Here is a 72,089-nt window from a genome sequence, read left to right on the forward strand (position 1 = left end):
CAAACTGGACTAGGTCTTGAGATTTTAATACATATTGTAGTTTTCCTTGTTAACAAAATTTCCGGTGTATTTTGTTATTTGTTTCCAAACTATATATGAAACTAATATTAAAATCAAACATATATTGTTTTATATTGTTTATATTAAAATCAAAATAATATTAAAATCAAACTATATATTGTTTATATTTATAATATAAACATCACAAGTAGTATTTAAACAACCTAGTTAACGTTTAAGCTCAATTGTATAGAACCTGCAAGACTTGCTCTTGTGAACTCGTATCTTCAATGTAGATTATAAATCTTGATCTTGTTGGAATTTAGTTTGGGTACATACTAGGTTGATTCTTAGATATTGATTTTTGGGATCGCCCAAGGAACTTGTTTCACAATCAGGTATAAGGATCTTTATGTCAATTTATACTTATTAATTGTAACAAATTTATTCTTACAGGTTCACGAACGAAAAGTTGGCGGTGTACTTGGTATCCTCTTCCTTTCAGCTAATATCTGAATTATTTTCGATAAAACAACCTAATGTTTATCGTAAAGACATTCTGAAATGAGAAGGGTACCGAACACATCACAATATTTTCGATATCAATCTATACAGACACACATTATGTAATTCTACCAAAACAATAATGGCTGAAGAATTATTTCAACAAGATATAACTTGATACATAGTCAAAGTTCGAGACCAAATTAACTATGGATCACACCAAGTGGATTAATGTACAAGTGCAATTACTTAATTATAACTATAAGAATAATTATAACACGGAAAGTAAAGTAACGGTAGGATACACAAGATTTCGTTAACCAGGAAACTATTTGACATAAAAACCTCGAGACCTAATCCAGTTTCGAATACTCTTGGAATTAAATTGTTGTACAAATTGATTATCTCAACTTCGTATAGTTGAGACCAAGTAAACACTCCTTCCTTACTTAATTCCTTCAGTATCGTTGCGCCTATAACTAATCTAGTCTACATATATGAATCCCAAGACAGAGTCCACTATCTTGAGTTGTTTCACCTATGTGAAGACTTCCGCTATCAACTCCTTTGGATTGTAACCCGGAAAGGCAAATAAATAAATTTGTTTCAGTAACCAACTCACTTATCAATCTCTCAAATCGACATTTCGATCAGAGATAAAGTAGAATAAAGGATCTTTCATTCAATCAAAATAAACTCCTTCCATGAAAGATCTAACCAATACAGTGATTATCGAAATAATCAACTCAGTGAACAAGTTTTATCCAAGAAACTTAAGAATAAGAAGCAACTAGAAAGTTTTGGTTGAAGCCTTATGTATATAAATATAAATTTCTTATTTGTATCCTAGAGAATTAAGTGTGCAAGAAGAATCAAAAATATCATAAACCAGAAGGAAAAAAAAAATTCAAGTTTTTAATCTTAAATCTTCAAAGTAACCGCTACACAAATAACATGATTCCACTATTGATCAACACACATAGAACAAAGATTGTTAACTTTGAATAATCGAACTTGGATCACTAGATCTGTAATAGTCAAACCCGCAAACAAACTTGAGTGACCTTATATCAGAAGAGAATGACCATAAAATAAGTATGTTTGATCTATCAAGGATAACTGTATCGTTAGTTTTTAATCAAATCAATTAATTGAAAAACTATAATAACAATGTAATTTAGTTTTCCACCGACGGTATTACTAAAAGCTTCTTAATGCCAGAGGTAACTTTAAACGAACAAAACGAAAGATGTTTCACCTAATTATCATTATAATTCTTGAAAAGTTATTCCATAATGTTAATCAGTTTTGTTTCATTCTTAAATCTTTCTTCATCATTGGTACCAAACTGTTCTTCAGAATCTTCATCGGCGTCATATTTTATATTATTAGAATTTCGTTTGAATTTCAAATGGATGTTCCTACTAATTTCTTGGAAAATATCTTCCGATACTCTGTCATATTTGGAATAGTTTTTTCGAGAATTTTCTTATGTTTACCATTACATAATCATAGTAAATTTTTAAACCATAATTCGTCTAGTTAAATGGGTGAATGATCATAAATACGATCATGGGGTGACTCAATTATAGTTGATCAATTATATTATTGTAAAATTGGTTGGTGCAATGTTCTCCTTATTATATGTTAGATCAAACTAGTCTACTCTTCCATGTCCTTTAGTTGATCTAAAATATGCGCACAACTAGAATGAAGCCAATTGGAAGTATAACTATATATCCCACCTTGTTTGTTGTTGTTGACCCACATACCCACCATAAGGTTGTTGGGATGTATGAGAATAAATAAAAGGTTCTTTAGAATACTTATCATAATCAAAGGATTAATTCAGATTGTACCCATGGTAAGTGGGAAATTACCGAAAGATTGAGAGTTATAAATTAATTATCACCATAATGTGCCTGATTTTTTGCACCTTATGTGTTATTTCTGTAAGGAAACCAAATTCAACTAAATCTCTTTAAGAAAATAAAAAAAAATAACAAAATAAAAGTGATCTATACTACCTGTTTTCAGAATTGACGGATGACGAATCCCATTAACAAGTTGTTTCCACCAATAAAACCTAAACACCTAAAAAACACTAAGAGCAAAAAAAAAAAATTGCCTACTGCTTCCCGACAACGACAGCGAAATTCGATGGGTTGTCAGCCAACCTAAATGGCACATACATTTTCTACAATAACGAGTTGAGTAGCAAATAGGGATTGGTTTGCACAAAAAACAAAGAATTGTTATTTGTTGTCAACTTCTTTCGTAACAATGGGGTATGTAGTGAATTAAACTAAAGTATACTAATAGAAAAAAAAATAACGTAAGTAAAAGGTTGCGACCAAGCTGAGAAATTATTGGTTAAGGATTCCATCTTTTATTCCCAGTCGATGTAATACTTTGTTGCGCCTCTACATGTCAATATATATTGTAATCACCAACATTTGAATTATTTTCCACCAAATAACCTAATTCTGATCGCTAAGAGAATACTAGTATCTTTGAGGCGATCTATTTATATGCAACACATTGTATGATCATGGCATATTCAGCCTAGGCTAAGCTTTACTTTTGACTTCCTTCGTGATTTGCACCACAAGTGAACACAAGTTGATATTTGTTGCTAAGATGCTTGATAAAGTTACGTAAGAACCTTAACTATCCGTAAATGTGTTGTCAATCTTATTAACTGCAACTTAAACAAACGATAAAACTATTATCTTGCGCGAACACAATCATATGTTTAGGACCTCATAATAATTAGCCAGATTGATTCATATGTTAAGGACTTCAGATTATATCCCTAACCAATAGAATAATTAAATACTCATAGGTTCACTAAAAACTATGCAAAATATTTAATAGAAGAAGAAGAATGGTTTCCCCTTAAAAGGAAAAATCTTAGGTTTAAAAAATTGTGGAATGTAGTATGAGATGTATAAATGAGACGATCTAAGATGCCTTGTTTGATTCTTAAATGTCTTCTTATATAAATTTTAATGCTTGGATCTCAAGTATTCTCTCTTTCTAAGTTTAGAATCCCATCGGGGATCAAGTTTCTTTGATTTACAAGTCAAAAACGCGTCTAATAAGTGTCTCTAGTCGTGCTAGAATCAGCCACTTGAATCCTTACTTTCCCTTCGAGTTTAAAAACTCAAACAAGAATCGTGCTATTTTCCCTCGAACCATCTATTCTTAGAAGTTGAAAAACATGACTTTCACTGAGTGAAAACATGACCAAAATCGGCAGGAAATTCCTTCTAAGCTGTCGACTCTAGAGTTGGGCAGCTTGTTCTCGTTCCGCTTATAAATTCTTCGTCTAACGTTGGAATGTCTTCACATATTTTCTCGTTATAATTGTCTTTTTGTACTTAACAAGGTGGTACAATAAACTCCTAGATTTTAAAGAGTTCCAACTTGTTTTTGATCCTTCTTCGTTAATAGAGTTTGATTCCCTAACAATTTTTATAGTCAATTATGCTTCTTTTGGTTGATTCGTCCTAACAAAACTAGTAAACATAAAATGAACATGATAATAAGTAATATACAAAAATGATAGCAAATATGAAAAAGCGGGGGGGTCTAACACCACCACCTAATATTTCAATTAGAAATCTGTATGGACTAACTCTGAAACACTTACTAGAGAATCAACTAGACAGTCAGACTCAATCTAGACAAAAGTATCTCAAGGAGTTAATATCTCTCGCTTGTTTTGATTTACTCAAGATAATAGAAAACTGCGAGTCTATAATCAAACACAAGGAATAACTTGGACGGTACCAAAGACCAATGTCCAAGATCAATCAATATCAATCAACAACCAAAGGTCGGATTTCCAATTGATTGATTCAAACGCACAACCTGTATTATTTAATTTATATAAACAAATATAATGCGGAAATAAAAATGACACAGACACCAGAAATTTTGTTAACGAGGAAACCACAAATGTAGAAAAACCCCGGGACCTAGTCCAGATTGAATACACACTGTATTAAGCCGCTACAGACACTAGCCTACTCCAAGCTAACTTCAGACTGGATTATATTTGAACCCCAATCAGTCTCCCACTGATCCAAGGTACTCTTTACGCCTCTGATCCCAGCAGGATACTGCGTACTTGATTCCCTTAGATGATCTCACCCACAACTAAGAGTTGCTACGACCCAAAATCGCAGGCTTTAACAATAAACAAATCTGTCTCACACAAATAAGTCTATCAAAGGATCAATCTGTCTCCCACAGAAAAACCCTAAAGTTTTTGTTCCGTCTTTTGATAATAATCAAGGTGAATAGGAACCAATTGATAATCCAGTCTTATATTCCCGAAGAACAACCTAGATTAATCAATCACCTCACAACAATCTTAATCGTATGGTAGCGAAACAAGATGTTGCGGAATCACAAACAATGACACGAAGGTGTTTGTGATTACTTTTTATATCTTGCCTATCAGAGAACTCTCACAATCTCTAGCCAATAAATATGATTGTACTATTACGATAGAATATGCAAGATCATATCACACAACTACGATAAAAGTAGTATAGGTCTGGCTTCACAATCCCAGTGAAGTCTTTAAGTCGTTAACCTGGTTTTAGAAGAAGAAAACCTAAGGTTAAAGGAGAAACGACTCTAGCACGCAAACTAGTATCACACGTAAGGTGTGGGGATTAATTTTTCACAATACTAGATGTCTCCTTTATATAGCCTTTCAAATCAGGGTTTTGCCTTAGTTACAAAGCAATCAATATTCACCGTTAGATGATGCCTGATTTAGATTCAAGCTAATATTCCTCAACCGTTAGATCGAAAACTTAGCTTGGCATACACAAATGACTGTACGCTTCTAGGTTTGTTAACCGCACCCAAATGTGTACATTGTTGGTTCAACAATAGTCTACCCAAAGAGGTTAACCATATGAGCGTTTCATACCATCCATGTTCTTCTTCACCGTAACTAGTTCAATTGACTCAAATGAACTAGTTAAGAGAATTGTTCAATTGCAAGGAAATCTTATGTAACTACACAAGACACAATTGAAGCAAAGATGATTTGATTCACTCGAATCGGTTCATGAACTTTAATAGCCACGGTTTGCAAATGCATTCCTTAGTTTTTTAAGATTAAGTTCAGGAATCATCTTTAGATATATAACCTTCTCAAGTTCGCAAACTAGGTTCGCGGACTTAAGACACCGGATAGAGTTTACAAACTCCAGCAGAAATTCTCGGGTTCGAGAACTATGCCGGTTCGCGGACTGGGTTCGCGGACTTGGGTCACGCAAGTAGTTTGTCAACTCCAGCAGAAATTCTCGGGTTTTAGAACTTCAGCAGTTCGCGGACTTGGCACTTGCCATTTTTCCGGTTCTCTTGATCAAAAAAGTTCGAAAATTTCGGTTAAAGGAATCCATTGGTTATGTAATCTAAACTCTCATTTCAATCATTGAAACATTCTTAGAGGACGTTATATAGTTGTGACATTATTTCTCGTCAAAGCAATTTTCAAAGTGATTGAAACATTCATGAGTTTCGTCACTAGGTAAAGATAAACTTGGTCAAAGCGAAAAACTTACCAACACATATTTCGAGATATAGATAGGCGAGGTATACTCGGCTCGAAATACAAAATGTGTATGATCTAGTTTATATATATAACATACGACTTTTGTCTCAAAGAGCAGGAGATAGAATAAATAGACTTTTGAGTGATAGATAAGTTCAAGTCTCCACATACCTTTTTGTCGAGAAGTCCCACCGGTTCCTTGAGTAGATCTTCTACTTGTATGATGAATCGCCATGAAGTCCTTGAGCTCAATTGCACTTACTATCCTAGTCCGAGACTTAGCTATAAGAGACTAGAAATCAAGACTTATAGTTTTGATCACTAACATTGACAAACATGCTTGAGATAGCAACGCATGCGAGTTTGACTGAGCAGTGCTCTAACAATCTCCCCCTTTGTCAATTTTAGTGACAAAACTATCAATACATATGGAATACAAAAAAGATAATGAAACTTTAGTAGCTCCTATTCCACATGTCTAATCTTCGTTATGTGTAGTCACAATCATCGCTGTTCAAAGCACTAGCTATTCTTCCAACTAAGCCAAAAAGAAGACATACTAGGCAACAATATCTTTGACAAATTCTTTATCATTCCCGAACTCCTTGTCGTCAACAGCCATTGGTACATAAGGTTCGTGAAGTTAGGAGTTAATATCAACAAACCGTCTTGGCTGATGATGTCGAACCAGGGCTTTCTGTATTTCCAAAAATCTTAAAACGCAAGCCTTAATATCACGAATCTCCTTTCGTACTTACTTCAACTCCTCAAGAACATCGAAAAACTTTTGAGAGTTAGAAGGCACAACCCTTGGCTTTCTTGTATTCCTCCTTTTTCTTTTCAGGGACGGAATTACTGGAGAGTTTTCCTTTTCCTTGATTGATGGATTAATAATCATGTTGACATCCTTTCTATCCAAAGACATGATGCTTATGAGAACAGCTATAACCAACTGATTTTTGTGATTGGAATTCACAATCTCAACAAGCAGTCTTGAAATAAAAAGAATATCAAAGAGGAAAAAGGAATGTATGGTTTGAAACCTTTAAACAGGTTCGTGGACGTCCAACTCTAAACCCTATAAAGAGTAGAATTGTCGAAAATAACCCTTCCTTTTATTTGATAGACAGAAAAGAATAAACCTAAGAAAACTTTTCCTAAAGCCTGTGCGTTCACAACCTTGTCTCTTTTGATCAGGCACATGAGACAATATTTCCCAGACAACACAATTAATTTGTGCTACGGTGAACAACAATTTGTCCACCAATTTCCTTTTAAGAGGAATCCTCTGACTTCTGTCTATCAAAACGATTTGACCATACTTTCTTCTCAAATGGTGTTGTTTTGTCTTTGGAAACTAACTTCTTAGACGAAGATAAAATCCTACATACCTCAGCGGTTTTCTGAGCAAGTTTAAGCTTCCTTGCTAATTGATTTGCTCTTCGTTGAAGTTTGTTGGCGTGCCTCACTTGATGTTTGTACTTGTAACATCTTGATAGTTCATGACCCTTCTGAGAACAAAACGAGCACGCCAATCTTGGATAATAATCAGGCATCTGTGGTGCAACAACAGATAAACACAAGGTAGATCCTGAAACATTACAGACAAATGCTTCTCATCTTCACCGAAACCATCAAGATTGATATATGTATTGCTACTATTATCAAAATCAATGTTTTCATAGAAGACCGACACTTGATTTCCTATCTTCATCAGAATCATAGATCTCAGACATCTCATCAAGTGTTACAGCAAGACCTTTGTTCCCAGTGTATTTTCTAGGATTTGGGCACTCGTTTGCAAAATGACCAAAACCTTTACACTTAAAGCATTGTGGCATATCCTCGTCAGCATCCCTGTTTTTAGGAGGGACGCGATTGTGAGGTTTATCTGATGACCGAGGTTTGTTTCTTGAAAACCGTTTACTTCTCTTCAATAGAAGATCCCTAAATTGTCTTGTGATCAAGGAGACTGATTTGTCAAGATCTTCATCTGAAAAAATTTCCTCAGACTGATCATCCTCATAGACATAAACACTTTCACTCTTATCAAGTAATTTAGTGTTCTTTTGTGCTTTAAAGGTAACATCCTTTCCGATTTTGGATGTATGCTCATGATCAAAGATCTTTAGATTTCCAACCAATGTATTTCTGGAGAGATTATCAAGGTTATTTCCCTCAACGATGGCATGCTTCTTAGACTCGTATCTAGATGGCAGCGACCTGAGAATTTTCATCACAATGTCCTTTTCAGGAATAGTCTTACCCAATGCAAAAGATGCATTAACAATTTCAGACACTTTGTGATTAAACTCATCAAATGTACCTTCATCTACCATACGAAGGTTCTCCCAATCAGAATTAAGGTTTTGAAGCCTAGCTTCCTTTTCACTAGAGTTACCTTCAAATACGGTTTCTAAGATATCCAAAGCATCTTTAGACCTAGTGCAATTAGACACATGGTGCTGAAGATTTGGGGTAATGGCATGTATGATGACATTCAAAACGTTGGAGTTTTACTTTGCAACAAGTATCTCGACAGGACTGTATTCACTAATATTCTTGGGAACGTTTACATCTCCAACTGCCACAACGAGAGCATCATAGCCATTAACAACATATACCCATGATTGAAAATCACGTGCTTGAAAAAAAGCTCGTATAAAAAAATTTCACCATAAGTAATTAGATCCATCGAAGACTGGTGGTACGTTAATAGAGATAGCACCTCTGTCCATAGAGTCAGATCGCTACAAACACAAACTAATAAGGTCTTGAACGTGTTTGCCTGCTCTGATACCAATTGAAAAAGCGGGGGTCTAACAACACCACCCAATATTTCGATTAGCAATCTTTATGGACTAAATCCGAAACACTTACTAGAGAATCAACTAGACAGTCTGACTCAATCTAGACAAAAGTATCTCAAGGAGTTAATATCTCTCTCTTGTTTTGATTTACTCAAGCTAATAGAAATCAGCGAGTCTATAATCTAACACAAGGAATAACTTGGACGGTACCAAAGACCAATGTCAAGGATAATTCAATATCAATCAACAACCAAAGGTCGGATTTCCAATTGATTGATTCAAACGCACAACCTGTATTATTCAATTATATAAACAAATATAATGCGGAAATAGAAATAACACAGACACCAGAAATTTTGTTAACGAGGAAACCGCAAATGCATAAAAACCCCGAGACTTAGTCCAGATTGAATACACACTGTATTAAGCCGCTACAGACACTAGCCTACTCCAAGCTAACTTCGGACTGGACTATAGTTGAACCCCAATCAGTCTCCCACTGATCCAAGGTACAGTTGTACTCCCTACGCCTATGATCCCAGAAGGATACTGCGCACTAGATTCCCTTAGATGATCTCACCCACAACTAAGAGTTGCTACGACCCAAAATCGCAGGCTTTAACAATAAACCAATCTGTCTCACACAGACAAATCTATCAAAGGATCAATCTGTCTCCCACAGAAAAACCTTAAAGTTTTTGTTCCATATTTTGATAATAATCAAGGTGAACAGGAACCAATTGATAATCCGGTCTTATATTCCCGAAGAACAACCTAGATTAATCAATCACCTCACAATTATCTTAATCGTATGGTAGCGAAACAAGATGTTGCGGAATCACAAACAATGAGACGAAGGTGTTTGTGATTACTTTTTATATCTTGCCTATAGGAGAACTCTCACGATCTCTAGCCAATCAATATGATTGTACTATTACGATAGAAGATGCAAGATCAGATCACACAACTACGATAAAAGTAGTATCGGTCTGGCTTCACAATCCCAATGAAGTCTTTAAGTCGTTAACCTGGTTTTAGAAGAAGAAAACCTAAGGTTAAAGGAGAAACGACTCTAGCACGCAAACTAGTATCACACGTAAGGTGTGGGGATTAGTTTTGCACAATACTAGATGTCTCCTTTATATAGCCTTTCAAATCAGGGTTTTACCTTAGTTACAAAGCAATCAATATTCATCGTTAGATGAAAACCTGATTTAGATTCAAGCTAATATTTCTCAACCGTTAGATCGAAAACTTAACTTTTCATACACAAATGATTGTATGCTTCTAGGTTTGTTAACCGCACCCAAACGTGTACATTATTGGTTCAACAATAGTCTACCCAAAGAGGTTAACCATATGGACGTTTCATACCAAACATGTTCTTCTTCACCATAACTAGTTCAATTGACTCAAATGAACTAGTTAAGAGAGTTGTTCAATTGCAAGGAAAACTTAGGTAACTACACAAGACACAATTGAATCAAAGATGATTTGATTCACTCGAATCGGTTCATGAACTTTAATAGCCACGGTTTGCAAATGCATTCCTTAGTCTTTTAAGATTAAGTTCAGAAATCATCTTTAGATATATATAACCTTCTCAAGTTCGCAGACTAGGTTCGCGGACTTAAGATAGCGGATAGAGTTTACAAACTCCAGCAAAAATTCTCGGGTTCGAGAACTACGCCGGTTCGCGGACTGGGTTCGCGGACTTGGCTCACGCAAGTAGTTTGTCAACTCCAGCAGAAATTCTCGGGTTTGAGAACTTCCGCAGTTCGCGGACTGAGTTCGCGGACTTGGCACTTGCCATTCTTCCGATTCTCTTGATCAACAAAGTTTGAAAAATTCGGTTCAAGGAATCCATTGGTTATGTAATCTAAACTGTCATTCCAATCATTGAAACATTCTTAGAGGACGTTATATAGTTGTTACACTATTTCTAGTCAAAGCAATTTTCAAAGTGATTGAAACATTCATGACCTTCGTCACTAGGTAAAGATAAACTTGGTCGAAGCGAAAAGCTTACCAACACATATTTCTAGATATAGATAGGTGCGATATACTCCGCTCGAGATACCAAGTGTGTATGATCTAGTCTATATATATAGCATACGACTTTTGCCTTAAAGAGTATGAGATAGAATAGATAGACTTTTGAGTGATAGATAAGTTCAAGTCTCCACATACCTTTTTGTCGAGAAGTTCCACCGGTTTCTTGAGTAGATCTTCTACTTGTATGATGAATCGCCATGAAGTCCTTGAGCTCAACTACACTTACTATCCTAGTCCGAGACTTAGCTATAAGAAACTAGAAATCAAGACTTATAGTTTTGATCACTAACATTGACAAACATGCTTGAGATAGCAACGCATCCGAGTTTGACCGAGCAGTGCTCTAACAAAATATAAACATAGACCCTAAGAAATATTCTCCCTCTGCCCCTAAATAGATGACCTATTTATTTTTAAAATTTTATCCACTAACGGATGAATTATATCATTAAACAAAGGGATATTAATTTTTAAATATGTCATTTTAATTGATTATTGTTAGTATATGACATATGTATAATTTGATAGCAATGTTTATATTCGTTACATAAGTGTATTTTAAAACGCTTTTCAGTGGTATAAAGTTTACAAATATTTGTGGTATTGTTTGAGAGATAAATCATTTCTAAGTTTTGTACATTTATGTTTTTCTTTCTCTTTCCTCTCTTTTCCCCTTCTCTCTAAGAAAAAAAAACCTAGCCTCCATCAACATCTTGCTCAGATTTGGTCCTTTTTGGACCAGATCTGAGCAAGAGTTCTTCTCTTTTTAAGTCTTATTCGATAGATTTTGAATAAAACTAAATTTTCTATTAGTTTTTATGTCTTTCGACATATTTCTTCGCTACTTGGAGCAAATTTTCTTCGCCATTTGGGGCGATTTTCTCTCTGTTTTGAGGATGATTTATTCAAACCTTGATCGCTGGTTCGTGGCTTGCTATTCTCGATTCAAAAACATCGATGTTTCAACACGGTATTTCTTTGAATCCATATTCAATCAAAGGGATTTAGGGCATCCAAATATTTTGGATCTACAAGATTATGTGCAAATTACTCCTTTCTTTTAGGAGCATCTCTTATTGAAGAATAAGAAAATCTGATTAAATGGTCGGAATCGATTCCGGATTATACCATCATTCTTCCCTAGATATAAAAAAATTGGGTATCTTTGCAGTTTATGACTCTTTCTCTTCGCGATTTACTTGTAATTGATATCTTTATTTGTATTAGGGTTATGATTATCTTGTATTTTGATGTTTTTGTTATTCTTGTAAGCGATCATGTAATCACGATTTTGATTATCATGTTTTTGTATTTTATTCTTGTAATTAAAATTGTTGATTGACCAAAAAAAAATCATTTCTAAGTTTTACTAATTATTGTCTATAAGGGTATAGTTGTAAACAACACGTAAAAATACTCCTAACTCCTCATTGCCTTAAAATTTGTGTAAATTTGAACTATGTCAACTATTTAGAGATGGAGAGAATATAATTTATGCACTTATTAGGAACATCTCTTATCAAAGAAGAAGACAAACAGCTTAGTTGGTCGGATTTGATTTTGGATTATACCATCGTTTGCACTATTTTATATATACAAAAATTGGATACCTTTATGGTTATATGGGTCGTTCTCTACGCAATTTACTTTTAATTGATGCCTTCATTTGTATTAGAACTTTGATAATATTGTATCTTAGTGTTTTTGGTATTCTTGTAAGAAATCATGTAATCGCTATTTTGAATTGGATAAATTGTAATGTAATCAACCACAAAATAAGATAAAACAATATACATACCTACAATAGAACTTCAATGGATTAATCCTTTATAAATTAACTACTTCGCTAAAATAATAAAATTCTCTGATCCCAACTAGAGTTGTATAAGCTAAATTTTAACACAATAAATTAATAACTTCGTTAAAATAATAATTTTCTTTAGTCCTAAAACTATTAATTTATCGAAGTTTTACTGTATTATAAATTACATGGAGACTTCTTTGGTTATATTTGGTCATATGCGTAGAGCGCATGAATTTTACAAACATTTCATATATGTGTGTTTTTATTATGTAAACTTCATATTCTCCAAAGCTCAAAGTACTCTTAAACCAAACTACTCAGAATATTGTTTTAATTGACTTCGAACTTCCAAAATCTCATTTATACAAAAATCTATCTTATCTTCATAAATCATATAATCATCTATGAATCCTTAATAATAAAATATTTTTTTCTTTAAATAAAACGAAAATGCTATATTCATTTCTTCGTTTTTTTTTTATCTTTTTTTTTTATCTAATGTTTGTTGTATGTTGGATTTCAATTTAATTTTAATTGTGTGGTTTTCAATTTTCTCTAAAGTCATTTTTCATATATAGAATTCTTTTTTGGGATGATTAAAATTATTTGATCTAAAAAATCACGGGTTGTCAGAGAAGTAAACCAGAAAATTAAAGAAAAAATCTATGGTAGTGTTTTTTCAATTGTTTGGAGTATTTGGAAAGAATGCCAACACATCTTTCAAGGAAAATCTTTAAACTATCATTCCACAACACGACTAACTCTTAAACTAGTCAGTGGTACAGAGTTATACTTGAACTATGTAGACGTTACGGAAACAATTGGTTTGAATTATGTAGCAGAAAAAACCTATCCATTGTTATCAATCTTTACCAGAAGACTGCATTATTATTTTCAGTGATGTAGCTTTTGACAAGAATACTAATATGTCGAGAATTGGATTGACTATGTATGTCACTACTGTATTTTCATTGGATGCAAAATCAAACCAAGCTTCGCGAAGAATGCGGAAGAAGCTGAAAGCCTTGCTTTATTGGATGTTGTAAAGTGGATCAAAGGAAAAAGAAAAGGAGAGAATGATTTATTAGTGATGCCAAAACAGTCATTGATTCTTTTATTTTCAATACTAACAAATTATTTTGGTATACCAGTTCAGTCTTAAATAACACAGTCATTGATTCTTTTATTTTCAATACTAACAAATTATTTTGGTATAACAGTTCAGTCTTAGATGACTCTACTTTTGAATTCGTTATGTTTGAATTTTTACATAAGAACCATATAATTATTCAGCAGCCAAGTTTAGCAAAAGGCTTAGAACCTCCGGAGAATAGATAAAAAAATGTCCCTAACTTCTCAACTCTAGATAAAAAAATGTCCCTAACTTCTCAACTCATTTGTGTAATCTTTTTTCTTTCAATAAAATTTCTTTTCTCGTAAAAAAAAAAATCTAGAAAGTTTGAGGGGTGAGAAAGTCAAAATTCCTAAACCAAAAGGGAACATTCACTCACTCGTTAAAATTGAATTAGAAGAGAAAAACATAGATCAGTAGAGCCAAAACAAAATTAGGGATCCTACTTCAGACAAATATGTTTCTTTTTAACTAATTTGATATATGTATAATATACCACTCCCGACTAAGATATTGCCATATTGGACACGAACATTTACATGCGTCAGAACTCCATCTTGACTTCTTGAGCCTCAACCGCGCACGCCATGAGACAAAGATTGCGGTGGGTGGCGACCCAGTTTGGACCCAAAGACCAAAAGTCGTGCATTTTCTTCTCTTTTCAAAGTAAAAAAGACTTGATATGAAATGCCATCAGTGGTCCCTTTTTTTACTTTTGTTACCAATGAGAACCTTCAACTCCTTCACGAACTGGCTTAGGTTTTTCTCCGATGATCCATCATTTTTTGATGCATTTTCTAAAGCTTTTTTCACCTCCACGATCTCTTTTCTAAACTCATGACCTGATTTCTCATCCATCAGGCGGATGATCTTCTCAGATACATCTTTCCTCGTAATCTGCTTTCGGCCAATATTTAGTCCAATCTTCCAATCATCCACCACTAGTTTCCGATTGGTAAACTGATCAGTCAATAAAGGAAAACACAACATAGGTACGCTACACCAGATGCTTTCCAATATAGAATTCCAGCCACAGTGAGTCAGAAATCCGCTTACCGCTGGGTGTGACAATACCTGAATCTGACAACACCATTGGATTAATATCCCACGATCTTTACTCTCTTCCGAGAACCCTTCTGGCAAGGGGTTTGGATCATCAACTGATACAACATCAGGTCGGAGAACAAACACGAAATTAACCTTGCTCTGTAGTAACCCATGAGCAATTTCAATCAGATCATTCTTATTAATATGAGCATAGCTACCAAATGATATGTATAAGACTGAGCCCTTAGGTTTAGTGTCTAGCCATTGGGTGCAATCTGACTCGGGCCATAAACTTGTAGCAACACTAGTCTTAGTGAATCCACTTGGAAATATTGGTCCAATTGCAAAAAATGGCTTTTTAACTTGTAAAGCTGAAATTGTTTCTGGTTCGAGTTCTTGAACTGTGTTACATATAACAAAATCAGCTCCTCTGACATCATCGAATGCTTTAAAGATAATTTCATGAACTATCGTCGACGTATCCGTGTCTTGTAGGTATGACATCATATCAACAGGCTCAATCGCCGGCACACCGGGTATATAGGTAATTGTGTCTTCTCGATTATCTGCAACATATTAAATCCAGTATAAATACATAATCAGGCACACAGGTTTGCATTTTCAGCAATGCAGTTTAAAAAACAATTCTGAACATACAATTAGGATATAATACCAAAAGGCATATATAGACAGAGAATATGTAAAAGTTCATATTCTACAACTATTAACTTTTTAGAAACCGTTTCTAGATTGCAAAACCAATTAAAGGCGACAAGTAAATATTAGCATACCACTGGAGGCAAAATGACCGTGTTTGCGAAGAAGGTCCATGTGATAATAGAGAGAATAAACTAAAGCTGGTTCAGTCCAGAAAGATACATATGAGAGCCCGAGTTTCTTGGAAATCATAGATGGCCAGACAAAGAATGTATCAGCAATCATACAATTAACTGGAGAAGCTGTTGATGAAGATTTAATGATGATTTTACGAACAATATCTTCGACGTGAGCAGAAAATACATGCAACAGAGAAGCCATGAGTTGATCATGGTTAATAGAACGATCAAAATCAATTGGAAGACCATCACTAACAGTATAATAATTAATATCTAGACCTAGTTTACGAGATTCAACAAAGATGTCGTCCGCAATGGTATTAGTTTTTGACTGAGATTTTAATATTTGATGATGGATGAATTGAGTATTGATAAAGGATATTGTGAAACCTTTTGATGCAAGTTTAATGGCTAGATGAACCGATGGAATTACATGACCTTGTAAAGGATACGGAATGAAGATTGCATGAGGTTTTTGATTGCTGTTAGCCATTGTTGTTCTGGATCTGAATAATAGTATTTCAAAAAAGAAAAACAGAAATTTATCTCATAGAGAGATATGAAACGTAGAATGTAGATGGGAATTAGTTACCACTTAGCAGTATAAATAAAAAGAAGGGTAGATAAGGATCAGAAATGTGAAATGAAACTGATTTGACCAAGTAATTATCTTATGTTGACAAATACACCCTTCAAGATTTTAACAAACTGCAGAGAAATGAATGATATTGGATTCTTGTTTATGAAAGATTTTTATGACCAGTCAAAAATATCAGGTTTGGATTATTCTTGCTTTGGTCCATAAAATCTTGACAGTTAATGTAAATGTTTTCCCAAAAATATACTAGGAAAAAAAAGTAAATTACTAATTTATTACTAAGAATTAAATATTCCGACATGATCAAAAGTTGAGTACTACCTTGGTCCTTTTTTATTCTCTTTTTATCACTTAGTCATTTCAGGTCCTACTATGAGAGACATGATAATAAAAGAGCATCCGTAGTTCTGGATTGTATAAGGGAGTTTAAGGAGTGGTAGATTACAATCCAGAATCTCTTAGCAAAAAGTCACCCAAATTTTGTACTGGCGTTTAGATTTTAATGTTGTCCTATAATTAAATGTTGGAGTTAATGCGCAAACAGTTGATGTAGATTCTAGTACAGCATGCTCACAATTTAAATATGGCACCTAACAACTTTTTTTTCTATAGGAAAGAATTTGGACTTGGTAGTCTTTGTCTCTATGAGGGTATCATACAACCACCAAAGTGTCCTTCACAAAGACCACGTACTGATGAACATTTGAGTGCAGTTGGGTTGAAAAGTTAATGGAGAGTTTAAACGTTTAAGTTCAACTCCGTATACACTTCAGATTTACCAACCTAGAAAAATATAAGAGGTGCAGTTGGGTTGAAAAGTTAATGGAGAGTTTAAACGTTTAAGTTCAACTCCGTATACACTTCAGATTTACTAACCTAGAAAAATATAAGAGGTGGGATCTGCATGGACAACTATCATCATGTGCATATAAATGACAACGCAGGAGGAAGGCCCGTATTGACGTGCCTAAGTCTCCAATTCTACAACTAACTATGTGGGTATATGATTTCATAAAAGCATCAAAAGCAGATGTTGTTATACGTAAAGTTGCAAGTTCTGGGAGTTTGGATTCATTGTCTGGGACTAAGAATGATACAGCTCCAGTGCCAAACCAAAACTCTGAACACAATTCCGTGTCTAAGCAAAATTTGGAAGGCACGTCAGTTGTGGATTTGGAAGGAATATCCGTAAATCCTAATATGGCAGGAAACGTGTTTAGTTCTAAATCTGGAAATTCCGTATCAGTGAACAAGTCTGAAAATATGTCCGTGCAAACTCATGTGGATAGACAGTCCGTGTACAACAAGGATTTGGAGTTTGCTGATCGTACAGATTTGCCCGTATCCAAGCAAACAACAGCAACTCATATTCAGGCCGTGGGCCGTGGCCTATTTGGATACTTCTTCAAAGCCTGAATCTATAACCAAGAGTAAGTCCAAGCAAACTGATCTTCAGGCCGTGACTGCTTCTATTTCTAAACAAGGATCATCTAAAGAGGATTGGAAAACAGTAAAGAGTAAGAGCTCTCCAAACAAAGGTACTCCTTTTAAATTTAAATCTTTTGAAACTACTTCTGTGGATGAGATTTTTCAAACAGAATTAGTGGTAAATAACAAGTATGGTGCCCTAGAATTTGAGTTAGGCCTTGCTAACGTTTCTAGTGAGGTTTTGGTGGAGGAGGAACAAGATGATTCTAGTGACTCGGCCAATAGTATGGGTTCAAAAGATTGGGGTGAAGTTGATGCAGATATCCTAGCCAGGAAGCAAGCTAGAAAAGTGGCCAAGCAAGCTGCCAAGATCATGGCTATGAATTCAAAGTATAATGAGGACAGTCCAAGCCGTGAGCATAACAAGGATATTCAAGCAGGGTTGGAGGAAAATGTTTTTGATATGGGTAATATTTTGTCTAGGGAGGAATTAGAGGAAGCAAGTACTATTCAGATTGATGAAGTGCGTGCTAAATTCATTAGAGATCCAGCCTTTAGACAAGATTATTTCAAGGAAAAAAATGAGCAAATGGATAGAATGTCAACTAAGAAGAAAGCTCAATCTCCTATTAAGCTTGTTCCAGGTGGTAATTATGCTTTAGAAGAAAATGAAGAGGATTATGGCTATGATGATTATGAAGATGAATACAAGGAGCCCTATGATTTAACTCAAATAATTGATGATCTCATTCCCAAGAAGAAGAATTTTAGAGTTGGACGACGAAAACGTTTTTAATTTCCTAGTTCTCTTCTTTATGCTAATTTTTAATGTTTAGGAGCTTATTTTATGAGTTTTTAGAGTTTTTTTTTTCTCCCCTTTGGTTTATGGGGGTGGGGAGGTCTAGAACCTCCCATTTTGTAATTCTTGTAATTACGTTTTTTTGCTTTAATAAACCATTTTGACCTAGCAAAAAAAAAAAAAGATTTCATAAAAGCGAGTTAAGAATTTAATTTGGAGCAACACGTACCTCCGGCATATGGTAACTCTTGGCAATTGTTCTCTCACAGCCAAGGAACTACTTCAGTTGATGTTGTGAAACTATCTACTGTATTAGAAATCAATTAATGGTTTTAGCACTAATCAATTTTCGAAATCATTAATCTGTACATTGGGTCACCGCGTTCAATGACATGGCGTTCCCAATCTGACTGAACGCCAAATGGATTCTCCTCAATCCATCCTCTGCTATCAATTTTGGTATCTGTTTCGTCTTTTAGGATGGCGAGTTTGCTTTCGCTGTACTTCATAAATTGGTCCCTCATTCTCACTGCAACTGCTTCAACATCTGATTGGATAAATACCTATAAAATCAGATTGTTTATTAATACTGACGAAACCGAATTTTCCACCCTAATGCACATACAGAACTCCTTTACTTGCGCCATCACTCATTTTTCAATCTTCAATTGATATGATTTACAAAGATGGGTAGGAGATATACCTTTCCTTCGGTTGCAAGCAGGCCTGCTATTGCTTCAATAAGCAACGTCTGAAGCATTCGCCATCTATATTCAGGTCTATTGAAGTCGGGGTTCGGACACTGCATTTAGAAGAGGGTTGCTTCAGTTTCACAACGATGCTCAAGGCTAATACTGCAACTCAGGGATGTAGTATCTAAATGTTTATTGTGTATGACAAGGGAGCTCTAGCCACCAAGATATTAGGATGTTAGTCGGTTATCAAGAACATCCCTAGGTTTAAAAGGAAGGGGCAAGAATACGAAACCATATAGATTCTATGGTTGCAAAAGAAATACTCAGATGAAACTGCAGGGGACTACTAAATATCGAGATTCTCATTTGCATCTTAATATTAATCTAGGGTAAAAACAGTGTCATCCAAAGGCTGAAATAATAACCTTTCATATAGATAGATAAAGAAAAGCAACAATAGGCAGGATGCAGCATACCTGTATGGAAACAAGAACCAATTTCCCAGGGTAGCTGGAAACTATTGACCGAAATGTGGATGTTGCATTGGTTGCAATGAAGTAGCTGGAGAATATAGCGACTATTTTTAGAAGAAAAATGAGTTCATTACTTGGTTAATACAGACTGGTCCTTGCAAAGCATGAAGAATAAGAGAACACTAAATCTATGACTAAAATAAGCACGCGAAATATCAGTTAAAGAGGCCTCAAATTTTTAAAGGATAATTTTGCTCAGACCCATCCAGATAAAAAAAAATGATCATAGGCCCACATCTTATAAATATTAAAACCTAGGAAACATGATTGCATGTTGTATATGCGTCCACTGAACAAAAAGAGGCAAATTTTATATGCATCCAACTGAAGAATAGTTGCATGCATACCAAAACACAAAAGTTGGGATTATTTAGCATGTGTCTATATATCCTTTGAGCATCATACATCCATTTTTCAAGTAGATGCATGGGTTCTATCTGTGACCGTGCAAATCAGTGGCATAGCAATGAAGCGATATTGACCGATGAAATGAAGTTTCACAGCAGAAGGCAAAATGATGACAAACACATCAAAGGGTGATGTATTGATGCATGTTCGTGATGCCCAGCTCAAGGATGATGTTAGGATATGGAATTGGCCTATGTGCTAGTCCAAGGCCAGGGCAGAGCAGCAAGAGAACGCGCATGCCAAATACCTCATTGTAGTCGGTTATTCGGCCAAGTAAAGGAAATGGCACATGGAGCATTGAGATGCGACAGTTGTGAACAAGTATGGACATGAATTTAATCAATGTTAAGCGTCAAATTGAGTTAAGGGCATGGCCGAGACGAGTACAGCAGAAGTTGGTGCAAGAATAGCTCCAAAGAGACGGTTATGCACATTTGAAGGATTTACACGTACGGATGAATGAGCGGACAAGTTGATACAACTCTAAAGCACCTTGTAACTGCAAAATAAGTTTCTTAACCACTTGGAACAGAGGTGGCATGTCCGGGACGAATTGGAGAAAGCTGTATTGGAATGAGGTTCTAGCGATAGTTAATAATGAACAGTGAACAGTGTAATCTAGATTTTGGCTATTGTACTACTGTATAAATCGGCAGGAGAGAAGAGGCTATGCTTTGGGAAAGTGAGTCTCAACCTAAAGAGAATTAGGCATCACTCAGTGATTAGCCTATGTAGTCCTGTTATGGACGAGTTTTGCAATCTTCTTTTGATGCGACAAAAGAGAATGTTGCATTATATCTTTGTGTTCATTGTGTTGCTGATTTTGTGAGTTTAATACATTGCAAGCCTATTATGCAGTAAGGGATACATGAAGAGATAAAGAGAAAAGAAAGAAAGACTTCTGTTGATAAATGCTTAAAGAGTTGAGTTGTGCACTTGCTACAGCCCAAGAAAATGCTTAAAGAAAGACATCCGTAGCTAAATGCTTAAAGAGTTTTGTAATTTTCTGAGTACTTCAAGGTGAAGTTTATACACTGAACCACAGTATTGCTGGCTATAGCCCAAGAAAATTGCAAGCCGCAAATTGGGGGTGTGACACTATGCATCAAAAAATGGCATCTGCTGGTGTACAAAGACCATGCTTAAAAAATCAACCATTTTTAACATTCACTTAAAAATTAAAATTTACATTTCGTAGTTTGTACTAGTTGTACAGATCTTTTCAAAAGATTTCCAACTTTGCTGGATATGTTATTTTTAAATTTTTGACACAAAATTATAATGTGGGTTTTGCTCACCCACCAAGGATATCTCTATATGTGGGCATGTGAAAATGAATTTCAGGTCGTGGGCATGTGAAAGTTCAGTTTGGTGGTGATTCTCACTAAATATTACGAGTTAAAAACACACACCTATTTTTCAGGCCAGATTCTTGAAGAAAATCAAGACAACGCTTTACAACCTGAAAATAATTGAACTTATTAGCAAATGAAGTTTATCCGAAAAAGTTAGAAAATTAAAATATTTATTATTCAGGAAATGAAGATGATCAAAACCAAGCAATAGGAGCAAAAACACCTTTTTATTTATCTCCAAACCCAGAAGGTTTACATCTGGTTGAATTCTTGCCATTCCAAAGATAAATAATCCATTTCCTGTGCTATTAACAAACAAATCATTAGAAACAAACCAGCTTATAGTTGTCATGGTATAACTATAGTTATTTCTGATACTAGAAAATAAAATATATAGGGACCAGTGGGATAATCAACCATGGACCTACTTCACTCCTAGATTCTACTGTAACAATGACATTCACTACAAAACATGAGCTTGAGGAAAGGAAAATACCGCTCCCAATATCAACTATTAATGGTAGTGTTGGATCACGAAAAATGGATTTCCAGTCAATGTCAAAAGGGTATGCCTGCAAAAGATACTTCATGAAGTCATTCCACTAGATTCTAATATGGTGAATGAAACTATTTTCAGCTGCATGAAAAAACTAGTTCCCTTACACTTCCGTGAAGTCACTCCACTAGATCTATTGGTAAACAAATCAAACAATTGAGTAACCATATTACCCACTCGTTCACCATACCTTCGAAGTTACGCTTCAGATTTATTTTCTAAGAATGCAGAAATGCACTTATACGTAATTACCTCACAAACCCTACATCCATCTCTATGCAGAATAAAATCATGCAAACAATGGCCTCTGTTTTGTGTAAGTACATCTGAATGCAGAATAAAAGCATGCAAAAAAGGACCTCTGTTTTGTAGAAATGGTACTTCGAGCATGGGCTAGCAAGGATGATCTATTCTAAATATCTCTGGTGATGCCACGAACAATAGGCTAGACCGGATTGTGGTTTACAATTGTTATGGAAGCCTTTGAATGTGGACATTATGGGCGACTCTAATTAATGACTAATGACAGTAACTGCAAAAGAGCCTAGTAACCCCAGACATCAACTTCATGCTACAGCTCCACATTCTCTCTTCGGGATTTAGATGTAGTTGAAACTCATAAGTCCAGTCTGTAGTACTGGTTACAGTCTAGTCTGTAGTACTGGTTACAGATATCTTCATGGAAACCCCAAGCTAACCGAACAACCTACTATAACCTGATTTATAATTCCTGCACATGTTAATCATTTAAGAGAAACCCAAGGCAATCAATTTAGAAGGTATCAACACCCCCACATTTCTTACATGTTCTCCGCAGTAGATGACGGATTTGCTTTTTCTATTCTACCATTTGTGACTTCTATATCAGTTGTTTGGAAAACTACCTGACTTGCACCACAAAAACATAAGATGTAAATTATACATACTCTGTCTAAAGCTGCAATCCCCGGAAGTGTTCTTCCTTTCAGAAATTCCCATACAACTGAAGCGTTCTCATGCAAACTATAAAGGGATAGCGCACTTGACGTCTCTGCTATTGCTTTGCATGCAGCATTTCCAACAACAGTTACATCACAACCACGTCTACTTGATGTTTCAACCATTGTCGCCAACTTAGATGCTCCATGAGTGTCTGGTCTTGACAGCATAAACCTTACTGGGCCAATCCACAGAATCTTCTGCATAATAATCAATGATGCAAGCTAATTAAAAAAAAAGTGCCGCAAATAAAGATTAGAATCATAAGGTGATGATTAAACACGGTAAGAACAATGCCTTATTGAGCTTGAATAATGAAAAAAGACACCAGGCATGTATGCCATTAATCACATCAACTCCTGAAAGTAGGATACTGTTGTTACTCAAGTCTAATTTTGGAAGGCTTTGAAGTATATCATTTTTAGAAGACGAAATCGTCTGAATAAACATGAGTTAGTCAGACTGCATTCTTTCTACCATGTACTATCCTCTCTAGATAGTTGTTCTACACTTGGCTCCAGTTATTTTGCAGTTTACTCTATTACAGATGTATAAAAGAGTTAAGTTAAGGAAACAAAGGTATATGTTATACTATGACCATCCTTTTACCTTGCAGTTTGTAAGGAGTGAGGATATCTCATCCAATGAAACCGGCCCAAGATCAACAGGTTCCCAACCTGAAGGAGGTAAATATAGGAAAATGGAGACCAACCTGATAGTGTTAAGATGACTTTAAATGCAACAATCTAGACCAAGAGATATACCGAAAAATGGAGAGCTCACCATCCAAGATGTCGTTGGCAGTAAATGTACGCAATTCGTCTCGATTGCACATATTAGTGCACCAAAAGTCTTTTGGTAGCAGAATAGGTATATTCCTTCCACGTGCAATTTGAATTATCTTTAAGGAAGATCCAACAGCAGACAGCTCCACAAGATTCAAACGCACTGGCAATCCTAGGCCATGCATTATTTGAAATGCCATCATTCCGACAAAAACCAAGCCATCACATTTAGAAGCTAAAAATTCCAAGGCTTTTACTTTATCATGGAGATTCCCCCCTCCGATCTGCGTCAAAATTTTCATATCTTCATCAAGAGAGGACATACGCGAATGGAGTATATAAACAATATCACAGAATAACTTGAAATATCGATAACTCTAAATACTTATTGAGTGTATACAATTGCAAAATACGGTTGCTTGGGCCTCGTCACCTCCACCAGTTCCTCTAGTTGCTTCTCGAAACAAAAACCAGCAATAGAAGCATAGCAATAGCGAGAAACACCAACGGTTGATGCTAGCACCTTATGTGATTGGGAAAAAGTGTCGTTAACAAAGATATCCACTCCTGATGATAATTTTTCAGCAAACATTGAAGAATTCGCACGTTCCTCCTTAAACTTCGAGAGATTCTCAAAAAGAAGAACATCTGATATCTCAACCTCTTCCATCTTAAACTGTGAGTTGACAGAAACCCAATTTGCCGGCACCACTTTTAGTTGGAGAGCTGATGATAGTTTATCTGAAATATAACATGCGTTAAACAGAAGCAGAAAAACCACAAATATATGTCATAACCTACCCGCCTTTCCCACTTATTCCCTTCCAAATCTTTTCCCTTCTTAATTGAACATTGTTAAATGCTAAAAAACAAATTAGTGAATTTTTGCTAATAATTTCGGTTCGCTCTTCTACCCTACACTACTTTTGGGTTTGGTATCGATGCATTTACAAATTGTCAGTCTTTTGCATGTGTGAGGAGCTATTTTAATAGTTGGAAGCAGGAAGACAGAATAAAGCTGGATGACTGTCCAATATAATAGGAAACATTCCATGTCCAAAAACACTTAAGATATTCAAACTATATTCTAAATAAAACCAGATACTATTTAACTGCAGTATACTTGGAACTGAAATAACATGAAGATAAAAGTATACTATTTAACTGCAGTATGCTTGGAACTGAAAGTCAAATATCTGCTGCAGAAACATCCATGAGAAGAACACGGGAAAAGGAATAACAAGGAAATTCTTAACGCACATACCTGCAACAATCTCAGCTGAGAGAAGCTGTGTTGAGTCCTTGGGTCGACCCCAATCACTAACTATAAGGACTTTAGCACCATGGTGTAACAAATACTTGATACTAAATAGGGCACTTTTGATTAATGGGGTGTTATAGTCCAGTGCTTCTCGAAGGAAAGGAGTGGAGTCGAATCGAACCATCACAATTTTTCCAGAAAGCAATTCCCTTGGAAATTGTCTAAGCGTTTGTACATGTGGACAGGTATTAAGTTGTTCTCCATCCCAAACTTCCGCCTGAAGATAAAAGGAAACCAGTAATGTCAAACTCATTTCAAAGTTATCAAAGAAACTAAAATATAGAAAAAACATAGAAGATATCTGAACTTCATGGTGGTGAAAACCAAATGTAAGAATTATCAAAAGATTCAAAACCAACCAATAAAAATTTTCACAAAGGAGACCTGACATAATGCAGCACACTAACTCAATGAAGTAGGTCAATGTGAATGAAATGAAATAAGGCTAACCTTCACAGATCAACCTGTGATGGATAACAAACTGAGATGAATTATAACACAATGTGAACGCCGTCCTGAGGTGCACATACAACCCCCTAGAAAAAGCACCCAAATGCAAAACACAGGCTCCATGTGGCTTGCAAAGGACAGGAATGTTGAAAAGAGACAAACAAGCACAAATTGCAGTTGAGAAACTCTTACACCTTGACACGAAATCCAAGTTGAAGTAACTGCACAACATCTTAAAAGTAAATGCTTAATAAACAAATAATAGTACCTCGTAATAAGTTGTTTTCGTAGAATCTCTTGTCGTATAACATCCTGTTTATCAAAAGCCAGGACACTTAACTAAATGTAAAAGTAGGAAACAAGAAAGAGTAAAGCAAACGAATGGCATGGTGGGAAAAGACAAGAACCTTATAAATCCTTATCAGTATTACCTTCTACTGAAGATCTAATAACTTGACATCGCTGATTAACAGTGTTACGCCAATAATAAAAGCACGGTCTGACCAGAAGTGGACATTTATGTAGATTGGCATCGTGTAAGAAAATTGAGCTTTTAGCTAACTTCAAATGCTGACTCATCTCTTGCTCTCCTGAAACAAAATTTAACAAAATAAAACCCTAATCAATTCTAAGTCTAAGATGAGTAACTCAAATAAATTTCTACTTGATAATTACTAAAAATTTAAATGCAAACAACCTAGAGTGGCATTTCCAAAGAGTTATATCTTCTCTAATCGAATTTAAGTGTTAATGACAACTAAAAGAAGTTCCTCATTTTCTAATTTCCCATAAACCAAAAAATTTTGTACTAAAAATTTCGCGTAAATCAAATATACGTGAAGAATGCAGTGAATAAGAATATAAATATTACCTTTCGAAACGTTTAGGGTTCCCAAAGAAGACGGTTAACAATGGATGAAAGTTCAAATTCTTACAGTGTCTTCTTCTTCCCTCGCGAGGGAAACAAGCAGCTTATAATTGACGCCTTTGCGATATTATCCATATAGGATATGAAGAGTAAAATGTCTTCAGTACCCCTCCATATTTAACTGCCATCGTTTTGTACACACAAGAGCTGACAGGAGACACCTGTGAAATAATAAACTTCAACTTCAGATTCCGGTAGAGAATTATAAGAATTTTTGGTATTCAATCAAATTAGGGCACTGGATCGAAGCAGGAATACATCTCATTATCCTCCCCATGCCATGGGTGGTTGCTCCTCCTCCCTTCCAGCAGGTGTAACCAAAATTCCACTTGTTTTTTCTTGAATTTTATGTTTCAGTTTTTCTTGCTTTGAATACTTTTTTTCTTTCTTTCAGGAGTTAGGGTTTTATCATGTTGAATTAAATGTAGGTTTTGGTTTATTTTCCGTTGATATTACATGACTGGTGTGTTCGACCTGGATCAAATCAAATGGGATATCTTAGTTGAATCTCCATATCATGACAAATGCTGGGAGTCATTGTTTGTATTCAGTGTGTTTCATGTTTTTTTCAATCGTATATTCTGTTCATTTTGATTGTTTTGCAAAGATGTGGAAATGTAATATTTTGATTGCAGGTAGCACACCGGAGCATTTAGGAGGGGATAATGCTGGACTGAGCGACTTGACCAGAGGCTTTCGGGTGAAGGTATGTACTACTCTACATCTTTCTTTTGTCCTGAACGATATTTTCATACTTATGGAATCTCGGATTTCGTGTTCACTCTCTACTGCATAATCACCATTTATACACTAACTCTATTGGGAAATACTGAATTACGGCATGTAGCTAGTGTTATTAGGGGATTCTGGTGTTGGAAAAAGTTGTATTGTTCTTCGTTTTGTTCGTGGACAGTTTGACACAACATCTAAGGTAAGAAATCCAGTTCATTCTGTTCAAATTACTGAGTACTTGATATCGAAAGGGTTGTTTATTTGTGTGTACGATGAGGAGATCTTTACATGCCAATATTTGCAGTTACTTACGCATAATCTATACCGGGTTTCAGGTGACTGTTGGAGCTTCGTTTCTGTCTCAGACTATGGTTTTGCAAGATGCTACTACTGTCAAGTTTGAAATATGGGACACTGCTGGCCAGGAGAGGTACGTGTCTGACTTAAAGCTTTAGCAATGACAGTGGTTTTAAATTAACTACTCAAAATGAAAAACATTATCATTTTTTAACTACTTAACTACCTCTATATAATTTTAACCGTGACTTGAAAAAATTGGAAAATAGTGCATCGCAAAAATCAAAATCCAGAAGTTGAAAGACTCCTTGAACTTTGAAAATAACTAACATTTTCAGTAGATTTTTGGTAGGTTAACAGTAGTCCTGTGCAATGGTCTTTTGATTGTGTTCATGCTGACCATCATCTTATTAGGTATGCAGCATTGGCTCCACTTTACTATCGAGGAGCAGCTGTTGCGGTTATTGTGTATGATATAACCAACCCAGAGTCATTTAGTAAAGCACGTTTTTGGGTTAAGGTAAGTATATTTTTCAACTTAAAATGTGATTGCAAATGATGGGGGCCTCAGACATATGTGAAAGTTCGTCTATTGCCTTAACCCACAATAACTCATAAGTTTTGATCTTACTGGCACAATGGTGGAATTACTGAGTAATATAACATATATTAGAGGCTCCTCACAGGCTTGCAAGCCATTCAGAGATGCTTCCAGTTGGAAACAGATAGCTAACAACAAATTTCACTTCCCACAGGAGCTACAGAAGCACGGAAGCCCCAATATTATCATGGTTTTGGTGGGTAACAAAGCCGATCTTCATGAGAATCGGGAAGTATCCATTCAACTAAGTATGCTTTTGTTTGATCTCGATATCAAATTCATCAATTCAAGCTACCTTCAGATAATATGTAGCGAGTGTTCTGTAGCAAAACAACTGATAACATTACGCGTTCTGCTTATGAAGGATGCCATAGACTACGCAGAGAAAAATGGCATGTTCTTCATTGAAACATCTGCAAAAACATCAGATAATATTCATGAACTATTCGAGGTAAACCTACAGTTACTTTATTTTCTTGATATTCTGCATGTAGTCGGAAATATTTTCATAGTGTGGTATATGGGCTGCTTGTGAAGTATATATTTATGTGTGTGTGTGTGTGTGCACCTTATACGTTTTCACTTTTCAAAAGTGGATATCTGAAGGCTGAAGTTAACGAAATTCTGTGGAATTAATGAAAAGTGGGTCTTAGAGTTTAGTTTCTTGCACTTGCTGCCTCCAATGCCATTCCTCCTATAAGCTTTATTTGCACCTACTCGAATTTGGTCCTCTCTATGGCTTCCATTTCTCGTGGTTGTAGACTCCATTTTAATTGTTGATTTTTTTTGTGTTGCAGGAGATTGCTAAACGGCTGCCCCGGAGGCCGATTATGTGACTAATGGCATCTCTCCTTGTCTTTCTCTGTGCTTACAGTGATGCAATCTTAAACTTTATGGATTGTTTTCAGCAATATATGTAGCATCCTAACAAGTAACAACCAGATAAGCCGACTTGATTTATAATATGAACAGCACAACAGATGTGGTAGAAACTGCCACTTGAAGTTTTATGTTATCTTCCCTATAAATGTCAAATATAAATCCCAAGGAAAATGAAAATAATTGTTTCCAATTTGAATGAAACTAACAGTTAGATTAATGTGATGCACACAGCCTAATGGCAGTGCATCGCCGTGCACAGATACTCCACACGATAAGCATAACTCGGGGAGGCTTTGTAGCCTAACTTAGGGAGGCGTTGTTGTTGTTGGCACTCTTGTATTGACATTGTTTTCACAACTCTGGCTTTGAATCTATCTATTCAAAGATCTTTGGGATAATGATTTTCTTTTCACCAAAAATTACAAGCTACCAAGTTGAATTCTGACCTAAAAGTTTATCTCAAGTAAAAGCATTCAGATTTCCATAAAACTTAACAAAATCGTACAGGATTATGGATACAGTACGCCACTGCCACTGGTCAGGTGCAGTTCATGGACTCTACAAAAGAGAAAACTTAATAAGTGTACACAGAGTGTAAGATTAATTGCCTTAAATGGGGAAAAGGCACTTGGTCTCGGTGGCCACTAGGTTGTGTCACAGTAAGTAGTACACTATACCGAAGCCTTGAAGGTAAACGTGAAGCGCAAAACACCAGATCTTAAACATCGTAAAATATTCAGGCGGTAAAAGCCCGGAGAAAAGGAGAGATCTGTTCATCACAATTCTTTCATTCTCTCAGGTTTTTTCTTTTGAAGAAGTAGATTATCACTGAGAGAGAGATGGGTTTAGGGTTCACCGTTGGTGCTATTGGGATCTTAATTCTTTCTCACGCTGCTTATTCAACTATTCAGTGTAATTACTTTTCTTCATCCCATCATGAAATTAGGGTTTCAATTTGTTTGCGAGAACTTGGGATTTGCTTGAATTGAATTGTGATTTGTACTGAGATTTCCAGCTTTATTTGAATTGCAGATAGAGGCTTGTTGAAGATCCTTGAAGAAGAATTTTCAGGACCTCCGTTGAATGTAATTTATGGATTTTCTTTAGTTTTTTTTTTTTAATACTTTCGATTCAATTGTATGAACTTGTGTAGTTAATTTTTCTTTGAATTTTCAGGTTGTAGCTGAGCTGCTTATTGGATTGGTATTGTGTATGTATGCTGGATTATGTGTTCCAGGGAAGTTCCTGTCAATACATCCAGATTCAGATGAAAACAGGTCTAGTTTTTCTCTTTAATTTGAAATTTTAATTTTTGTGTTTACTTAGTAAATAACCAAATTTGTTATGATGTTGAGCTTTGCTATAGTATATTCTATGTGATCGGTTGATGTTGAGCTTTGCTATAGTATATTCTATGTGATCGGTTGATTTAGATTTCGAGTTAGTAAAACCATGTAATCTGAGCGCTTGTTCCTTGACCATTAGTCTACAGAGACCATTGTGATGATTGGTATCACTAATTTGAATTTATCAACTGTACAGACTAATGCAACTCAATCGTAATATTGACAATTTTAGAACTTTAAAGTTACGTTTAGAAAGCATGACGCTTATACGAGACTGACAACTTGAGAAAATTGAAATTTGTGATTTGAGGAAGTAATAACGTCCATATGGCATCTAATCTATTTTTTGTATATTCTGGGAGTCTGAAACTGGCCAGTATAGAGCCTTTTGTCGGTATTGAATTGCCATACTCTATTATTGTACTTTATGTCGTGGCTAAAACATAATGCTTGTAAGAGACTAACAACCTGAGAAAGCTGAAATTTGTGATCTGAGGAAGTAATAACATCCATATGGCATCTAGTTGTCTATTTTTTGTACATTCCGGGAGTTTGAAACTGGCTAATCAAGAGCCTTCTGTCGGTATGGAATTGCTATACTCTATTACTGTACTATACTATATTTCGTGGTTAAACCATGGTAGACAAGTGCATTTCGTGGTAACTTTCTTGGTGAACCTTGTCGTATGGCATCTGAGGAAGTTTAATAGTTTGGGTGAAGAAAAAGATTTTTTCAAGGGCTTTGTCGGCCATCTGAGGAAGTAATATCATCCATATGGTATCTAATTATCTATTTTTTGTACATTCTGGGAGTCTGAAACCGGCCAATCAAGTGCCTTTTGTCACTATGGAATTGCGATACTCTTTTATTGTACTATTGTCGTGATTAAACCATAATAGGCAAGTGCATCTCGTGGTAACTTTCTTGGTGAGCCTTGTCGTTCAAATATGAATTGTCCCAAAAAGATTTTTTGTTCTATGTTTAATAGTTTCAAGGGCTTTGTCGGCCATCAATGAAAGTAGAAGTATTTTCTTTAGTTTAGGAGAAGAACCCTGATGTCTTTCCTTGACTCTTTTGTTTCACCTTAGCCTTCTTTAACCAAGCTCCAGATATGATAGTTATCTTTGTCATGGTAGCTACCTAAAACCCATATGTTTGTAGTAATTCAGCTCAGCCCCTACTAATATCTGTCCTGGGTGCTATAAAGCCTGAATACAGTTTCCTATTGAGTTGATCCTGTTTGAGTGTACGCTCTCTTGAAGTTAATTGGCAGTGTGGAAAAGGAGTTTTTGGTGTCTGGAAGGGCGTCTGTGTTTAAGCTGTAAAAGTAGACAAGTTACAGGGGCCATGAATATATTTGACCACTAGAGCTTCAGGCCTATACTTTAGGATTTCAGTTTACTTAAGTGACATTTTATTTTATATGGTTACTGGGATATTACCACAAGTATATTATATACATCAAGACTTTTATTGGATGTCCCCGAAGGGACTGTATTCATCAAGCATAGGAAACAGGATTTCCTTACTCACACACTTTAATATAATTATTAAGTGCTAGAAGAAAACACTCGAGAAACATCTTCGAAATCAAAATTCCAATTAATTAAATTTGCATGTTCATCTTATGGGTTTAGGAGAACAAAAATTACATGGTTCGAAGTCAAATTTTGTCTATTTATTTATTTATTTATTTTTAGAATAGGCTTGGAAGTCAGCTGAGATACCTTTTATGTTATTGCATTTCTAGGTATTAGTTTCTCTGTCTATATATTGTATGTTATAGATTCTTTATGAATTGAAATTGAAATTTGACAGCAGGAAAAAGAGAAAAAAAAACTGCTTGTTGCTGTTGGCCTTTTTTACCTGGCTGGTAGTTGAAGGCATTTTGGGTACCTACCTCATTGAATGATTTGTGGTTTTTGATAAAGCAGGATAGTATCTTTACCGGCTAACGTGGACTTCATGGTCTTTAACCATCGAGGAAAAGTTTTTCCATCAGAAGCGAATTTGAAGCTGAAGTGTTGAGCTGCTGCCAGGATCATGATAACTGACCGATCATGCAAGGTTGTTCATCTGATGAAAAATGTAAAATCTTTGAAACCCTAATCTCCGACATGTAGGAGGTTAGGTGCATGCAGACTGTGGATGTGTTCTTAATGTGCTTTGGTTAAGTTTTAGTTGATTTCTTGCTTTAGTTTATTTATGTCAAGTTAATATTCATGTGAACCATAGAAAAAAAATTCAATGCGGAAAGAATTCTTAAGCTGAAAAAAATTGTGACCAGTGAATGTTATTGAATAATTCAGACATTTGGTTTGGCCTGCATAAAGTCTGATTATGTACCTTACAGAGGAGAGGACAATTATTTCTTTACTAAACTCTCTAGTCAGTGGTTGAAAACCTATTGCAGTGATGTTATCTTATGAGTGATCTGGAGCAATTCTACAAGTGATGTTATTTTATGAGTGATCTGGAGCAATTCTATAATGGGTGAACAAAAATAGTTGGACCCTGTGAGCCTAGTATGTACGTAGATATTTTAAAGAACGATACCGGTGAGCCTAGTACGTAAACATTTTAAAGAACGATACCAGAAACTGTCGTATCAAAATCTTGTCAGTCTTGATATCTTCTGTCAATCAATTATGGGTAATACAGATTGCAGAAGTTTACTCTGTGTACGGTTCTGATTTGTCTATTAAATTAGACTAGGAGCACTTGGATACATAAGCAGCTGTATTTGTGGAGTTGCTCCCCAAAACTTGGTTCCCTAAAAGTTGATATCCAACTTAATGTTAAACATGATTCCCCTGAAGCTAATGACGAGCATACGGCAAACAATGCAAAATATCTTACTTATCAAAAGCTAAACCTAATCTTATGATTAGTCGATTTCCTCTGCATAACAAAGATAACATGTTCATGATAAACTTAACGATGACTAAGATTGTAGATATTTTGATCCAAGATATTTTCTGTTCTTTTTAGTCCTACAACCGAAACTTTTCCCGCTTTTGTGAATTATATCTGTTGATATATTTCTTCTGTTCATTCAACATCAATTAAATTTTCTTTTCCTTCTCTTGAATTTTAAAGAAGATAGATAGTGATGTTACATTTCATTTTAATTTTTGATGAGATATGACTACTCCAGCTCGTAATTTCTTTGTCAAGAGAACTGGAAATAAGTCCCACCACTTGTATATACACCTAACCGTAGTACTGATCTTTTTCGAACTCCATGATTGTCAAAGTTCATCAGGGCTAGGGTTCTAATTTGCCCCAGCCCCACCTGCTCTCTTTTTGCTCCTTCTCTGTTGGCTGCATTAAAATGGGATAAGATTTGGCTTTTCAGTCAAGGAAACTGCACTGAAACACCTTCACTTACAGTTAATTCTGCCTTCTTCTTTATAGTCTTCTGTAACTTCTGTTGCGTTGTTAAGAAATTCTAGTTTCTTAGACTTCACTTAACAGATTAGTGGGTTTCCTAGACATAGATTTGATTTTTACTATTTTCTTGAAATATAGATAGATCACCGATCGACTATCAAGTTCCAGTCCATAACACTACATAACTTGTGTGAATAGACAAGACAGGAAAAAATTTATAACATAAAACCCAACAATGAAGGCCTGCCTACACAAGGACTGGCCATGAGTAAGATGTGTTTCTTTTTGCCCAAGTTGATGGTTTCGACTTTTCGTGGATATTTTCCCTTGCACTGTTCAGGACAGCATTTACACATCAGTAGAGTACAATTGCCGGTACTGTACTAGGTACTCGGATTGGCTTTTACTTTCACAAAATTGGTTTAAAAGACCAAAATCAACAATTCCTGGGTGAAAAGGATATTTAGATTTTGATACTGTTTAAATGGACAAAAATGTAAAAATAGAAGGATGTAAACAGTTTCATCCTACCCATTTTCAAATATTTTTTTTTTTTTTTAATTTACATCAGGATGCATCCAGTTTCATCCTTGCTATTTTTTAAGTTTAAGTCTTGTTATTTTTTTAGTGTCCATTTCACCCACACTAATTTTTACTCGTCCATTTGAACCATGTTTTAAAAATATTTGGACAAATGACCCATTTTTTGTTTTACTTTTATGGTTTTTTTTGGTATTTCTTGTTCAACATAAGATGATTTTGTTTTGTCTTTTTGGCATTGGTAAAATCCATAGGGTTTTCATCCTAGTTTACCACTTCCTAGTTGAAAGTTATGAAACACCTTGTTTTTGAAACCTTATTTACCATTGTCACAATGCTAAGGCTCCATTTGACACCCTGGCATAAGCAATGTAAGACATTGCCAATGACGTATAGTAGTAATATATAATGGATTAGAACTCCATGTAGTTCAGTGTTTGGCATGAAAATAAAAAAATTACAATATATATAAAATTAAATTAAAATATGTAAACACAAATAATAAAAAGGGAAAGTTTTCTAAATAATAATTAAAAATAAAATAAGATAATAAAAATAAATAGAAAATTTTAGAAATGAAAGAAATCAGAAAAATATTAAAAAGAAAAATTGAACTTTTAATATGAAAAACAAAAATAAAAAAACGGTTGAAGCACAACTTGTTGCAAGGCTGCCAACCTGTTTTTTATAAAAAAAAATTCTTTTAAGTAATGTTTTTTTAATTAAAAAACTAAATAATAACAATTAAATTAAAAAATGTAAACTGGACATTTAATGATTTAAAGTTATTAGGATTCGCACGGAGTTTTGGTTGGTAACCTAGCAACAAGCTAGCCCACACCTTTTTGAATAGCAACACTCAATCTATGAAAAATAAAACTGCCTAGACCACTACTAGCATCATTACTAACTAGACAATTCTTCAAACGCTTAAAAACACACACAATATCCTCACTAAGCTCCCCCAAACTATAGAAGCCTAAAACGCCCTAACCATAGCCATGTGAAACATATTCATCCAACTATTTAGTATGTTTACGTGTTCTCTCTTCTAATGGTGTCGTCCTCTCTACACCTGACACACTCACCCTTCATAATCCATCAGCGTGGCTTGGGTACGATTATGTGGACGCTAAAGATGATTTGGGTACGATAAATAGCCTTTCCAGAGGGACTTCTTGTGGCAGGGACGGTCTGAGAGCTCAGCACTTGACAGATGCTCTTAGTAGTGCAGCTGCCACAGTTGCAGATGATTTATGGCGTCTATAGCCAGTGTGGATAATTTATGGTTGGAAGGCAAGTGCCCAGCTGTTCTGGGGAGTTTGTGTCTAATGCCCCTTTAACTTCTTTGCTCAAGCCTGGTGGGGTATTGAGGTCAATTGCAGTTGGCACGTTTTGGAGGAGGTGGGAAGGAAATGGCCTCCAACTTAGGTAATCATCAATTTGGAGCGGGCATCCTCTGTGGAGGAGAAGTCATTCCACACTCGGCAAATAGGTTTACTTGAGATGAAAGGGGGACAAGACAATATGACCATGATATTAGTTGATTTCACCAATGCCTTTAATTTAGTGGACATGACCATTTTGATTAGGGAAGCTCAGATAAAATGCCTAAGCATTTCCAAGTGGGTGGAGTTTTATTATGCATCTCTTCTATCTCCTACTTCTTATGAGATAAAATCCGTATGTTATATAGACTGGATCATACACATTTGATATTTCGAGACGAGTATATCTCGCCTATCTATATCTCGAAATCATGTGTTGGTAAAGCGTTTCGCTTTGATCGGATTCATCTTCACCTAATGACGAAAGTCATAATGTTTCAATCACTTTGAAAATCGCGTTGATGAGAAATAGTGTAGCAACTATACAACGTCCTCTAAGAATGTTTCAATGGTTAGAATGAGATTTTAGGTCAATATAACCAATGATGGATATAAGCATTGTGTGGTAACACATATGTGCATAAGTCTTATTTCTCAGATCGTTGCCATCTAGATACGAGTCTAAGAAGCATGCCATCGTTGAGGGGAATAACCTCGATAATCTTTCCAGAAACACCTTGGTTAGAAAGCTAAAGATCTTTGACCATAAGCATACATCCAAAGTCGGTAAGGATGTTGCCTTTAAAGCACAGAAGAACACTAAATTACTTGTTAAAGGTAAAATTGTTCATGTCTCTGAGGATGATCAGTCTGGGGATGATTTTTCGGATGAAGATCTTGACAAATCAGTCTCCTTGATCACAAGACAGTTTAGGGATCTTCTGATGAAGAGAAGTAAACGGTTTTCAAGAGACAAACCTAAGTCATCAGACAAACCTCACGGTCGCGTACCTCCTAAAAACAGGGATGCTGACGAGGCTGATGACGAGGACATGCCTCAGTGCTTTAAGTGTAAAGGTTTTGGCCATTTTGCCAACGAATTCCCAAATCGTAGAAAATACACTGGGAACAAAGGTCTAGCTGTAACACTTGATGAAATGTCTGAAACCTATGATTCTGATGAAGATAGAAAATCAAGTGTAGGGCTTCTTTGTGAAAACATCAATTTTGATACTTGTAGCAATACATATATCAACCTCAATGGGCTCGGAGAAGAAGTAAACCCAATCAAGCTGTAAGATTCGCTGAATCCGGTAACTGGAAACCCTATCAGTGATGGTTCAGGATCAACTGTATGTCTAGCTGCTTGCACATCTCAGATGCCTAATTACTATCCAAGATTGACGTGCTCGTTTTGTTCGATGAAGGTACATGAACTATCAAGGTGTTACAAATAAAAGCACCAAATAAGGCGCGCAAGCAAACTTCAACGAAGAGCAGATCGATTAGCAAGGAATTTGAAACTTGCTCAGAATACCGCCGAGGTATGTAGGATCTTATCTTCGTCTAAGAAGTTGGTTTCCAGGGATAGAATAAGACCATTTGAAAAGAAAATATGGTCAAATCAGTTTGATAGACAGAGATCAGAGGATTCCTCCCATGAGGAAAAAGATGGACAAATCGTTGTTCATCGCAACACAAATTGATCGTGTTGTTAGGAAAATCTTGTCTCATGTGCCTGATCGAAAAGAGACAAGATTGAGTGCTGATCCAGGCTTCAGAAAAGTTTTTCCTTCTTTTCTTATATTTGTTGTTTTTTGTCTATCAAATAAAAGAAAGGGTTATTATCGACAATTGTACTCTTTATAGGGTTTTAGAGTTGGGCATATGCGAACCTGTCAATAGGTTTCGAACCATACATTCCTTTTTCCTTTCAACATCCTTTACAAGACTGCTTGTTGAGTTAAGTGATTCCATCACACAAATCCAGTTGTTCATAACTGTTCTCAAAGCACCATGTCATCATATGGAAAGGATGTCAACATGATTGTTAAGCCATCAATCAAGGAAAAAAAAATCTCATGTTTCTAAGTCCCTGAAAAGAAAAAGAAGGAATGCAAGAAAACCCATGGTTGTTCCTTCTAACTCTCAGAAGTTTTCCAATGTTCTTGATGAGTTAAAGGAAATAAGAAGGGAGATTTGTGAAATAAAGACTTTCGTGTCTAAATCTTTGGAAATTCATAGGACCCTAATTCGACGTCTTCATCCAAGACAGTTCGTGGGTATTGACACTTATCTCCGTGAACCTTATGTCCCAATGGATGTCGATAACAAGGAGTTCGGGAATGATAAAGAATTTCTCAAAGGGATTGTTGCCTAGTATGTCTTCTTTTTGGTTTAGTTGGAAGAATAACTAGTGCTTTGAATAGCGAAGATTGTGACTACACATAGCTATTTTTGTTTTCATCTTCTTGTGTTACTTTTTGGTTTATTGGTTTTAAATTCTAAAAATATTTGGAGGATGATGTTATTGCAGTATTAATCTGTTTGATTTTGAAGTATTGCAATATTTTTATGGGATATGGATTGTTTGCGTCCGTGAACTTGAAGGTCCCATATGTTGTCAAAAGTAAAGTCGTTCATAAATTGATAATCGTATTGATAAAAGGACGAATGGACTTTTGACAATTACAAAAGTTATGCCTGTGCAGTCATTTATTTGATGGAAAATAAGGTAAAATCTTTTGTGTGACAAGGATAAAGTCTATTATGTCATTATGCATATAGTGATGGAAAGATAGAATAGATCCTTGTATGTATTCCACGGTATTGATCTTTATTGATCCATTCTTTTTGTATTACCGTGAGGCTCCATAATGTGTCTTATGTCGAGCACGATACAACTAAGTTGATTATTTTGTGATTAACTTTGTTGGTTGTTCGGTAAGGTATTTTATGTCGAGCATCTTTGAACTAAATTAATCATCTTGGTTGGTTATTTAGTTATTTGCTTCGAAAATCTTCTTTTGTCGAGCAAAACAATTGGCAATTAAATTGATTACTTCTGTGATTAGTTTGGTTGTGCTTTCCAATTAGATTAATTATAGGTTCTCTTGTAATTAGTCTAGTTGAGTATTCATATACTCCACAAGTCCTTGTGTTGAGTATATGAACGGATATACTAATCATGTTCTATTGGTTAACGTAGTCGTATATTCCGTAAGGTTTTCCTTATGTTGAGTATGTGAACGATTAATTTAGTCATCTCCGTATGATTACCTTAGTCGTAGCTCCGTAAGTTTACTTATGTTAAGCACAATCAATTAAATTGATCACTTTTGTGGTTTGATTTAGTTGCGCATTCCAATTAAATTAATCATGGGTTTACTTGTGATTAATTTGATTGATTTTTGGATATAGAACATCATTCCTATGGTTTTTGGTGTCCAGTTAAAAATCCTTCTTTTCTTTCGAAATTAAGGTCGCTCTTGTTGTTCTTTCGGGAATGACATCGAATGGGGGAGAGTTCTTTTGAACTTGTGCTTAATGGTAATATCTTGCGGGGTGTGCGGCTGTGGAATTTTATAGAGGTTATCTTGTATCTTAAAACTCCTTGATGAATGCATTTATCTTCGGCTTTATGATTGCATCTAAATTAAGTTGGTATGTATTTTTTCTTTTAGTCTATAAAACGTCTCTTCTCGGAAATTTCATTAGGATCCCGTTCTTGTACCTTTGCCAATTTTATTGACAAAAAGGGGGAGAATTAATGTGTAGTTCTACTACATATACATATGGTTTTCGGATCATTGTGTAAGGGGGAGTGGTTTCCATGTGAGATGGAGTATTGACTAAGGGGGAGTGATACATATCACCGTAGTATTATTGTTAAAGTCGTGATGCAATTGGACTTTGATGTTACATAATAATACTATGTCATTGTATAATGATGATCGAGAATATCGATTTCTCTCATTGTTATAGCTACGGATCTTCAACAACGGTGATGCTAAACTTACAACCTTTGGTATCATTGGAGTACTTGGAAGGAAGAAGATTTCAGGGAACGTAGAAGATTAGACTATGGAATATGAGCCACTAAAGTTTATCTTCTTTGTGTTCCATATGTATTAATAGTTTTGTCACTAAAATTGACAAAGGGGGAGATTGTTAGAGCATAGCTCGGTCGACCTCGCATGTGTTGCTATATCAAGCATGTTTGTCAATGTTAGTGATCAAAACTATGAGTCTTGATTTCTAGTCTACATAGCTAAGTCTCGGACTAGGATAGAAAAGTGTAGTTGAGCTCAAGGACTTCATGGAAATTCATCATACAACGACGAAGATCTACTCAAGGAACCATGGAACTTCATCAATAAAAAGGTATGTGGAGACTTTAACTTATCTATCACTCAAAAGTCTATCTCATCTATCTCCTACTTCTTATGAGACAAAAGTCGTATACTATATAGACTGGATCATACACATTTGATATCGAGCCGAGTATATCTCGCCTATCTATATCTCGAAATCATGTGTTGGTAAAGCGTTTCACTTTGATCGGGTTTATCTTCACCTAATGACGAAAGTCATAATGTTTCAATAACTTTGAAAATCGCTTTGACGAGAAATAGTGTAACAACTGTATAACGTCCTCTAAGAATGTTTCAATGGTTGGAACGAGAGTTTAGGTAAATATAACCAATGATGGATATAAGCATTGTGTGGTAACACATATGTGCATAAGTCTTATTCCTTAATCCGAAGTTTGCGAACTTTGTTGATTGAGAGAAACCGGAGGAATTGGCTTTGCCAAGTCCGCGAACTCAGTTTGCGAACTCAGTCCGCGAACTGGCAGAAGTTCTCTTACCGAGAATTTCTGCTGGGATTTTCCAAAAACTCGTTTGCGTGTTTAGTCCACGAACTCAGTCCGCGAACCTAGTCTGTGAACTGGCGGAAGTCTCCTTGCCGATATTTTCTGCTGAGTTTGGAAAACTCTGCCAGTTGTCTTAAGTCCGCGAACTTGTTTGCGTACTTGAGTGGGTTATGATCTAAAGATGTGCTCTGAACATGAAACTTAAATTACTAAGGAATGCAGTATGCAAACCGTGGCTATAAAGTTCATGAGCCGATTCAAATCGAATCGAATCATCTTTGTTTCAATTGTGTCTTATGTAGTCACATAAGATCTCATGGCAATTGAACAACTCTCTAACTAGTTCATTTGAGTCAATTGAACTAGTTATGGTAAAGAAGAACAAGGTTAATATGAAATGCTCATATGGTTAACCTTTTGGGTTACCATGTTGAACCAACATACACGTACACGTTTGGGCACGGTTTTCACAAACCTAGTAAATGTATATCTCAAGTGTGTGACAAGCTAAGTTTTCGATCTAACGGTTGAGAAATATTAGCTTGAATCTAAATCAGGTTTTCATCTAAAAGTGAATATTGATTTCTTTAGAACTAAGGCAAAACCCTGATTTGAAGGCTATATAAAGGAGACATCTAGCATTGGGAAAAACTAATTCCCACACGTCTGTGTGATACTAGTGCGCTCGCTAGAGTCGATTCTCCTCTAACCTCTGGTTTTCTTCTCTAAAACCAGGTTAACGACTTAAAGACTTTATTGGGATTGTGAAGCCAGGCCGATACTACTTTTATCATAGTTGTGTGATCTGATACTGCATCTTCTATCGTACGAGTACAATCTTATTGATTGGCTTGAGATCGTGAGAGTTCTTCGATAAGCAAGATAAAGAAGTCACAAACATCTTCGTCTCACTGTTTGTGATTCCTCGACGTCCTCTTGTTTATACAAGTAAGACTGTTGTGAGGTGATTGGTTAATCTAGGTTTTTCCTCGGGAATATAAGACCAGATTATCAATTGGTTCATGTTCACCTTGATTTCATATCATAAGACGAAACAAAAACCTAGGGTTCTTCTGTGGAAGACAGATTTATCCTTTGATAGACTTTTCTGTGTGAGACAGATTTTGTTTATTATCAAGTCTGTGATTTTGGGTTGCAACAACTCTTGGTTGTGGGTGAGATCAACTAAGGGAATCAACTGCGCAGTATCCTGCCGGGATCAGAGGCGTAGGAGTACAACTGTACCTTGAATTAGTGGGAGACTGATTGGGGTTCAACTATAGTCCAGTCTGAAGTTAGCTTGGAGTGGGCTAGTGTCTGTAGCGGCTTAATACAGTGTGTATTCAATCTGGACTAGGTCCCGGGATTTTTCTGCATTTGCGGTTTCCTCGTTAACAAAACTTCTGGTGTCTGTGTTATTTCTTTTCCGCATTATATTTTTATATAATTTAAATAATACAGGTTGTGCGTTTGTGATCATCAATTGGAAATACGACCCTTGGTTGTTGATTGATATTGATTGATCCTTGGACATTGGTCTTTGGTACCGTCCAAGTATTCCTTTTGTTTGATTAGGACTCGCTGATTTCTATTAGCTTGAGTAATATCAAAACAAGAGAGAGATATTAACTCCTTGAGATACTTTTATCTAAATTGAGTCTGACTGTCTAGTTGATTCTCTAGCAAATTATTTCGGAGTTAGTCCATATAGATTGCTAAGCGAAATATTGGGTGATGTTGTTAGACCCCCGTTTTTTCACGGTGTCTACACTATGGAAGATACAATCCACTATTGTTATATCGCATCTTGTATTCAGACTATGGATTTACAAGAAGTCATGCTTAATGTGTCCTCCATTGATGTTCCTAGTAAGCGTTTCTAGTAAGCTTTGAGTAGCTTTTGGAGGTATGTGGATTGTCTTCTTCTACTTTCAAATTCAATAATATTTCCCACCATCCGATGCATTATCTGGCAGTGTTATAGTTTGATGTTGTTAAAAAGAATATTTCCGCAAACATCTTTATGTCCAATCGCGATTCTGTTTTATGGCAGAGTAATATGGTGGCTTATGCTCGGGATCTTCTTAAGGTAATTCCCATTAGTGATTTAAATCAAAGTATGGGGCCTCGGCAATTCAAGTCCATTTTTATTTACAGATTGGGCATACCTCTTTTAGGCGAAGATAGTACATGCTCAAATTGTAACAAAAAGATGGATATTTTCGGTGACCATGCTTTGCATTTTGTTCGCTGATATATGTTACAAGTGTAAGAGCACTGCTCGGTCAAACTCGCAAGCGTTCCTATCTCAAGCTTGTTTGTCAATGTTAGTAATCAAAATTATAAGTCTTGATTTCTAGTCTACTTATAGTGATGTCTCGGAGTAGGATAGATTGTGTAGTTGAGCATTAGACTTCACGACGTTCATTAATTGAATACGAAGAACTACTAAGAAGAGCTTGTGGAACTTTATCAACAAAAGTTATGTGCAGACTAAAACTCATCTATCACTTGGAAAGTCTATTTCTATTCCATCTCTTATATTGAGTCAAAAGTCTATAACTATATAGTTGTCGATTATACACATTTGAGATTTCGAGCTGAGTTTAACTAGCTTACATATTTCTCGGAATATGTGTTGGTAAGCTTTCGCTTCAACCAAGTTCATCTTATATTCTTGACGAAAGTCAAAAGATGATCATGTGAAAATCACCGAGTAACATCTTACATGGTTTGTGTAGTACAATCATTTGGTGTAGACTTGGAATGTTTCATTATGATTATTTCAATAACTTGAAAATTGCTTTGATGCTAAAGTGTGTGAAAACGGCTATTGTCATCCTATAAGAAAGTTTCAATGATTGAAATAGAGTTTAGAACACTTAACCATCATTGGATTATAAACATAGTGTGCATTCTTGCATGTATGTGATCCATGACCGGAACTAGGTATGCATACCCGTATGCGTACTTAAAGTTGTGAAATTTCGTGTACCAAGTACACATACCGCTACGCATACTTGTGTAAGGTATAGGTCCGGGAATTTCTGCTGGGTTTTGGAAGTGTATTTAAGTATGCGTACCCATTCGCATACTGGTGAACCCAAACCCAGACCAGCTACTTAGGTATGCGTACCCGTATGCATACTTGAGTGGTTAAAGTTCTAAAATCGGTTGGCTCATGAACTAATACATTTATATATTAAGGAATGCATTCTTTGCAAACCGTGGCTATAATGTTCATGAATTGATTCGAGTGAATCAAACCGATTTTGCTTCATTTGTGTTCTTGTATACTTCTATGAGAATATAGCAATTGAACAACTCTTTAACTAGTTTCATTTGAGTCATTTGAACTAGTTATGGTTAAGATGAATATGGTGGATATGAGAGTGTTCATATAGCTAACCTTGGTTAACTACTGTTGAGCCAACATGGTGTACACGTTTAGGTACGGTTACTCAAACCTAAATGAAGGTACATTTCATTTGTGCATAACAAGCTAAGTTCGATCCAACGGTTGAAAGATATTAACTTGAATCTAATCAAGTTTTTTCATCTAACGGTGAATATTGTATGCTTTTTACCAAGGTAACTTAGATTGCAAACCCTGATTTGAAAACTATATAAAGGAGAACTATAGCAACTGGGAAACCTAATCCCCACACCTCCTGTGTGATACTAGTTGTATAAGCTAGAGTCGATTCTCCTTTAACCTTAGGTTTTTCATGAAACCCTGTAGGTTAACGACTTAAAGACTTCATTGGGATTGTGAAGCCAAACCCAACTATTTTCTCTGTAGTTGCGTGTTCTGATCTTTACCTATTCTATCATATTGAGTACTATCTTCTCTAAGATTTGCTCGAGATTGATTCTCCGATAAGCAAGATAAAATGTAGTCACAAACATCTTCGTCTCATCGTTTGTGATTCCACAATATCTTGTTTCGCTACCATACGATTAAGATTATTGTGAGGTGATTGATAATACTAGGTTGTTCTTCGAGAATATAAGTCTGGTTTATCAATTGGTTCCTGTGCACCTTGATTTATCAAAAGACGGAACAAAACTCGTAGGTATTTCTGTGGGAGACAGATTTATCTATTCCAATAGACTTTTCTGTGTGAAACAGATTTGTTTATCAAGTCTTCGACTTTGGGACGTAGAAACTCTTGGTTGTGGGTGAGATCAGTTAAGGGAATCAAGTGCGTAGTATTCTGCTGGGATCAGAGACGTAAGGAGCACGACTGTACCTTGAATTAGTGTGAGATTGATTAGGGTTGAACTACATTCCAGTACGAAGTTCATTGGTAGTAGGATAGTGTCTGTAGCAGCTTAATACAGTGTGGTGTTCAAATCTGGACTAGGTCCCGTGGTTTTTCTGCATTTGCGGTTTTTCCTCGTTAACAAAATTTTGGTGTCTGTGTTATTTTCTTTTAGCATTATATTTTGTTATATAATTGAAATATCACAGGTTGTGCGTTGAATCGATCAATTGGTAAATCTAACCTTTGGTTGTTGATTGAAATTGATTGATCCTTGAACTCTTTGGTACCGTTCAAGTTATTTATCTTATATTCAATCGGGCTCGCAAATTCCTATTTGCTGATTGCATATTGAATTGGAAGAAAGAGATATAAAACTCTTTGATTTACTTTTCTCTAGATTGAGTCTAACTGTCTAGTTGATTCTCTTGAAAGTATATTGGAGTATGTCTATTCAGATTGCCAAACGAAATATTGGGTGTGGTTGTTAGACCCCCGATTTTTCAACAATGATAGTGTGCAGTGAAGATGGAGGTAGTTCTTGGGCTTTTATCGGATAACGTCACTTCCTTGAGACCTACGGATAACGACACTTCCTTGAGACCTACGAATATTCTTGTTTATTGTTAGGAGGACGGTCAAGATGTCTGTTTCGATGTTATTGGTGTTTCACAATTCACTGGTGGTGGAGCTCACTTTCATACTCGGTCATGCCATATATAGCGCTACTACGCGTAAACGAGATAAATATTTAGACAAGTGCTTCCTTTATGGTTTTAGTGTTTTAGCTTTCTCGACTTTGGACGAGCTGGGTAAAGAAACTATCATTTTCTTGAAGAGGTTGAAGAATTGTATCACGAACCATGATGCTAATTATTAGATAAGTGGTACTCCTTTTTATATAATAGGTTTAGCTATCCAAAAGGGTGTTGGTTCCCAGTTTATTGCCAGGCTGCCCGCCAATTTGTTGTAATTTATTATTTTTAAATTAAAAAGAAAAACACTTTTAGAGGTAAGTATTCAATATAACCTTTTGGAGATAGTAGGAACTACATATAGTTGTTGTGTCGTTTAATTGAATATATGTCAAACGCCCATATTTAAATACATCCCTGGACCACTTCCTTTGATCACATTATACCCTCCAATTATCTCCGATTTAAATTTGCCAAAGGGACTCTAATTAATTTTATATTCAGAAATTTTGCATCGATTGTGCCAAACGGACCCTAATTACTTTTACATACCTAAGGGATTTCCTGTTTAGTCCACTAAACCCGACCCGGGTTAGTGGCTAGTCCAGCGGGATTAAACATTTATCCTTTAGTCCAAAAAGGTTTAAACATATGTAAAGTTACCAGGCTATCCTCACTCACGCTTTAACCGTTTCCTCCCACTACTTCCTTCTTTATTCTTCTCTACAACTTCTTCGTTCTTTCTTCTCGATCAACAGTAATGAAAACTGCAAAATCAAAACATCAAAAATAAACTAAAATATGATTAGGTTTAGAGAAAAAATAATCAAAATGAAAAATCAAATTTTCAAACCAACCAAACAAACTGAAATGTTAAAAAGGAAATCATCAAACAGACAAACAAAAAAATCAAACAAACTCATCAAACTGTACATATTGATCAATAATACATATTGAAAAAAGATTGAAGAAAACCCTATTTTACTAAAACCATGGAGAAATTTACATTTGGTGAATCCTGGTAAAAACAAGATCGAAGAATACAAAGAATACACAAATACCACAGTAGAAGAAGAGAGTACAAAGAAAAATAAAGAGTAGAAGATCCAATTGTACATATTGATCAACAATACATATTGATATGTACCGAAGGAAAATATGTATTGAAGGAAAAAGTATGATTCAACAGTACATATTGATCTAATAGTACATGTTGATATGTACTCATGGAAACCATGTACTGAGGGGAAAAGAGCACAAAAGAAAAATAGAGTAGATGATCCAACACTACATATTGATATGTACTAAAGAAAAATACGTACCCAAAGAAAAAGAGTGGATGATCCATCAATACATATCCAATAATACATATTGATATGTACTGAACAAAAACGTGTATCAATGGAAAAGTATATGATTCAATAGTACATATTGACACAACAATACATATTAATATTTACTCAAGGAAAATATGTACAGAAGAAAAAAAAAGTACAAAAGAAAAAAGAGTAGATGATCCAACAATACATGTTGATATGTACTGAAAGAAAATATGTATAAAAGGAAAATGTTGATGATTCAATATGTTCTGAATGAAAATATGTACAAAAAAAGAAAAAGAATTGGGTTATTGTAGGATCGTACAAAATCTCCCAATCTTTTTTATACGAACCTAAAACCCAAAACAATTTGATCAAAGATAAAATTAACAAAAAATTGAAATCAAAACTAACCGGAGACGAAAGGAGTATTAATCTTCACTTTAATAAACTAAATCATATCATTTTGAATGGACTACCTTCGTTTTCAATGTTGAATAACAGATCCAGACGAGGAAATAGATTAAAAAGTTAAGAATTCCAATATTGATTAAATCCATATCTCTTTATTTTTTTCTTCGCTGATCTATTAATGGAATGATATCTTGTTCTTCTTTGTTGTTCTTCTTCTTCAATTGAATTATATCTTCTTCTTCTTTGTTCTTCTTCTTCATGAATCTGCTCTCGGTCTTCTTCTTCTTAATCGATTCAGATCTGAAAAATAAAAATAATATGCTTGACGTGTTTTTATGTTAGGTATTGATTGTACGGAGGGACAATTACGACATTTATGAAATACACATAAAACACCTTGCACGTATGCTGGACGAGAGAATAAAAAATCTGGTCCAAAAGCATGTTTTTGGACCAGCGAGTAATTGTTTTCTGATGATGGACTACACAGTAACCGGTTCTTCCTATAGTGGATTAACTAGTAATTCCTAGTACGAAAATTCTACGTTGAGAAGGGGAGATTGACCCCCCCCCCCCCACACACACACACGCACACACAATGGGTGAAATCCATTTCACTAAACCGACTTCCCTTGTTAACCACAGGGTGGGAAAGGACCACCCTAACTGTTAAAAACAGGATGCACCACAGTCGGCTTCGTTTATATAATTCCAGAAAATTAATATATGTATAGGGGCAGGATCCAATGACATGATTATATTGACAAAATTATGATATGGTTTGACCATTTTTTCTACAAAATCCAAACGACAATGAGTTTGAAGCTAATATTTTAATGACATGTTCCACTTATATAGCTCTACGTTCCTACCAAAAATGAGAGCATTCCTAGACGTCTAAGACTATCATCTACCATTTCGAATATTAACTGTTGAAGATTAACGGTTGAAATTAAAATTGATGGATGGTGAAGTTTCGTGTATCGGAATACTATCCTTTTTGGCAGGAATATAGAGCTATATAAGTGGAACATATCACCAAAAAATTAACTTGAAACTCATTTTCATTTTGCTCTATTACACTCGTTTTCTTTAATGCAACTCAAGAAAAGTTAAAATTAAAAATATAATAGATCGGCGCTTGATGTTGACACAAGATAAGAAATAGGAAAGAAATAACTAACATAACCTATTTTTGATGTCGTGACTGTTGTATTGTCCATCCAAAGCATGGCATGCTTTATGAAGCTAACACACCTCCTTTTTAATTAACCAGCCAATCAGCCCATATATTAATCACTTTATAAATAGCGGTGCGACTATTGTGGTCGGGCCACATACTCAAAGTATGTGACCGCTTTTCTTTTTTTGACACGTATTATAAAGTATAAATAAAGTCCAAAACAGTTTTATTATATAATTATTTAACTAATTTTTTTTAACTTCCTATTTTTTCTCAAAAAGTGATTTGTTTGCGGGAATTTGGAGAGTGCAGGTTTTTAGGTTATGTTAGAGCATAGCTCGGTCAACCTCGCATGCGTTGCTATCTCAAGCATGTTTTTCAATGTTAGTGATCAAAACTATGAGTCTTGATTTCTATCCTACATAGCTAAGTCTCAGACTAGGATAGAAAAGTGTAGTTGAGCTCAAGGACTTCGTGGCGATTCATCATACAACGACGAAGATCTATACAAAGAACCGTGGAACCTCATCAACAAAAATTTATGTGGAGACTTGAACTTATCTATCACTCAAAAGTTTATCTCTTCTATCTCCTACTTCTTATGAGATAAAATTCGTATGCTATATAGACTAGATCATACACATTTGACATTCCGAGTTGAGCATTCATTGCTTATCGTTTTCTCGAAATCGTGTGTTGGTAAATCATTTCGCTTTGATCAAGTTTATCTTCACCTAGTGACGAAAGTCATGAAAAGTTTCAATCACTTTGAGAATTGCTCTGACGTGAATCGGTCTGTGAATAACGGCTACATAGCGTCCTCTGAGAATGTCTCAATGATTGAAATGAGAGTTTAGATTACATAACCATGTATTCCTTGAACCGAAGTTTCGAACTTTATTTATTAAGAGAAATCAGAAGGATTGTGGAATTGTCTTGCCAAGTCCGCGAACCCAGTCCGTAGCCTCAGTCCGCGAACTGTCGGAAGTTCTCGACCGAAAATTTCTGCTGGATTTTCCAAAACTCGTTTGTGTGCTAAGTCCGCGAACTGGCGGAAATTCTCTTTCCAAGAATTTCTGCTGAGTTTGGAAAACTCAACCGGTTTACTTAAGTCCGCGAACTTGTTTGTGAACTTAAGAGGTTATGATCTAAAGATGTGCTCTGAACATGAAACTTAAATTACTAAGGAATGCTTTATGCAAACTGTGGCTATAAAGTTCATGAGCCGATTCAATCGAATCGAATCATCTTTGTTTCAATTGTGTCTTGTGTAGTTACATAAGATCTCATAGCAATTGAAAAACTCTTTAACTAGTTCATTTGAGTCACTTGAACTAGTTATGGTGAAGAAGAACTAAGTTAATATGAAGTGCTCATATGGTTAACCTTTTGGTTTACTATGTTGAACCAACATACACGTACACGTTTGGGCATGGTTTTCACAAACCCAGTAAACGTCTACCCAAGTGTGTGTGACAAGCTAAGTTTTCGATCTAACGGTTGAGAAATATTAGCTTGAATCCAAATCAGGTTTTCATCTAACGGTAAATATGGATTGCTTTGTAACTAAGGCAAAACCCTGATTTGAAGGCTATATAAAGGAGACATCTAGCTTTGAGAAAAACTAATCCCCAAACGTCCGTGTGATACTAATGTGCTCGCTAGAGTCCATTCTCCTTTAACCTTTGGTTTTCTTCTCTAAAACCAGGTTAACGACTTAAAGACTTCATTGGGATTGTGAAGCCAGACCGATACTGCTTTTATCGTAGTTGTATGATCTGATCTTGCATCTTCTATCGTACGAGGACAATCTATTGATTGTCTTGAGATCGTGAGGGTTCTCCGATATGAAAGATAAAAAAGTCACAAACATCTTCGTCTCACTGTTTGTGATTCCTCGACAAACCGCCTGTGTAGTCAGGAAGGATTGTAGAGAGGTGATAATCTAGGATGTTCTTGGGGAATATAAGACCGGATTATCAATTGGTTCCTGTTCACCTTTATTTTATATCTTAAGACGGAACAAAACCTAGGGTTTATCTGTGGGAGACAGATTTATCCTTTGATAGACTTTTCTGTGTGAGACAGATTTGTTTGTTATCAAGTCTGTGATTTTGGGTTGCAGCAACTCTTGGTTGTGGGTGAGATCAGCTAAGGGAATCAAGTGCGCAGTATCCTGCTGGGATCAGAGGCGTAGGAGTACAACTGTACCTTGGATCGGTGGGAGACTGATTGGGGTTCAACTATAGTCCAAGCTTGGAGAAGGCTAGTGTCTGTAGCGGCTTAATATAGTGTGTATTCAATCTGGACTAGGTCCCGGGGTTTTTATGCATTTGCGGTTTCCTCGTTAACAAAATTTCTGGTGTCCGTGTTATTTATTTTCCGCATTATATTTTGTATGATTGAAATAATACAGGTTGTGCGTTCGTGATCATCAATTGGAAATCCAACCTTTGGTTGTTGATTGATCCTTGGTCATTGGTCTTTGGTACCGTCCAAGTTATTCCTTGTATTTAATAAATACTCTCTATTGTTTTTAGCTTGAGTAAAAATCAAATCAAGAGAGAGATATTAACTCCTTGAGATACTTTTATCTAGATTGAGTCTGACTGTCTAGTTGATTCTCTAGCAAAGTATTTCAGAGTTAATCCACACAGATTGCTAAGAGAAATATTGGGTGGTGTTGTTAGACCCCCGCTTTTACAATTGGTATCAGAGCAGGCAAACACGATTAAGACCTAACAAGTCTGTGTTTGTAGCGATCTGACTCTATGGACAATAGTACCATCTCTGACAACACAACATCAGTACAGGACTACTCAGATAAGTTTCAAAGATCTGAAACCACTGAGGAAAACTCTTTCTCGTCTCCTTCAGCCGAATCTAAATTCAATTGGAGGAAATCTCTTGATGAACAGTTGGATGATCTCTCGGATGATAGTGATTCTGAAGAAGGACGTAGTCTTGATGAGGAAGTTTCTCAATACATCAAGTTGTTTAATCGTGAATTGATGGAAACAAGGACAACTGCTTGCTTGAGAAAGTATATGGGTCCTCTCTGTCAAGAAAACAGAAAATTGAGAAAACTCTTCAAAGTTTTTGATGGTGGATACAAACTATTACAATCTACCATTAAAGATCATGAAGAAGAGGTTCGCTCAAAAAAATCTGAATGTGATAATCTTCTTCATAACCTTTGTATATTAAAAGAGAGGCTTGCCGAAACTGAAGCAAGATGTGAATCTCAACAGAAGAGTTTCAATGACAAAGAACGCAATCTTCTTATCAGAGAGAAATCCTTGGAAACCAAACTCACTGCTGCTCATAATAAGGTAAAATCACTGGAAGAGAATCTAAATAGGTTCGGTTCTAGCTCTACAAAACTATCTTCTATGCTGGGAGCCTGTAAAGAACATCATGACAAACGTGGTCTGGGATATAAAGGAACAGACGCTCCTAACATTGGTAATACTAAGTTTGTTAAAGCTGTTAATATTTCTTCATGTGAAGAACCTGTGTCAGCTTGCAAAAATGAGGATTCTATTTCTTCTAAATCTGCTCAAAAGAAGACTACTGAACGTAAGTCCTTCAACTGCTATTACTGCGGAAACAAAGGACACTCTGAGCGAAGGTGTCGTCTTCGGATAAGGAATGAAAAACTTCACAACATTCTTAATTGGATGTCTAAAGAAGTTGTTAAACCTATATCACAGATTGGAATCAACCATGTTCGACCTCAAGGGATATACTGTGATAAGGCTTTTCCTAATTATGTCTTCAAACCGAATGATGCCTACAATGGTGGAAGAAAAAACAGCAAAAGTGTGACAGGTACTGTGAATCAGTCTAGAAGGAGAAAAAGGAACAGAAGAAAGAAAAATGAGTTAAGTTCCTCTAATTTTCTCAAAAAGGGTTGTGAATCCAATTCAGATTTCTTACATGTCAACAATCGAGTCTCTGATCTGAAGATTCACATAAACAGACTAAGACGGAATATCAAGAAAACATGGAATGTTGCTAACCCAGGTACTTCTAAATCTTCTCTTGATAATACTTCTTCAACTAAACTAGGTAGTTTGTTAAATACAGATGAAAAGGAAAAAGAAGAAGTAAACAATGATGAGCAATATGCTCATCTTATTATACCCTGACATGTTCATGTTGCATCTCTTTTTAATTTTTTTCTTGTTAAAAATGGATGCTCTTGATTCTCAGGATTTTTCGTCTTGAGAAAGCTGTCAGGATTGTACTGCATTCGATATTACTTTATTCCGTTTGCTCCTCAACATCTTTTTTTTTTGGGCTTCCTGGTCTATCATAGGCCCGTTTCTCTAGTACACACGCCAACCCTCACGAACGTCATGTTTCCTAGGGTTTGATGGAATTCCTTATATATATAATGTGTTCCGGAAGTGCAAAAAGATTTTCTAAAAGTCTTTTTGGTGCACTATGGAGGGAAGCAACAAGGTTGATGATGTTGAGCTATGTCATATTCAAATCTCATGCTTTCATGCTCTTGATCATGAAAACGAAGACAACTGCCAGTTCAGATTTCTTCACAACTGGTAGGAAATCTTCTTGGAGATATTAAGGTCGTACGCAAACAACTTGGTATCGCAATACGGAATCTAGACTACTTAAAAGACGAACTAAGGAAGGCAACTGAGGAACTCGTTCTTGTTCAATCCCTGGTTGCATACAGGATTTAGTTATTCATCTGATCTTGGTTCTAGTAGGTTGCCTAGTCTGTCTTCTTTTTGGATTAGTTGGAAGAATAACTAGTGCTTTCAATGGCGATGATTGTGACTACACATAGCTATTTTTGTTTTCATTTTCTTATGTTATTTTTTAGGTTTATTGGTTTTTAAATTCTAAAAATATTTGGAGGATGATGTTATTGCAGTATTGATCTTTATGATTTTGTGATATTGCAATTTGATTATGGGATATGTATTGTTTGCGTCCGTGAACTTGAAGGTCCCATATGCGGTCAAAAGTAAAGTCGTTCATGAATCGGTATTCGTATTGATGAAAGGACAAATGGACTTTTGACAAATACAAAAGTTATGCCTATGCAGTCATGTATTTGATGGAAAATAGGATAAAATCTTTTGTTTGACAAGGATAAAGTCTATTATGTCGTTATGATGGAAAATAGAATAGATCCTTGTATGTTATCCACGATATTGATCTTCATTGATCCATTTTGTTATGTATTACCGTGAAGGCTCCATTGTGTGACTTATGTTGAGCACGATACAACTAAGTCAATTATTCTTATTGACTTGTTGGTTGTTCCATAAGATGCTATATGTCGAGCATTATGAACTAAATTAATCATCTTGGTTGGTTATTTAGTTATTTTCTCTGAAAGTCTTCTTTTGTCGAGCAAAATCTTTTGACAATTAAATTGATTACTTTTGTAATTAGTTTGGTTGTTTGTATTCCAATTAAATTAATTATGAGTTCTCTTGTAATTAGTCTAGTTGAGTTTTCATATATTCCACAAATTCGTGTGTTGAGTATATGAACGGATATACTAATCATGTTCTATTTGTTGATGTAGTCGTATATTCCGTAAGGTTTTCCTTATGTTGAGTATGTGAACGATTAAGCTAGTAATCTCCGTATGATTACCTTAGTTGTAGCTCCATAAGTTTACTTATGTTGAGCACCTTCAATTAAATTGATCACTTTTGTGGTTTGATTTAGTTGCGTATTCCAATTGAGTTAATCATGGGTTTACTTGTGATTAATTTGGTTGTGCTTTGGATATAGAAAATCATTTCTATGGTTTTTGGTTTCCAATTTAAAAATCCTTCTTTTCTTTTGAAATTAAGGTCGCTCTTGTTGTTCTTTCGGGAATGACATCTAATGGGGGAGAGTTCTTTTGAACTTGTGCTTAATGGTAATATCTTGCGGGGTGTCCGCTGTGGAATTTTATAGGGATTATTTTGTATCTTAAAACTCCTTGATGAATGCATTTAGCTTCGGCTTTATGATTGCATCTAAATTAAGTTGGTATGTAGTTTTATTTTAGTCTATGAAATGTCTCTTGTGGAAATTTCATTATGATCCCGTTCTTGTACCTTTGCCAATTTTATTGACAAAAAGGGGGAGAAATAATGTAGTTCACACTACAAATACATATGGTTTTCGGATCATTATGTAAGGGGGAGTGGTTTCTATGATCGAGATGGAGTATTGACTAAGGGCGAGTGATACATATCACCGTAGTATTATTGTTAAAGTCGTGATACAATTGGACTTTAATGTTACATAATAATACTATGATACTGTATAATAATGATCGAGAATCTCGATTTCTCTCATTGTTATAGCTACGGATCTTCAACAACAGTGATGCTAAACTTACAACCTTTGGGATCATTGGAGTACTTGGAAGGACGAAGAGTTCAGGGAACGTTGAATATTAGACTATGGAATAGGAGCCACTAAAGTTTATCTTATTTGTATTCCATATGTTTTAATAGTTTTGTCACTAAATTGACAAAGGGGAAGATTGTTAGAGCATAGCTCGGTCAACCTCGCATGCGTTGATATCTCAAGCATGTTTGTCAATGTTAGTGATCAAAACTATGAGTCTTGATTTCTATCCTACATAGCTAAGTCTCGGACTAGGATAGAAAAGTGTAGTTGAGCTCAAAGACTTCATGGCGATTCATCATACAAAGACGAATATCTATACAAGGAACTGTGGAACTTCATCAACAAAAAGGTATGTGGAGACTTGAACTTATCTATCACTCAAAATTCAATCTTTTATATCTCTTACTTCTTATGAGACAAAAGTCGTATTCTATATAGACTAGATCATATACATTTGACATTTCGAGCTGATCATTCATTGCTTATCTTTTTCTCGAAATCGTGTGTTGGTAAAGCGTTTCGCTTTGATCAAGTTTTTCTTCACCTAGTGACGAAAGTCATGAAAAGTTTCAATCACTTTGAGAATTTCTCTGACTTGAATCGGTCTGTGAATAACGGCTACATAGCGTCCTCTGAGAATGTCTCAATGATTGAAATGAGAGTTTAGATTACATAACCATGTATTCCTTGAACCGAAGCTTTCGAACTTTTTTGATCAAGAGAAATCGGAAGGATTGTGAAATTGGCTTGCCAAGTCCGCGAACCCAGTCCGCGAACTGTCGGAAGTTCTCGACCGAGAATTTCTGCTGGATTTTCCAAAACTCGTTTGTGTGCTAAGTCCGCGAACTCAGTACGCGAACTCAGTCCGCGAACTGGCGGAAGTTCTCTTTCCAAGAATTTCTGCTGAGTTTAGAAAACTCAACCGGTTTACTTAAGTCCACGAACTTGTTTGTGAACTTAAGAGGTTATGATCTAAAGATGTGCTCTGAACATGAAACTTAAATTACTAAGGAATGCTTTATGCAAACCGTGGCTATAAAGTTCATACGCCGATTCAATCGAGTCGAATCATCTTTGTTTCAATTGTGTCTTGTGCAGTTACATAAGATCTCATAGAAATTGAACAACTCTTTAACTAGTTCATTTGAGTCACTTGAACTAGTTGTGGTGAAGAAGAACTAGGTTAATATGAATTGCTCATATGGTTAATCTTTTGGGTTACTATGTTGAACCAACATACACGTACACGTTTGGGCATGGTTTTCACAAACCCAGTAAACGTCTACCCAAGTGTGTGTGACAAGCTAAGTTTTCGATCTAACGGTTGAGAAATATTAACTTGAATCTAAATCAGGTTTTCATCTAACGGTGAACATGGATCGCTTTGTAACTAAGGAAAAACCCTGATTTGAAGGCTATATAAAGGAAATATCTAGATTTGAGCAAAATTAATCCTCACACGTCCGTGTGATACTAGTGCGCTCGCTAGAGTCGATTCTCCTTTAACCTTTGGTTTTCTTCTCTAAAACCAGGTTAACGACTTAAAGACTTTATTGGGATTGTGAAGCCAGATCGATACTACTTTTATCGTAGTTGTGTGATATGATCTTGCATCTTCTATCGTACGAGTACAATTGATTGATTGTCTTGAGATCGTGAGAGTTCTCCGATAGGCAAGATAAAGCAGTCACAAACATCTTCGTCTCACTGTTTGTGATTCCTCGACAAACCGCATGTGTGGTCAGGAAGGATTGTAGAGAGGTAATTGATTAATCTAGGTTGTTCTTCGGGAATATAAGACCGGATTATCAATTGGTTCCTGTTCACCTTGATTTTATATCTTAAGACGGAAAAAAACCTAGGGTTTATCTGTGGGAGACAAATTTATCCTTTGATAGACTTTTCTGTGTGAGACAGATCTGTTTATTGTGATTTTGGGTTGCAACAACTCTTGGTTGTGGGGTAGGCTAGTGTCTGTAGCGGATTAATACAGTGTGTATTCAATTTGGACTAGGTCCCGGGGTTTTTCTGCATTTGCGGTATCCTCGTTAAAAAAAATTCCTGGTGTCTGTGTTATTTCTTTTCCGCATTATATTTTATATAATTGAAATAATACAGGTTGTGCGTTCGTGATCATCAATTGGAAATCCAAACTTTGGTTGTTGATTGATATTGATTGATCCTTGGACATTGGTCTTTGGTACCGTCCAAGTTATTCCTTGTATTTGATAAAGACTCGCTATTGTTTTTAGCTTGAGTAAAAATCAAATCAAGAGAGAGATATTAACTCCTTGAGATACTTTTATCTAGATTGAGTCTGACTGTCTAGTTGATTCTCTAACAAAGTATTTCGGAGTTAGTCCATACAAATAGCTAAGCGAAATATTGGGTGGTGTTGTTAGACCCCACTTTTTCAGGTTATATACATGTCAGAAAAAGAAAAAGATCCACATCGTAACCGAGGCATAATTAGAGTAGTTCTATATGGACCGTCACTTTAGACTACATAAAAATCATTCATACACATAATAGGTGGGCCTCGCCCTACCACAGAAAAATGAGAATCTCATTTTTTGTGTTTGATTGTGAGTGTACAATTTTCATGTTGTTCAATATCATAACGAAAATAAGAGTTTTGTCATAATTATCACTAAAAATTTATTTGATCCTTAAAGTAGTCACTCTTCTGTATTTTGAACTAAGATACCAGGGAATTTCACCACTCATATATAGTAATGTTACTATTTAGACTTTGTAATGTTGGTAGTTAAATTCTCTGGTATCTCGTTCAAATTGGAGAAGGGTCAAGTATTACTGTCATAGAGGGGCTGTTTGGTAACGATTAAAATAATTGATTATGAGGTCATACGCCATTATAATTATAATAATCAATTCTGATGGTGTTTGGTAACGATTATAATAATCAGTTATTTTAAACATAATCTAAAAAATCAATTATTTCTTTACACAACTAAAACTTGTTTTTAAAAATTAAAATAATCGATTCTCATTTTTATAAACAAAAATTCGGGTTTCCTTTTTCTTTTCTATTTATTTTCGATAAAAACTAACTGAGAGAGGGGAACTAGATAAGAAAAAAATGGGGAAGAAAAACCCTAGATCTGATTTCTCTCCTCTCTGATTTCATCAATCGTCTACTCTCCTCTGTTATATGTTCATCAGCAACTCGAATCTCGACGATTAATCTCGATCTTCTCTCACATTTCTGTTGAAACCCAAACTAAGGTGGTGAATTCATCTTCTTCAAAATTTGAAGAACTTCGTATCAAAATCAAAATTAGGTAACTTTTCTTTAGTGGGTTTTCAATTTTTTCTTTGTTAATTTCAATTTAGTATGTCAAGTGTTTTGCTCTGCTCTTGATTTTGGAAATCCCACCAACTGTTTGTGAAATTGCCCGACTGGTATTTACTAACATTTTCTTAAAAATTGGGTTCATTAGAATGTCGACTGAAACTGCCAAATGGTGTAATAGTTTGGAAAAAGCCTATGTGAACTTTTGATCGTTCAAATACTTTGTGGTAAGAAGCCTAAATCATTTGTGAAAGAAGCTTGGATTGAAGTAAAAGATGAATTCAACAAGAAAAGTGGATAGAGTTTTACTATGGATCAGATTAAGAATAGGTATAATGTGTTGAGGGTTAGACACAATGACATGAAGAAACTCATGTCCCTTAGTGGCTTTGAATGTGATTCAGAAGATAAAAAGATTATAGTTGACGATGAAGGAGTGTGGGATGCATATCTTGGGGTAAATTTAATTGACATCACCCTCTTTGTTTTTATTGTAGGTTGTATTTTGATTTGTGAATTATTGTGGGCAGTAGTTAGTAGATACTTTGTAATGTTTTGACGTAGGAAAACCCGGATAAAAAAAAGTATAAGACAAATGGCTGCCCTATCTATGAAGAGTTGTGTACCATTTTTGGCGGTTCAACTGCAACTGGTTCTAATGCATATGTTCTGATTAATGCACTTGCTCTTTCCTTTGAATTCTGGTTGTATATGAGGCATGAGAACTAGTTTTAAATTGATAACCTGTTTATTCTACTGTTCTCTATTTTTCCTACTCTATATTCAATTTAGTTCAACTTACTCTTCTTTAGTTTCCCTCTTACTGAGCCTTACCAATTGTTTGTATATATTAGGATATGGACTCCGAAGAAGAGCTTGAAGAACGCACCTTATTACTTGTGGTTGCAGCAGTTATCGAAAACGTTAAGGGTCGCATATGTAAGGAACCCTGTAGAACTTCTATACTTACAGGACATCAACACATGCAAGAGATTTTGCGCGGCCATCCCCGTAGATGTTATGAGAAGTATCGCATGGAGAAATTTGTTTTCTTAAGGTTGACTCACATTTTAAGAGAAAGAGAACTTTTACGTGACAGACGATGGGTTACCATAGAAGAGCAGTTGGCGATTTTCCTACTCACAATTGGACATAAAGAAGATAATAGAATGTTACAAGAAAGATTTCAACATTCCAGTGAAACTATAAGTAGATACTTCAATGAAGTATTGAGAGCCATCATGGAACTTTCCAAGGAACTTATAAAACCTCCTTCTTTTTCTGAGACTCCAGCTGAAATACTCAACAACTCTAAATATTTCCCATGGTTCAAGGTACGTCAGATGATATCTCTTTTAGCTTTGTCTTTTTTTTTTCTTCTCATTTTTAACTTATAATTTAAATTTCCATAAATATTTTATAGGATTGTATTGGCGCTATAGACGGAACACATATTAAAGGGATTGTACCACTAGCCCAACAAACACCATACTTCGATAGGAAAGTAAATATATCGCAAAACGTGATGGCAGTATGTTCGTTTGATTTGAAATTCACATATATCTACGTTGGATGGGAAGGATCTGCAAATGACTCAAGAATTTTATGGGAAGCTTTGAGTAATAAAAGTCTGATGTTTCCTCATGCCCCTGAAGGTTAGTTAATTTTGCTATACATTTTGCTTATCATATGAACCTCGAACTACATGATTTTTTTTTGTATCCGGATTTGAGATAGTTGTTCAATGAATCTGTACTCTCTTTTGCTTTGTCATTGGTATTGCATTGTCGATTGTATGCTATGTATTGTCGATTGTATCCCAACTTTTGATTACCATATGTCTATATATTCAAAATGAATGATGTTTAGAAAGTGTATCACTAAGCTTGGAACACGCCATAGTGGAAGCAGATTTAGTTGCATTTCAAGAAGTCTGGATTGATACATTGAGTCACCAGTATAGTTAGTATTTTTATTTTGGTAGAACTAGTATTGTAATGGAACTCGGCCTAGAAATTTAAGTTGTTCCAGTAGTAACAACAATAGCTTTATGTCATTGTCGCTCATTTTGTGTAAGTGTCGTGGGTTGCTGCTACGCAACATCTCTAAGGTCTGTTTTTGGTGATTAATTTATAATCTTTAGAAATTTCAGTGTGTGCCATTATTTATTTTGAATTTACGCTTTCTTTGGTTGCCAACATATATGTATGGCACCGGCCTATTTTTTATTTAACCAGGATCAAATCTCTAAGGCGAGGAAGTAAGATATTAAGCCGGAAAAATGTAATATGGTCAGTAAGATAGGTCTCACCTTCCAATGCTAACTTGTTACATAAATCATAAATGTGCATATACTACTTACGTTTTTGGAAAAATGGAATATACGCAGTAATTCAGTATATGAGTTTGCACCTTTTATAATAGTCTTTAAAACAAATTGTGTTAGTAAGAGTCTTATAATTTTGTGGGTTTTTTTTGGTCTGACATACTTTCAATGGATAGAATGTATAGTAGTATCTAATGGCAGTTTTCATTTCAACTTTTCGAAGTACAATATGTCAAGTCCTGGATTATAAGCATGAATATCTTAGAACCTAAACCACTGTTGTTTGTGTACCATGTCTTCTTTCTGACCAGAATGCGTTTCCTTCTTGTGAATTCCCTCTAATTGTATTGTGACTAAAGATGTTATTGTTGCTGAATATTCTCTGACATTGTTTACATTTTTAGGAAAGTATTATGTTGTTGATGTTGGATATCCAAACATGCCTGGTTTTCTTGCTCCATATCGGGGAGTTCGTTATCACTTACATGACTGTAGAAGAGGAAGCAATGGAAGGTTCACTGCAAAGGACTTGTTTAATTTTGGGCATTCTTCGTTAAGGAATGCAATCGAGCGAAGCTTTGGAGTTCTTAAATCTCGCTTTCCAATTTTGAGGGATCCTGCCTCATTTCCATACAACACCCAGGTACAAATATTAATAGCAACATGTGCAATTCACAATTTCATTAGGACGGAATCCAAGTCTGATGAACTGTTTGCATATTATGCAAATGAAGAAAATGTCATAGATATTGATACATCCCCGCCTGATGAACCAACGTTTAGTGGTATGTACGCACATCAACAAAGAAGAAGTGAAATGAATCACGTGAGAGATGAAATTGCCGATGCCATGTACAGGTTTCGATACCGAAACTAGCTAAAATCAAACTGCTGGTGTATTGAAGATCTATGATTAAATTTGTGTGTTGTGGTTTATAGAAAAAACACTAAAATGATAATGATAAACATGTGTACCAAACAACTTCTCATTTTAATCATTTTTTATTTTTTGATAATCAATTATTCCAAAAAGTTGTTTGTTAAAATTTATTTCAAAAATGATTATGATATAATCATTTTTCAGTTTATGATTATCTATAATCATAAATAGATAATCATAATGGTTACCAAACAAGGCCAGAATCTTACTTATTTATAAAAAAATGTTGTCTTTGGTGTCTTAGGATCTGAGCTTACAATCACATTTATCAAAGTTATTCCCTGGTGGTCATCTCACTACACTAAGAACCGTCATATATAGCCCTTGCCAAGTGATTTTGTCATGTCCCATGTCTTATAGGGCACCCATGTATAAGGGCACCTTGGGTGTAGTTAGTATTATTAGTATGTGGCTGGCACATGTGCCATTCTATTGCTCTAATATGTATCGAGTCTGTATTCCTCTTTCAATCAGTGAATAGAAATTTTTAAGTGTTTGTTCTTCCCTCATTTGAGGTTTTATCTTCAATTTCTACAGTGTAGATCCTGTAGGATTGAGCCTGATTACTTATTTTTAGTGTAGATCACTACAAGATTTTCATGTCCCATGTCTTATAGGGCACCCATGTATAAGGGCACCCTGGGTGTAGTTAGTATTGTTAGTATGTGCCTGGAACATGTGCCATTCTATTGCTCTAATATCTATCGAGTTTGTATTCGTCTTTCAATCAGTGAATAGAAATTGTTAAGTGTTTGTTCTTCCCTCATTTGAGGTTTTATCTTCAATTCCTACAGTGTAGATCCTGATTACTTATTTGTAGTGTAGATCACTACAAGTGGTATCAGAGACGGTCTTTCCTTGGATTTATCATGGATGATTTGAGGGTTGTAATGAGTGCAAGGTGTGAAGTAATTAATTTCCGATTGGATTACCTAATTCAATTGGGAGATAGTTCACCAAATCGGAACCAGAATCTCCTAAACTTGTTGGATCTCATCAATCATGCAGAGAGGAAGATAGAGTTTCACACTAGAAAATTAAACCAGGTACCAACATCGGAGGAAACTTCAATCGAAGTTGCTGAGGTTGCAGAAATAACGAAGATGAAGGCATTTCTGACATGTATTGTGATGGTTATTATAACCTTGGCTGTTGTTCAACAGTACCTTACTCGTCATACGTGTGTATTGGGTCGGTCATTTCGAAACAAGATGTGGGATACGAGGGTAAAATTCTGCAAAGGAACAGTAGGATTCAGGATTACAACCGCAAATGCTGGTGGCCTTTTTACTAATAGTTTAATTATTAAAGGCAGATTGTGTGTGTTGTTCAGTAAAATGGGTATGGTAGTGTTTAATGGCCTTTTTACTCCCTTCTCTTGTACTGTTGGATATTTATGAGTGTTTCATATTGTAGAAGCCAGAATTATGGGATAGAGATGCAACAAGATCGAGCACCAGCCTTCTTATCTCCAATTAGCGTATGCAGTGTGGGGTATGCAAGTGATTCTTGGGTCAAAGGAATTGGAAGATTCAAACTAGTTATACAGGACACTACTGAACCAATTCTTATGCATCAAAAGAGTTGCGACCTGGTGATTGTCAGAACTTCAAGTAATGGTCCAGTTGATAAAAGCATTAAAGGAGACTCATTATTTTGTCTCTTCTCGGAACACTACCAGGACAACGGTATACCTACTTCAGAGAAGAATCTGTTACTCCAACTTCATAACATCACTCAGTTGGTTCAAGGTATTTATACAATCTATCACACACTTAACAGCGCTATTTTTGAAGATTATATGGGTCACATCTCTTGCGGTGTTTGTGAACAAGCTACAACAACTATGCATCTCTTCAGCCCGCTCATTCTATTGTCATATCTATCATCCTTGAGGACAAGGATGATTTGAAGGGTTCGGAAATGTCATGTCCCATGTCTTATAGGGCACCCATGTATAAGGGCACCCTGGTTGTAGTTAGTATTGTTAGTATGTGGCTGGCACATGTGTCATTCTATTGCTCTAATATGTATCGAGTCTGTATTCCTCTTTCAATCAGTGAATAGAAATTGTTAAGTGTTTGTTCTTCCCTCATTTGAGGTTTTATCCTCAATTTCTACAGTGTAGATCCTGTAGGATTGAGCCTGATTACTTATTTGTATTGTACATCACTACAAGATTATCATGTCCCATGTCTTATAGGGCACCCATGTATAAGGGCACCCTGGGTGTAGTTAGTATTGTTAGTATGTGGCTGGCACATGTCATTCTATTGCTCTAATATGTATCGAGTCTGTATTCCTCTTTCAATCAGTGAATAGAAATTGTTAAGTGTTTGTTCTTCCCTCATTTGAGGTTTTATCTTCAATTTCTACAGTGTAGATCCTGTAGGATCGAGCCTAATTACTTATTTGTATTGTACATCACTACAAGATTATCATGTCCCATGTCTTATAGGGCACCCATGTATAAGGGCACCCTGGTATAGTTAGTATTGCTAGTATGTGGCTGGCACATGTCATTCTATTGCTCTAATATGTATCGAGTTTGTATTCCTCTTTCAATCAGTGAATAGAAATTGTTAAGTGTTTGTTCTTCCCTCATTTGAGGCTTTATCTTCAATTTCTACGGTGTAGATCCTGTAGGATTGAGCCTGATTACTTATTTGTAGTGTAGATCACTACAGATTTCTTGCCACTATTCCCTGACCATCAGAAATAACCACCACAATTCACAGGTTGAAAACTGGTCTTTTTTTTCTTTTTTTTTAAGGGACGAAAGTAGTAATGGTTAGAAGGCAATGTAGTTTTCTAAAAGGGCCCTAATACTAACATGTTGAAAAAATGTTGTCAAAAAATTGAGCAGTATTCAGTGATTTTAGCGTCTTGAAGATGTTTCTAGCTGTTCATAAATCTCATGCACGTTGCAGGGCCCTTACTCGACGTGCACACTACACAGTCCCAAGAAAAAGAAACGATGGAGCATATATGAATTAAGTGCAGTTAAGGCTTGATGCATGATCCCTCCATTTTCCTAATCAGAAAGGTGGAATGCAAATAGATAGTATTCCAACATACTAGCGAAGCAAAGTAGTAGATTCAGAGGGTTAACACCATGAAACAGAACAGAAGAAAGTGACACCTAAATAATGCTTTTCAAAAGATGACAACTAGACAATGGCCCGTTCCACGCACTTTTTCCAATATTTAAAAAAAAGACCAAAGACCACAATGGTGCGAGTATAACCAAAGACCAAAGACTAAAAAAAAAGATCAAATTTGGGTTTAGTCCGTCGTGTGACGCAGTGGGGAAAGAGTATATTTGATCGTGCGTTGATAAAGCTTACGCCTAGAATCAGGCGTTGATAAAGATAACGCCTGACATGGGGCGTTTGTAAAGATTCCGCCCGACATATTCAAAAAAAAAAAAAAAAATGGGGCGTTGATAAAGTTAACGCCCCAAGCAAAGTTTTGAAAATTTTGTGAGTAAAGATCATGACTATATCAACGCCCCAAGAGAGGCGTTAACATTATGTACGCCTGGGTGCCCGACGTTAACTTTACGTACGCCCATCCAGGCGGACATTATACCAACGCCCCATCCAGGCGGACATTATACCAACGTCCCATCTAGGCGGACATTATACCAACGCCCCTGCACCAGGCGTTAACTTTACGAACGCACGGCTACAAACGGACATTATACCAACGCCCGTCGGGTAGGCGGACATTATATAAACGCCCGACTATATTTGGGTTTGGTCTTGATCGCCGACCAAATTTGGTCTGATTTTTACTCTTTGATCAAATTTTGATCGATGGTCCGTCCCACTACGCCAGCCCACTCGACTAAAAATTTGGGTTTAGTCGTCCACTGCAGTTGCTCTAACGAACGTTTATGGATATCATTGTAGGAAGATTTAAATTTTCCCTTCTACATCCCGATAATTGATCCGTCAATGTTAATGTCACGCGTTGTTCGTTAATCTCACACTATTACTCCCTCCGTCCCACTATTAGATGACCTACTTAGATTAAAACTTTGTCCCACTGTTAGTTGACATATCTCATAAAACAAGGGATATTTCTAAGATTATCCTTTTGATTGATTATCGATAGTATATGAAATATGTATAATTTGATATCCATGTCTATATTCGTTACATAGGTGTTTTAAAATGCTTTTCAATGATACAAAGTTTACGAAAATTCATGGTATAGTTTGAGAGATAAATCAATTCTAAAATTGACAAATTATTATCTGTAAGGATATAACTGTAAAAATACTTAACAAATACTCCCTTTCATTCCTTGCCTTAAGAATTATGCAAACTTGAACTAGGTCATCTAATAGTGGGACGGAGGTAGTATTAGAAAACAAGGGGTCTAGAATCTCACTTTACTCCATGTGCCTCGGGACCGGGCATAATGGTTAAGGGGGTATCAAAATATTTGTTTTAAAAGGAAGATGGATGTCATTGTAGTTCAGTGGTAAAATTGCTGGACGATGATGCCAACCACATGAGTTCGAAACTCCTCAGTATTGTGATGGGGAACTTTCCTCTTTCTTAGGCTAACCTCTATGGTCTTCTTATCTAGTAGCTAGATTGGAAGTCCACGTCAGCTAGGGCAACCTCCTAAGTCCTATGGTATGGCGAATCTAGCAGCTAAACGCTGAATAGTTTAGCGTCGAACGCTGAATAGATCAGCGCCCATGAAAACGCCGAACCGAACAACGCTTGACTCAGTCAACTGTGTTGATAGCGCCGCACCATTCAGCGCCCAAGAAAACCCATATCTCAACAGAAGATCGACCTTCTTCCCCATTTTCACTTATCACTCATTTTTCCCCCATTTCTCCCGAAAATGCATGTCCAACTTCATGAGTTCTAGAATTTTTTTTGCAAATTCCTTCATTGAGTTTGTTCTACTTCTAATTTTTGATCGATTGAAGGTGGTTTGGTACGATTCTATCCACGAAATCATTCGAGGTAAGAAATTTAAGTTTTAGGTTTAAAGTTTTATGATTTTTGATTTTTGGTGCGATTTCATTCAAATTGATGATTGATATTTCGTATTTAGATGATGTAGATGATATGTGTATGATTTAATTTGATTATTTGTGATGATTTTTTTGGGGGGGATTTAATTTGATTATTTCTGATGAACAAAAAATGAAATGTTGATTTTTATGATGAAAATGAATGATAATTCGTATGATTAGTTTGTAGGTAATTTTGCATGATAATTTGATTATTTGTATGATGAAAATGAATGATAATGATAATTTAGTTTGTATCGATGAATTGCTAATGATAATTTAGCTTGTATGGATGAAAATGAATGATAATGATAATTTAGTTTGTGTGGATGAATTGCTAATGATAATTTAGTTTGTATGGATGAAAATGAAAGATAATGATAATTTAGTTTGTATGGATGAAAATGAACAATAATGATAATGATTTTTTTTTTCATGTTTGTTATTGATTGTAATATGAGTATGGATGAATTGTTAGATCGGTTGGATATAGTTTCATCAAAGAATTATGATAAAGTATCTCAAGATGTTACGAAAGATCCTCGCAAACTAAGCTTTAGAGTTAGTTTGAAAGATATTGAAGTGTATTACAAAATTGTAGTGAAAGATAATCCGGTAGCAAAACGATATTGTGACAATTGTGGCTTTTCTTCTGTTTTTGAGTTTGATTTTGCCAATGGGGATAGAGGCTTAGTTGAAGCCATAGCTGAGAGATGGTGGTCAAAAACCAAGAGCTTTCATTTTCGGGAGTTTGAAATTGGCTTCCTTCCTTTAGATTGGTACATGTTAACGGGAGTTCCCACTGGTGACCCTAGTAAACGACCAGTAGTTATGTCGTTGTTTGGTAATGATCAAACATATCCTGCTCTGGATGATTTATATTTTTCGGATATCATAAATCGTGGTGCATGGGACTCTAAGAAAAATTCATTATCCTCGTCTATCTTGAAAGAGTACATTAAAAGTAGAAAATACCATGATAATATTGGATGTGAAGAGACATTGACACGAGCATTCTTTATGTGGTGTTTTGGTCATTTTCTTCTAGCGCATTCTACTGGAACAGTAGATAAACGTTGGGTTCTGTTGTTGGCCGATTAAGATAGAGTTGGGGAGTATGTTGGGGTCTAGATCTTTTTGAGGTTTAAATTTTAATATAACCTTTCGGTTTTAACCCAATTTTTTTTTAAAAAAAAAAGAGATGCAACTTTTCTAACCAGGGGCCAGTATAATGAAATGGAAAAAATATAATTTTAGTCACACAAATTTATGGTGAAAAATCTCAAGGGTCCACTACTTTCTTAAACGGGATTTGTTTTCCGTATATTAATCAATATCGAAAATATAGCATCATTTTGATAATTGACAGAAAAATTTGGTGAGGAAGGATTCATGCAAAATCTTATTTTTACACTATCTTACAGATTTATACCAATTTTCTTATAGATCCCAAACCACGATGAATTTAAAGTTAATATTTTCATGATACATTTCTCTTATTAATCTCTAGATTCCTTCGAAAATGAGCATATTTGAGATAGAAAACTTCACTATCTAGTGATCTTAATTCCAACCATTAATTTTCAGCAGTTAATTTCGAAATAGTAGATGATGGTGTTACACGTCTCGGATTATGATCATTTTTATAGGATTGTCGAGTTTTATAAGGAAATCATAACACCAAAATATTAGCGCCAAATTTATTAACGTATGGGCTCTATAGAAAAATTAGTGCAAATCTTGTAAGATATGGTTCAAATAAGATTGTTTATATACCTTCCCACTCAAACACCTGTTCTAAATCCTCGAGAAAGAATTTTTATTGTATAAAAATATGTTCATAATCGGTGGATATGATTCCCCACATGCGCCGATTGTAAAACAATAAATTTCTTACATTTTTTATGTATAAAATGTCGCTACAATTGATCCCCTACAAGTGACGATTGTAAAAGGATCGAAAACGGAGTATTTTTTCTTTTTTTGCTCCAAAAACATTTACAATCGGTAGATATAACTTCCCACATCTACCGATAATGGGCGTTCCTCTTTTTTTGTGACTGCTTTGCTCTTAACTTCTTCATACAACTTCAGAATGATCTCATTCTCTTTGTCAAGGTTATTAGACTCGGACGAGTCGTGAGTCAAGTCTCTGCAAAGTTTTCAAAAATAATTCGGATCATACGTTAGACTTTTTTTTACATCACTCGTGAAATTTCATTTTTGAATCGCAGATTTGATTCAAAATCCTGAGTCACGTTGTAACACTCGCAGTTTTGCGTGGTACATGCTCAAAAATATGCTAAAAGATGCGTCATTGTTATGAGATGGAGCTTCATCTCAAGCTTGTGTTGTGCGTTAAGGGCATATTAGCCAAGTGCGGTGTTGCACCATCATGGTGCATTATGTCAGTGGGTAGCTGGCCAACAGAGATATCGCACCATCATGGTGCAGTACACAGGAATATTGGCCAAGAGCCAATATTGCAAAATCTTGGTGCATCATGCCAGTGGTGGCTGACCGAGAACAATGTTGTACCATTGTGGTGCTTCAACCAGTGGAAGGCTAGCAAAGCGCATAATTGTGTCATCATAGTAATTCATGTCAGTGCGATATTGTACCATTATTGTGCAATACTCAAGTTGGTCATCTGGCCAAAACCTGATAATGTACCATCATGGCGCATTACTCGAGGGTACATGGCAACGTCCTTGAATATTGAAACAAGCATGTAAAAGTGCTCCCCACTTTTAGTTTTAAAAATGTCAATAAGATATATATAAGGAGGGGTAGTTGGTTGAAGGTGGACCTAGTTTAGCCAGTAAAGCCTATATGATATGAACACATCATTATGGCGCGTTTCTTAGTCAAGAGAGCTTCATGATGCTTAGGCATCATCGAAGAAACGTTACGAACTAAGATTGCACCATCGTGGTGCATCACGAAGAAAAGGCCAGTGATGCACATTCTTGCGCATCATTTACAAAGAACCCTTTAGTCTATATGGACTAGGAATTTGTTTGTCATTTGGCCTTGCAACACGAGTTGAGTTTAGTTACTTGTCCTGACGTGGATGAACTATGATCGATATTTGATTCCTTCAAGATATGGAGAAGGGTATGTAGGAAGCCTCGATGAGTTGCAGCATTGGTGGTTCAACACCTTGTCGCTCATAATTGTAAGGTGACTTCGAAATTATGGTAACTCATATCATCTCACTCGGCAATGCGATGCAAGAGATAATTGTTATCATACTGGATTGGGTAATTGCATTCTGTTCCTTGGATGCTCATATTACCTATCAAGCCATTCGAGGTGGGCATGCATCGGTTGTGCATTGGTGACCGACAGAGAAGGAATCTAAATCATTTTTCAAAGAGCTTGCATAATTCATTGGCATCAGAAGGATGCAAGGCAAGTTACATCATGAGATCGATTGATGCACCCTTGGTATAAGCAAGAAAAGTGGATGCACTCAGCTCAATGCCGAGGGAAAATAAGGAAGCGGAAATAGGCTTGAAATGGCCTATATGCAAGTCCAAGGCACGCCTTATGCCTGGATAGGACTCGGAAGTCAATTATATACTCAAGAATGCGTCAGCATTATCCTCCACAGATTTATACCCTTCGCAAAAAAAAGGGTAAGACAGAAAGGTGTGGAAGCTGCATCATGCTTTCCAAGCATGCTTGCAAAGGAAAATGGACGTGCATTTGTCTGGCGAAAAACGAAGTTTTAAGGCCCGATCACTAGCACCAAACTGGCGCATCTGAGAGTTATAGCCTGCACGTAGGTGTAATTTTTCGGGTCGTAACACACGTTTTTTTTCTTCATTTTAAAAATAACAAAAAAATAATCAATTTTTATTTTATTTTCATTAACTAATTACAATGATCCAATTCAGTCAAATATTCTTTACGGAAGTCAAACAAAAAATGATGTACTTTGGAAAAAAATTACAAAATCAAATAAAAAGGACCCAAATAGTTATATTTTCCTTCCATTTGATGATTTTGTTGAGTTATTTGTAGAAAACATATTATGTTGTTTAACCATAAGGAGAAAGATGCAAGATTGAAAGTTAGTAAGTGAGTGAAGGAGAACGAGAGTCCCAAAGAAGAGATGCACGGAAGACTGAACGAGACGACTAGACAAAATTAGGTATTTAGGTTCGTACATTTTCTGTTGAGAGTAAGTTACCATAAATACCCTTAAGCACGTATAATCCGTATGTGTTTAAGTTGTTACACTCGACCAAATAATATGATCATTTGTAAATTGTAAATTGGTATTTACATATGGATTGGGTTTAATTTTTTAAATGGTTAGACTAGGTTGTTAACATATTAAGATAATGACATAAAAATTGGATTTTTTTTTTCAATGTGTTTGTGTGGTAATGTAACTGCGGGAGATACAAAATTTTCAACCACATATGAAAAAATTGACTATGAGTCTTCGATTCACGATTAAATATACGATTTGTTTCTTAAAATTTAAAAACGAGTCACTTCATGATTCACGTTTTCACAACCTTTCTCTTTGCGTTGAATTCTCTTGTTCACTCTCTAAAGGATGATGAAAATAACTTCTGGATTTAGATGATTTTCGCTTGATCCTTGATCCGCCTTCACTTGTAGAACTTGACTTCCTTGTTCATTTTATGTCGCAACCAACTCCTTTTTTCTTATTTTGTTGAATCAACTTCAAAACTCATAAGAACTAAGAAAACAAAACCAATGTATAATGATATGAAAACTAACAAGAAAACAGTAAATTAGAGTACCAAAATAGTGCAAATAATGCACCTTATCATGATTGTCTTATTTTGAGAAACTCATGATAAACTAAATTTCTTTTATTGGTTGGGGAGGTAATCCGAAGTCTCAAACATATGAATCAATCTGGATGATTAGTTTTACTATTCGTGATCTCTTGTATCACTTATGTTCCACGGCTAATAATTATTTTATTATTATTTTTTATTTGTTTAAAGTTGCGAACTGAATGAGTATAAATTAATATCTAAAATTATATAAGAGTTTGAGACACATAAATAAGTAACACAGTTTAGTTGTTAACCACAAGATGTTGCCATACAATTACATGTAAAATCTTAACATTTTTTAAAGCCGAGTAGCATCAAGGTGCTTAAAATAACCTAATTCACAAATATTGTTTCCCCCTAAGTTAAACTTAATCTCTTGCGCCAAGTTATTCAGTGAGAAGGATTCTTATAATGGATCTCACTCTAATTGATGATAAAAATAATTTTCACCGAAATAAGTTTGCGATGGGTACACCGGGGTTATTAATAAGAAAAAAAGATTGACCGTTAATTCTTATGGATTAATAACATGTTTGGTGAAGGATTACAAAACCTCTAACTAGTTTCATCCAATATTACTTACAACATAAATTTACTTTCCAGAATTCGATAACAAACAATAATTCCCTACTCTTTTTGGGGCAGAACGAACTCTGAATATCATTATACGCGTTTAAAGTGAATGTGAGTAGAGAAACTTAGTAGAGCCGATGACAACCCATCACAATGGAACTGTAGTTCATTTTACGAGTTGAGGCTTTAGGCTAAGATAAACCTT

General features: G+C 35.5%; 4 protein-coding genes across 11 annotated transcripts; 3 read left to right on the forward strand and 1 right to left on the reverse strand.

Annotated features, from left to right (window-relative positions):
• Window positions 1-14,194: 14,194 nt before the first annotated feature.
• LOC113307786 (UDP-glycosyltransferase 86A2-like) lies at window positions 14,195-26,687 on the reverse strand. 8 transcript variants are annotated; one of them, XM_026556236.1, is made up of 15 exons: window positions 26,547-26,686; window positions 26,107-26,265; window positions 25,944-25,987; window positions 25,169-25,442; window positions 24,338-24,645; window positions 23,903-24,188; window positions 23,729-23,796; window positions 23,068-23,319; window positions 22,082-22,157; window positions 21,809-21,885; window positions 21,643-21,692; window positions 19,766-19,850; window positions 19,298-19,396; window positions 18,824-19,157; window positions 15,362-15,499 (listed from the first exon to the last, which is right to left on the reverse strand). In XM_026556236.1, exons 2-14 carry the CDS (start codon window positions 26,252-26,254, stop codon window positions 18,933-18,935), a joined length of 1,992 nt encoding a protein of 663 aa, XP_026412021.1. In that variant the 5' UTR covers window positions 26,255-26,265; window positions 26,547-26,686; the 3' UTR covers window positions 15,362-15,499; window positions 18,824-18,932. The 8 variants fall into 8 exon arrangements, with proteins under 8 accessions (XP_026412027.1, XP_026412021.1, XP_026412020.1 ...); XM_026556235.1 differs by having other exon boundaries at window positions 24,305-24,645; window positions 26,547-26,685; XM_026556238.1 differs by lacking the exon at window positions 26,547-26,686 and adding an exon at window positions 25,676-25,802 and having other exon boundaries at window positions 24,305-24,645; window positions 26,107-26,205.
• Window positions 26,688-26,750: 63 nt separating this feature from the next.
• Window positions 26,751-29,248, forward strand: LOC113307788 (ras-related protein RABF1-like). The gene is made up of 7 exons (XM_026556243.1): window positions 26,751-26,914; window positions 27,239-27,309; window positions 27,451-27,534; window positions 27,671-27,765; window positions 28,047-28,152; window positions 28,388-28,684; window positions 29,031-29,248. The coding sequence occupies exons 1-7, from the start codon at window positions 26,884-26,886 to the stop codon at window positions 29,067-29,069; spliced, it is 723 nt and encodes a 240-aa protein (XP_026412028.1). The 5' UTR covers window positions 26,751-26,883; the 3' UTR covers window positions 29,070-29,248.
• A 504-nt stretch (window positions 29,249-29,752) lies between these two features.
• Window positions 29,753-32,794, forward strand: LOC113307891 (membrane magnesium transporter-like). The gene is made up of 4 exons (XM_026556361.1): window positions 29,753-30,027; window positions 30,148-30,200; window positions 30,292-30,392; window positions 32,397-32,794. The coding sequence occupies exons 1-4, from the start codon at window positions 29,955-29,957 to the stop codon at window positions 32,488-32,490; spliced, it is 321 nt and encodes a 106-aa protein (XP_026412146.1). The 5' UTR covers window positions 29,753-29,954; the 3' UTR covers window positions 32,491-32,794.
• A 25,694-nt stretch (window positions 32,795-58,488) lies between these two features.
• Window positions 58,489-61,381, forward strand: LOC113311953 (protein ALP1-like). Its single transcript, XM_026560736.1, has 4 exons — window positions 58,489-58,635; window positions 59,033-59,512; window positions 59,602-59,833; window positions 60,909-61,381. Exons 1-4 carry the CDS (start codon window positions 58,489-58,491, stop codon window positions 61,379-61,381), a joined length of 1,332 nt encoding a protein of 443 aa, XP_026416521.1.
• Window positions 61,382-72,089: the final 10,708 nt, after the last annotated feature.

The sequence above is a fragment of the Papaver somniferum genome, chromosome 9, assembly GCF_003573695.1.
Source record: "Papaver somniferum cultivar HN1 chromosome 9, ASM357369v1, whole genome shotgun sequence".
Lineage (NCBI taxonomy): Eukaryota > Viridiplantae > Streptophyta > Magnoliopsida > Ranunculales > Papaveraceae > Papaver > Papaver somniferum.

What these genes read in the sequence shown, in the direction of transcription:
- LOC113307786 (XM_026556235.1), bottom strand. Translation starts at nt 26,254, where the DNA reads ATGAGTCAGCATTTGAAGTTAGCTAAAAGCTCAATTTTCTTACACGAT. An exon ending in TATTAGATCTTCAGTAGAAG is followed by an intron (nt 25,988 to 26,106) that starts GTAATACTGATA and finishes TTTGATAAACAG; the next exon opens with GATGTTATACGACAAGAGAT. An exon ending in AATAGTTGATATTGGGAGCG is followed by an intron (nt 21,886 to 22,081) that starts GTATTTTCCTTT and finishes TTAATAGCACAG; the next exon opens with GAAATGGATTATTTATCTTT.
- LOC113307788 (XM_026556243.1), top strand. Translation starts at nt 26,884, where the DNA reads ATGGGTGGTTGCTCCTCCTCCCTTCCAGCAG. An exon ending in CTCCTCCTCCCTTCCAGCAG is followed by an intron (nt 26,915 to 27,238) that starts GTGTAACCAAAA and finishes TTTTGATTGCAG; the next exon opens with GTAGCACACCGGAGCATTTA. An exon ending in ATATTCATGAACTATTCGAG is followed by an intron (nt 28,685 to 29,030) that starts GTAAACCTACAG and finishes TTTGTGTTGCAG; the next exon opens with GAGATTGCTAAACGGCTGCC.
- LOC113307891 (XM_026556361.1), top strand. Translation starts at nt 29,955, where the DNA reads ATGGGTTTAGGGTTCACCGTTGGTGCTATTGGGATCTTAATTCTTTCT. An exon ending in TTTCAGGACCTCCGTTGAAT is followed by an intron (nt 30,201 to 30,291) that starts GTAATTTATGGA and finishes TTGAATTTTCAG; the next exon opens with GTTGTAGCTGAGCTGCTTAT. An exon ending in CCAGATTCAGATGAAAACAG is followed by an intron (nt 30,393 to 32,396) that starts GTCTAGTTTTTC and finishes TTGATAAAGCAG; the next exon opens with GATAGTATCTTTACCGGCTA.
- LOC113311953 (XM_026560736.1), top strand. Translation starts at nt 58,489, where the DNA reads ATGGATCAGATTAAGAATAGGTATAATGTGTTGAGGGTTAGACACAAT. An exon ending in TGTGGGATGCATATCTTGGG is followed by an intron (nt 58,636 to 59,032) that starts GTAAATTTAATT and finishes TGTATATATTAG; the next exon opens with GATATGGACTCCGAAGAAGA. An exon ending in AATATTTCCCATGGTTCAAG is followed by an intron (nt 59,513 to 59,601) that starts GTACGTCAGATG and finishes AATATTTTATAG; the next exon opens with GATTGTATTGGCGCTATAGA.